The sequence below is a fragment of the Rhinatrema bivittatum genome, chromosome 9 (genome assembly GCF_901001135.1).
Source record: "Rhinatrema bivittatum chromosome 9, aRhiBiv1.1, whole genome shotgun sequence".
In the NCBI taxonomy this organism is placed as follows: domain Eukaryota; kingdom Metazoa; phylum Chordata; class Amphibia; order Gymnophiona; family Rhinatrematidae; genus Rhinatrema; species Rhinatrema bivittatum.
In genome coordinates this window covers 18,130,378-18,202,466 of record NC_042623.1, presented here as the reverse complement: position 1 = coordinate 18,202,466, position 72,089 = coordinate 18,130,378, and the positions used below count along the sequence as shown (strand labels likewise).

Below are 72,089 nucleotides of genomic sequence, written 5' to 3'. Positions count from 1 at the left end.
GTTTAAGTTAGAAGAAGAGCAGGAGCCAAAAGATGATTTATTAGGTGTTCTAAATACTTACAACACTGAAGCAACTTATTTCTATTCCAATTCATAAGGCCTAACAGGATTTTCAAACTAAGCTGTGGAAAATTCCTCTTTCCACATGTCCAGTTGCCAGGAAGCTTGACCTCAAGTGTAGAGTACAATTCTGTTTAGGTCACAGGAAGGTTCAACTTCTTCATGAGTACATAATGGTGGAGTCTACCTTAAAAAGAGCAAAACGATCCAGGATACATTCCAATACACCTCCTGGAAAGGATGCAAAGTTACTAGATTCGACAGTTAAAAAGTTGTTTCAGTCAGCAATGTTGCAGAGCAGATTTTCAGCCCACCAATTGCAGATGGTCCAATACGTATGCAATGTCTTGGAAAATATGAGACAACTCATCTCGTCTGTCATCAGACTCACAAGACCAATTTACTCCACGCATTAATGAAGCTGAAGTGTGCCAAACATTTTTTAAGAGCTGCTTATGATGTATTTGAGACTGCACTAAGATCTGCCATGGCCATAGGATCCAGGAGACTAGCTTAGCTAAGCGTATCCTAGAAGATGTTCATGACAAATTGACAAGCCATCCTTTCTACAGGAGATTATTTGTTTGGTGAAAAGGTCAAGGAAAAGGTTGATCTCATAAAAGATCACTGTTCCATGCTCTAAGCACTTTCTACAGTTACTTCAGAGCAACAGTCTGCACGGGAAAAGTGCCAAGTGCAGACCTACAAAAGACAATTTTATTATCCTTGTAAGAAATACCAGCCATACCTTTTTCCAGAGCCCATGCTCACAACAACAAAGTAGGCCATGACCTAGAAAGGGACATAGCTGAGATCTATCAACAATCTTTGCAAATGTCTGGTCCAATGTTTTGGTTACCAGACTCCACTACCCCACATCTCCCTTGAAGCTCTTCCAGCTGAGGGAAGGGCTTCATTTTTTCACTCCCAGTGTCTTTCATCACCATGGTGTGCATAAGAAAGAGAAGATTTGTTTAACTGTTCAACATCAACTTTGCTTCACTGTCTCCTCAGTCTCTCCAGTTTGGAGTTAAAGATCAATTCCGGCAGAGTGCATTTCAGTGCTATTGTAGCATGCCATCAGCACTTACGAGGTCTTCCTGTTTCTCACAATGCAATAGTAGCAAGATTCATAAAAGGCCTCTACTGTTAGTATTGTCTTAGAAACACATCCTACAGCGAGAGCAGCTTTGGCCAAACAACACTTAAGAGTTTACCTAAAATCATCAGCTCTCCCTCCATCCTTTTCGGCAGCCTCCAGTTCCTTCAGGTGCAGCGTGAGTTGCTGGGGCAGGTGGGTGATGTCTCCATGTTAAAACAGCGGAGAGAGTAAAGCAGAGGGCAGGGCGCCAAGGCAAGACTCCAGGATGCTGGGCTTGATGGACCCTTGGTCTGACCCAGTATGGCATGTTCTTCTGTTCTTACTATGCACAACAGCACGGCTAAAATACGACTGAAGCCCAAGGAATAATTGCTGGATAACATTGTGATGATATGATAGCCCACAAATGTAATCTGCACTTTATCCCCCAGTGCCAGAATAGCCATGGAGACAGCGGGGGAAAATTCATGGGTAATTGGAGGAACAAATCCAGAAGCTGTATATATAAAAAAAAATTAGTTATAATGAAAACCACATCTGCTTAAAGCTGGTGGCGTGAAGCAGTCACTGGAGCCTCCAGCCATGACACAGGCAGTCACGTCAGTTTCAGAAGTCCCTGGAATACTGCTCCATTGTGACGGGCCCATGTGTATCTTTGCTCCCCTTCTTGTTCTTTGTTTTACAATTTGTAAGCAAGCCTGGTTGGGCTTTCATTGCTTTGCTAGCTCTTTCTTATGGCCACCTGAACCCTCTCCATGTCCACACTACCTGTTGTGCAGAGGCTGGCGCGCCACACTACACTTCTGTTAATGTAGGTGTGCCTTGAGCTTGACGAGGTTGGCAGATACTGCCGTAGGGATATCCAGACCTGATCGGGCCTGGGCACATTGTAGAGGGTGTGCTGAGGCTCCTGCCAACCAATAAGCAGTGCCAAGGGTAACTTCTCATAAGAAGCACCCGTGCAGCTCTCAGGTCAGTGAGGGCTCTTGCAGGTGCATGCCATTTTGGGAAGGTTGATGGAAGACATTAAAGGAAATGAGGAGAGCCCCTAACAATCCAAAAAGCTAAAGAAAAATAAATGAGCTGGTTGGTTGTATTGAGGTGGAGATTAAAATGTCCTTCCAAAAGTATTAGTAAATTACAGCTAGCAAAGTGAGAGAAGATGCAGTCCATTTTCTTAGAAAATTGGTCAAATGAATTGTGGGACTGAGTAAAGAACAGAAGCAAATTGTACAATTTATCCACTTTTTTTTATGGCTTTTCTACTGCAACCATTGAGGCTGAGAAATAGTTTCTGTGTATTAGAATGCCAAGTAGTCAATTACAGGGTGTAGATTTTTATTTCTAATTTGAATTTCTAGTTTGAATTTCTAGTTTGAATTTAAGAATAACAGAATGCTTTTAATCAGGCAAAAGACTATTTTCAATCTCCCCTCTCCCCGCATAGCTTGCGGGCTGTACCTGCGCACCTGCAAGCCAATTTGAAAGGCAAACTTCATGCGGATCTTCCCTTTTGAAAATCCCACAGTGATCTGTGCCAGTAGGAATTTTTATAAACACAAAGGGGCAGATTTTTAAAAAGTACGCGCGCACAAACAAGAGTACGCCGGATTTTAATAGATACGCACGTAGCCGCGCGTATCTTTTAAAATCCGGGGTCGGCGCGCGCAAGGCTGCGCAAAATCGGCAGCCTTGCGCGCGCCGAGCCGCGCAGCCTTGCCTCCATTCCCTCCGAGGCCGCTCCGAAATCGGAGCGGCCTCGGAGGGAACTTTCTTTCCGGCGCCCCCCACCTTCCCTTTCCTTCCCCTAACCCGCCCCCCCCGGCCCTAATTCCCCCCTCCCCCACACACCTTTATTTCAAAAGTTACGCCTGCCCGAGGCAGGCGTAACTTGCGCGCGCCGGCAGACCACGTGACTAGTGCGAACGGCCCACTGGGGGATGCCCGATCCTCTGATAGGCCAATCCGCCCCTGGTCAGGGCCCAGAAGGGTTAGAGAGGCCCCAGAGAACAGGCAGGAAGCCAGCATACTGCCAGATGACTTATGTTTGATGTGTGTGGAGTTGCATTTAAGGACTATTGAGGTAAACGGCCTTTGAACTGCCTTTTTCTGTTTCATGCAAATAAATGTAGTGTGTGTGAACCAGCCAGAGACTGCCTCCTTACACCCTCCTGGCTGTTACGGTGGCTGAAGTGGGATCTTCTTGTCTAAGCAAAAAGCACAGACAAAAGCTCACAGCTGCAGGAGAAGAAGAAAAAAACAGGCCAAGAGGCTGGCCCCACTTGTGCAGTCAGGGTTCAGGCAGTAAGTAAGGACTGGATAGGCTAGCAAGTTGGTTTTTTTTTTTTTGTTTGTTTGTTTGTTTTTCCTTCCTGCCTCCTTCCCTTGGAGAGATACACAGTTTGGAGGCAGTTGGAAAAGCAGGGGCAATGGAGCAGGTGGTACAGCTCCTTGCAGCAGGGCAGCAACAACTGCAGAATGCTGTGTAAAATGAAATAGGCCAGCAGCAGTCACTGCGAGAAGAAGTTATGCAGCAGCATGTAGTGCTAACCCAGACAGCACAGGCAGTGCAAGCTGCCATAACCAGACCATCTCCCTTGGTTGTCTGGTTATGGCACCAAGGGAGGTGGAGATGATCCCAGGAAAAAACCCTGATTGAATAGAAATGAGAGTTCTTCCTTGGCTACCCTACCCCCCCTGGTGATAGGACAGGACTAAGCCTGCGGAACCAGCTCGCATCAGGTTCATGCAACCCCCACACGGAAGAACTGACATTTCCAGAGCTCTTCCCTTTAGAAGAACCCAACCTGTATCATAAAGACACCTAAATCCCAGAGGCAACGCCGACAGGAAAAATATAGTTATGCTACTAATTCAGGGGCAACCAGGGAGGAACGGTCAGAGTCAAGGGAAGAGCAGTAACCTACCCAGACTATCATATCTAACCCCTTTGGAGTGGGAAAATGGGGATGACATAGAGAGTTTCAAAAGTGCCCAGAGGAAGGATGAGTCCTTTAAGTGGGCCCGGGAGGATATTTAGAGGCTAGATGGAAAGCAAGTCCCTGGAGAGCAAGTTATGGACACTACTCCTCCTTAATTTGTAATGAAAGAGGACTTGCTCTATTGAGTCACAAAGGGAAGTGTGGAGGGGTAATTGGTAGAACAACTCCTAGTTCCCAAACCGTATCACCAAAAGATCCTGCAACTAGCACACTGCCACCTTTTAGGGGATCACCTGGGAAAGGAAAAGGCAGGAGAGAAAATATTGGCACAGTTCTATTGGCTGGGCCTACATAGACAGGTCCAGTTGTATTATCGTTCCTGCTCTATCTGTCAATCACAAAACTGCAGGCATATGGGTGGCACCTTCCATATCAATGCCCATTATCGAGACCCTTTTGAGAGGGTGGAGATGGATCTCGTGGGGCCTTTAGAGAGATCTACCTAGGGAAATAGATTTGAGCACTTCAATAAAATGCTCAAGCAACTATTGAGGAAATTTGTAGATGAAGATGGCAAGAATTGGGTCTCATTGCTACCATATGTTCTGTTCGTAATCTTTGAAGAACCTAAAAGCTTGATGGGGTTTTCCCCTCTTTGAGTTACTGTACGGGTGGAGACAGAGAGGAATCTTGGACATAGCTTGCAAGACTTGGGAAGACGAGGCAATCCCCAGGCAGAAACTCACTGACTACATTCTCCGGGTGTAGGATCACCTAAAAATGGCTGGGGAGGCAGCCGCCTGTGCCTAGAGAAGGCTCGGGTTACCCAACCCCGAGCTTACAATCGCCCCATGGTCCAAAGAGTATTCCAGCTGGGGGACTGCATCCTTGTCCTCCTCCCATCTTCGGAAAGCAAGCTGTTAGCCCATTGGCAAGGGCCTATGAAGTTTTGGAGAAAACATGGCCCATGGATTACAAAATAGCTCAGCCAGATAAATGGAAGAAAACTCAAATGTACTATATAAACCTTCTGAAGAAGTGGTTGCACTGGTGTGCGGACTGGTACAGGGAGCTGACTTAAAGTAGTTAGTGAAGCAAAACAAGGAGATCTTCTTGAACCTAGCGGGTCGAACCCACTGGTGCAGCATGACATCGTTACACCTCCTGGAGTTGTGCGGCAGTGGCCACATTGGATTCCAGAGACCAGATGCCGTGTCGTTGAGGCTGAAGTGATGGAGATGCTCTGGCTCAGAGTTATAGAGGAGTTGAACAGTGACTGGTCTTCACCCATCATAGTAGAGCTGAAGCCAAATGGTAGCATCAAGTTTTGCATTGACTTTAGAAAGGTCAACGAGGTCTCAAAGCTCAATGCATACCCAATGCCCCGAGTGCATGAGCTGATAGTGTCTAGGGTCAGCCCAGTTCATTTCTACCCTGGATCTTATGGCAGCGGTAAAGGAGAAGACTGCATTCTCTAAGCCAAGTGGACTCTTCCAGTTCAACATTCTCCCTTTTGGACATCATGGAGACCCACCATGTTTCAGTGCTTGATTGACTGCATGCTGCACCCACATCAAGTTTATGCAGTTGCCTACTTGGATGACATTGTGGTGTACAGCCCAGACTGGGGAACAAATCTAAGCCAACTCAAGGCTGTACTGTCAAGTCTGCAGAAAGCAGGTCTGACAGCCAACCCTAAGAAGTGCTTGCTGGGAGGGAAAGAAGTCTGCATCTTGGCTATACCCTTGGGAAGGGGAAGGTCCACTCGCAGACCTAGAAGATTAATGTGATCATCCAGGTGCCAGTCCCACAAACAAAAGCAAAAATGCAAGCTTTTCTAGGCCTCACAAGGTATTACAAGAAATTCATATCTAATTACTTGGAGAAGATGGAACCTCTCACCCGGCTTATGTTCAAGAAAGCCCCAGAGGTCCATTGGTCCACCAAAGCAGAGAAGGCCTTCCCGGTCCTCAAAGAAGTGTTATGCTCCAAACCGATCCTGGTAAATCCAGACTTCACTGAATCCTTCATGGTGCAAACCGATGCCTCAGAAGTAGGCCTCTGAGCAGTCTTGGTCCAAAGGAAGGATGTTCAAGAATTCCCCGTGGCATATATTATCCAGAAGTTAATGCCACAGGAGAGGCGATACTTGACAATCGAGAAGGAAGCCTTGGCGGTCAAGTAGGCATTAGATGGCTTTTAGTACTATCTGCTAGGGCAGCAATTCATGTTAGTGAAGGATCATCAACCATTCCTATGGATTGACAGAAACAAGGAGTACAATGCTCTATGCTTCAACGGCAAGAGGAAACGTGGAAAAAAGAATTTGCATCCACAAAAAAGCAGGGGAGTAGCTTGCTTGTTACGGTGGTTACTACTCCAAACCAAATAAGCCTGATACTTCACTTTCAATGCATATCCAGCATAGCTCTCTAATTCAACGGCAGGGAGAATGAAGAAAAGATGATTTATATTCAGACAACAACCAACAAGGAATGAATTACATAGTCTGGGTAAACAAATAAGCATGGGCGTAGCTAGCTTGTTACGGCGGTTACTACCCCGAATCAATTAAGCCTGATACTTCACTTGGAATACATATCCAGCGCAGCTTACTGCTTCAATGGCAGGGGGAAATGAAGTAAAGAGGATTTATATTCAGACAACCAACAAGGACTAAATTGCACAGGCAGGGTAAACAAGCATGGGAGTAGCTTGCTTATTACGGCGGTTACTACCCCAAACCAATTAGCTAGATACTTCACTTAGATGCAGCTCCAGCACTGCTGTCTGCATCGATGGTGGGGGTGGAAGGGAATTGGAACCAAAAAATTACCAATAAAGGCCTTGACCTCAGCAGTCAGAGTAACAGATAAGTATGAAAACAAATAGGTGTGAAAGCTTGCTGGCAGACTGGATGGGCGGTTTGGTCTTCTTCTGCCGTCACTTCTATGTTTCTATGTAATGCAAAGTTGATGAGACAGTTCCTGGCCCTACAACCTTTCATCTATAAAATCTGACATAGGACAGGAAAGGAAAACAATGCAGATTTTCTGTCTAGAGAGTTGTCCCTAGTCCAGGCAGGTGCTCACCCCAGTAAGACTGAGCTGAGGGGATGGTATATGAGGGAGTATATAAGAAACTCTCTCAGAACACCTTAAGAGACCGGCCATAGCCATCTGGCCCAGTCCTCCTTAAGAACCAGCCCCACAAGGGCTTTTGGGTGAAGGGAGGATCCCCTCACCACAGTATAAGGAATCGGGACCTAAGAGAGGCCCTAGGAAACAGCCAGGAAGCCACCGTACCGCCAGATGACTTCTGTTTGATGTGTGTGAAACCGCGTTTAAGGACTGCTGAGGTAAGCAGCCTTTGGACTGTCTTTTCCTATTTGTTTTGTGTAAATTAATTTTGTGGGTGAACCAGCCAGAGTTTGCCTCCTTACATCCTCCTGGCTGTTTCACCAAGGGAATCTGCCTCCAGCTACCACAATGTATCTTTCAATCGCTCTGGTGAGAAAAACTTTGAACTAAGATCCCAATGCCTGGTCTGCTGCAGCATGGGCCACAAAATTGGACTGCACGGGATTACGGGAAACCAGGGGATGGTGACTAAACAGATGTGCTGATCGGTGCCAGCCACAGGTAGAGTTGCATATTGTCTTCCCGTCTCCTGTTACCTGGCCCCAGCCGACACGTTGAACCATGCAGCACTATGGTATCCCACGCATTTCAAACTGCGAGTATGACCCAGATAGCAGGAAGAGGCAGATGCAACATGGAATACCCCTTCTCTCTTCTTCCTGCCTTCCCAGGGAGAGGATCAGATTAGAGGGAAGGAAAGAATGGAATGGAGGGAGGCAGAGAGAGAGGGCAGAGGTCGGAGGGAGAGAACTGGGAGATGGATGGTAGAGAAGGGGGACAGAAGCAGTGAGGGGGGGGCCAGAGAAGGGAGAAATGGAAGAGAATAATTTGGAGGAGAGGCGAGATGAGAGGCTTGGAGAATCAGGGGAGAGAATGGTAGAGGTGGAAGGGTGTGCCCCGGCTGCCTGATGAAGTTATGTGTTGGGGGAGGTGGATAGAGAGAGTGTCTGTTAACAGCTGACTTGGTGGGGCGTTGTACATGCTCTTGCAGTTAAACTCCTGCTGCTCCCTTTCTCAGTCTGTGTTAATCTGCGCATGTGTGAACAGTTTGCGTGCATGTTTTCCTGCCTGCAGAACTGTAGGCGTGTAATTTCCCACAGGTACAAATTGTATGCATCGTCGGTCACATAAGGCATTCCTGCAGTATTTCACCTTTAAAGACTGCAAAAAAAAAAAAAAAAAAGATAAGTGTGGGAAAATTGATAAGCAATGTCATCAGATGGCATAGACATGGGGCCCATTTCCAGAGATTTCTTGAAAACGTAAAGGTTCCCCTTGACACGAACGGCCTTTCCTTTCCGAAGTTCGGTTGTTTCCGCTGGGAGTGGTAGACGCGCTTCCTCTTTGCTTACCACTGCTCGCTTCAGAGCGTTTTCTTTTATTTCAGGCGAGCATGCCTTTAGATTTAGGATGGCGTTTTATTGACTTTCTTTTCTTTTGTAGGATTTTCCTATTAGGATGTCCCATTCTGCTGTGTTTTCTCACAAGCCTTCTATCCGAGAACATCTCCTTTTCTTCTCTAGCCATCTGCCCATCAACATTTTTTTCCCTTTGATTTTGTGATCTATTTTTTCAGACCATGGCAGAGCAGGCCAGAAGTGATGGGGTTGCTGGGACGGTTTTGGGAAGCTCTGGGGTAGACCCTTCTTTCAGGAGTTATTGGAGCTGTTAAGCTCAGAGGGGTCATATTGACGGGAGGGGATAAAGGGATGGGGGAAGCTACCTTGGTAGATGTGCAGAGGAATATCCTTCCCAGAGTCAGGAACTGTTATGTCTCATCATTTCATAACTCTTGTTCAAGTATAGATGTGTGGTGTTCATGTAGTAGATTTATGGCAGGTAGACCGATGTGATGTATCCACTGACGTATCAAATCATGCATCTGCGTTTATTCTCTTATCCTTGGGTCAGAAATCAGTCACTCTGTATGTTCTTAAGGAGCCAAAGATCTGTAAGATTTTATAGAACAAGTGGGATGAATATTTTTAAATGATCAAGATGGTATGGATGTGAAGAATACGTGGGAGGCAAGTGAAGGAGCTATGTGGGGTCTTATTATTATTATTGTTTAATCGTTAATTTTCAAAGAAATCACGTAAACCTTGATGTAAGAAATGCACAGTGTATTGCATAACTACAATCCAACTGAAAAGGAAAATAACAATAGAACATCAGTTTGCCATTATTAGTTCACATTCCTTGTTGGGGGGGGGTGTGAAGAACCTCATAAAAAAAAAAAGACAAGGCGAAAGGGGACTGCAAGCGCGGTTAATTAGGGCTTATCTGACAGTTTTACGGAGCACGAACCTCCAAAACACTATAAGGCGAACTTTCAAGCCGGCGCGCGGTTGCGCACGTTTGTCAGCGCGCGCCCATAGCAGATGTGAAGGCGCGCGGCAGTGGCTTAAGCCAGCTATGACCGGGGCGGGGGAATGGGCAGATCAGGGAGGAGTCGAGTTAGCCGGACAAATTAACTGGCTAACTTGATATTCAGAGGTAGCTGGCTGATTTCCCGTCCATCTCTAGCTGGTTAAACATAACCGGCTGACCTGAAGATAGCTGGGAATATTAAAAAAAAAAAGCAAACCCTAGCACCCCGAGCAATCGCAGCCTGTTTCTTAGGGGAAAGGAAAAGCTTTCTTCTCTGCCAGGGTTTTTTATCCCATCAAGACAGACAGAAATCTTCTGTGCCAAACAAGCAAACATTTTTTTTAATAGGTAAAAGCAATCCGACAGTTAATTGTTTATCAGATTCCTGTTTAAAGGACGGGTCATTTCACTGCTATTTTGACAAGGAGGAAAGAGAGATCAGGATCTTGGGTGAAAAAACAAATGAAGCAAACCATGCTCATAAATGGAGAAGGACGGAGAGAGAACACACGCGGGAACCGGGGTTTGATCAGACGCCAGTTAAATGAGATGACTGAGTGGCTGATGAAGAAAGACCAAATGTTTTCCATTTTTGCGAAGAGCAATAGGCCAGAGGGGGGGAGAGTGGCCAGACATTTAAGAAGAAGCAGAGCCTAATGTAATGTTCGAGAGATTCATGAAGGTAGCAAGGTTAATGTTCCCTGATGACTTGGTAAAACACATTTAGAAACCACTGCAAAGCTTCATACTTACTGCAAAAAGAAGTTGAGGAAACCTAAACAACAGAGGCCTCGATAGCCTCCTGTCTCACTGCAAGCCCACCCCGGCGGGCCTGTCCTGCACCGGTGGGGGCCAGATAAGAATTTGTTTCTCTTCGGGGCTGGAACCTCTCACCGGCGAGCTCTCTCACACTCTCTCTTACTTCCAGGGCCGGATCCTTTCTAGGTTGGGAGGGAGAGATTTACTTCCAGGGCTCAGTGTGACAGGGGTGTCCTTCATACACATTAATCTTTCCTTGTGTTCCCCTGGGAGAGGGGACTCGTCCCCAAGATGGGTGCAGGGAGTGCCAAAGAAGTGCTCTGGAGTCACCGGGTTAGTGTCCAAAATGAAAGTCTTTCCTGTCGAAATGCTGATGATGACTGGCGCAATAACTCAAACTGCAGCACCACAGAATTGTCTTCTTTTCTTACAGTCTCTGTCTGTGCAGGACTCAGATACCAGGACCAAGGAAACATCCACTCTCCAGGGTTTGGTTAAGTGGAGCTCCCAGGGGGCAGGATCTCTTTAGCTTGGTCAAAAAAAAAACCCCTTCCAATCTGATAAAAATAGTAAAAGTCTATGGCACAGAGAGGAAATCTCCTCTCTCTCTCCCCAGGGTCGTGAAAACACAGGATGGGTGTACACCAGGGGCGGTTCTGTAATGAGGCAGGGAGAGGCGGCCGCTTCAGGCGGCAGAATTTTGAGGCGGCAAAAAAAAATGCCCTCTCAGAACGCCGCTGTGGCGCCCGCCTCGCCTCGCCCTGCCTGCCCCTGCCACAGCTGCCGCCCCAGGCCGGCGGAAAAGAGGAGAGCTACCGCCGCTGCCAGAGACCGGGCCGACGGCGTGGAGGAGGGACGCTGCCGCCAGATGCCAGGCCGGCAGCGGGAGGTGGAACGCAGACGCCGTCAGAAACCATGCCGGCGGCGTGGAAGAGGGATGCCACCAAGAGGCCAGGCCAGTATGCCGGGGGTGGGGGGTGGCGGGGTGAGGGGGCGCCATCTCGTCTCAGGCGGCAGATCGCCTTGAGCCGCCCCTGGCCTCTGCACTGATGTTTGATTTCCATTACTCACGGTCTGCGGATCTTCTGGATCTCTTTGGTTCTTACACTGTCTCTTTATTTCTTCTCTCTGGATCCCCGATGGGGAGGGATCCCCTTGAAGCAAGCGGCTCTCTTTGTTTCAGACAGGAAGGCAGGGCAGCCAGAACTTCCTCCTCCTGGATCTTGAAATCAAAGTCTTTTCTGTTCAGCTGAATTTAACGCCTGAGTTCCTCCTTGCAGAAGGTCACTGACACCTCCTTTCCTCATGGAGGGCAGGTCTTCCCTAACCTGCACAGCCCCAGACGCAGAGTTCCCCGTTCCCTGAGCCCAGGTGCTGTATCGGATCTCAGAAGGCATCAACTACTTACACTCTTAGCCTGAAAAATAAACAATGAGGGAAAATCCTAACCAGCCAGTGAGTGGCCTGAATAAGGATCCCCCTCCTGACCCTGGTCAGGACCACCAAGAAGGGCTTGCCTGGCTCCTGTGACTGGGCCTGAAAAAACAAGCAAAGCCCCTCTCTACTTCCTAACTCTCAGCAAACCTAAAGGGACTGCTGCCCCCCCCTGAGCTCTCTGTAGGGGGCCTGCTATACAGACTCTCAGGGGGGCGGCCAATCCAGACCCCTCAAAGGGAGGGGCGGCATTAAATGGTAACCTGCACTCTTACTGACCAAACTAAAGGCTCACCCAGGCCTTGGTGATGACATAATCATAGGGTCCATCACATCTCTCTTTCAGATGTGATAGAGGGAGAGAAAACAAACTCTCTATCTCTGAATTGGAGATAAGGGAGCTGTCAATGCCCTGAAGTACAAAAAAAAACCACCCAGGGATGAATGGGTGTCATATTTAATAATTGAGTTTTGTCCAGAATCTTGTCCCTCTGTTTGTTAGGCATTCTCAGGATGTGTTGAAAATATTCCCTTCAAAGATACCTTGCATGAAGCTACTGTCTCTTTAACACCTAAATAGAGCAGGCCACAGGATGCTTGTGCCTTTTACGGACCAATATTTTTACTCAAGAGTCAAGGTTTGTACAAATCTGCTCAGGTCCTGAAGAACAATGAACATTATGAGTGAGGGATACATGGCTCTAGTGTCTGAAAGTTTAGAGAAGACCTTTAACCCTAGCGCCTGACTTTGTGAAAATCTTTAGAAGATCGGTTCTATCACAGTAGGGCCCAGGGTTCAGTTAGGGAATGTTCTCCAGTTGATGAGAGAGGCCAGGTAGAGTTGTCCTCACTGCTCCTACCTAATCCACCCTGTGATAGGAAGGGAATTGTTAGGAGTGGAGCAGAAATTGACTTTCTAGGTTAATGTTTTATTGTACATTTCATTCCTAGAGACTTCATTCCCACATAATGGGGGTCTGGCTCTGTGAGCAGTCTTGTGGGTAGCCAGAGGACAGACAAAAAAAATAAAACACAAGCAGCTCTGCTATTCTTTGCAGTTCAACACCACAAATGTAGCATTACAACTTTACAGTTCAGCAGTACTCACTTTCTCTAGGCTTCCTTCTCTCCTCTGGGCCTGGCTAGTTATTCACCTTCCCAGGGACCTCCACACATATCAGAATTCCCTTCCGTCTTAGGCATAAGGTGGACCGGGCCAGATCTCTGGATCCAGTCCTTTAAGATGTTTTGGGGTTTTCTCCTATATATTCCTTCACAGAGGGTAATTTTCAAAAACATTTATGCATTTAAAAAGTGATTTTCCACACACAAATGGGCAGGATGGGTGTCCTCCCATATGGGTGACATCATCTGATGGAGACCGGCATGGAACTTTAACTTGAAAGTTTGTAGAACTTTGAGCATACCCTACTGGGTTAATGCAGCATGTGGTAAATTCATATGTCCACGTGGGGGCCCTTCAGTCTCATCTCCTCCTCAGAGCCCACAGGTTGCAGTTCTTTGTCTCTCCTCCTATTAGGAAATCCTGAGAGTACAGGATTCATCTTTTATGGAGCCCTGCAGTTCTTTCTTTCCCTAGTAGTCACCTAGGTAAGTTTTTCAATCTGATTTTACAAAAGTGTTCTTTCTTTTCGGTGGCCATATGGTTCACTAATATCAGTGCATTGAGGTGAATCAGTTGCGGTTTTTTGTCATCAAGTTGTTTGATTACCTTGCACTTATTTTTTGCCCAATTCCCTTATAAGAGAAGGCCATCAACTTCAAGAAGTGCAAGAGATTAACGTCTATCATGGATCCCCATAATAGATGTGCGCTTTGGCTGACCATGTTGTCCAGGGATATCCCCTTATTTTGACTATGACCCCTAGGAGTTGATCTCATGGGAAAGCACTTTGAGATGTATTGACATTGGAGACATAGACATCAAAGGACTTGGGAGTTGCATCGACATCGGTTGGGGGGCCCCTTCAGCATCAAGGACCAGAGGGACAAACTGTCTGTTCTGTCCCACCAACAGGAGTGAAGGGTTCAGCCTCTCTGGTTCCAGCATCATGGAGCAACAATGATGTGCATTGGGTGAAAGCCAAGAGGCATCGACATTGATCTCCAATGTGCGATACTGGGAGCAGGGGTATTCTGGAGGTAGCTTTGAATTTCCTGAAACATTCCTGCGATGAGGAGAGGTCATCGTTTGTGGAATCGCATCAGTCTCCAAGGATCCAGGTGTCAGCCACCGAAACACCCCTGGTGTGCCCAGAAGATGTGGCTCCCCCTCCTGCCTCCCATGCTGGGTTGGCATCAGCAGTTTTCAAGGAGGAGCTGAATAGGAAGGCTTGGACAGGAAAATGCAGAGCATCGGTGCTCCTGGCATCTGTGCTGCTGAAGATGGACATCCAACTAATACTGGAATACCTGCTGGTGTCTAGCGGAACAGAGAAATTCTCCTTCTGTGGACCTATCGGTTACCAGCTTTTCTTTTGTATATTTATTTATGCTGACATAACATTGTACATTGGTATAACATAAGAATAAAGAGAGTGTTTCCAGGAACTAGACTCATATCTAAAGGATCATGTAAAAAATACGAAGCAAAACCAAACAATATTGCATCTATTAACTCAACACCAGATGCTTCCATAGCAACAACACATAACCAGCACAAGTACAACTACTCACAATACTCACGCACTATATTAAACTGACCAATCTACAGACTACTGCACCTCACTGAGCCTGTCTTAATTGGCAGAAGAAAATAAAAAGACTTCCAGGCCTGAACATAATTTGCCACTTTTCTGGACATGGAAATCACATCATGTTTCTCAGATGATATCCAGTCTGACATGTACTGACACCATAACAACAACGATGGTGCAGCATCTTTAATCCAGCATAAAAGAACGCAATGCTTAGCCATTAGTATGGATAGCCATTGGGCAAAGTAGTCGCTCACTAGTAGAGAGCGCCACATAACAATCATTTCCTACAGAAAGGAGGTTTAGAACTGGTTGCACTTTCCAAATGAAATACCTGCTCCCAAAAATTAAATAGTTTGTGACATACCAAGCTATAAATCAACGAACCATCAACCATATCACATCTATTGTAAGACTTTGGATTAACAAAACCCAACTTAAATGCTTTCCTAGTATCAATGCAAGAATGGTATAGAATTTTAAATTGCATTTCCTGAAAATAGACATCAATAAAACATCTTTCCAATGTTTAAAAAATATTGCATTATGTCTTTAGTAGATAGGGTTGATCCAAATTCTTTATTTCAGTAATTAGCCAAATCTTCCAGCAATCGTGGGCCACATTTCACCAAACTCAATTTATATCACTGGGAAAGTTTATTCTCCAACCTACCTACTATATTGCATTTCTCCTTCCAAGGGCACATAGCATTGTTTTAATGACCCTAACTGGTAGGTAGGCATAAAAATTTGTGTTAGACAAGACAAGTCAAATTGCTCTTACATGTATTCAAAAGTAAACAGAACATCACACACCTTATAGTATACATCTGATACCTCACTCGCAACCTTAGGGACGGATTTTTAAAAGCCTACATGCGTAAATTGCACATGGACGCGCGCGTGCGCAAGTTTATAAAATCTACCCCTTAGTCTTCCAAACCTTAAAAACGTTATTGTCCACATCTGGCAAAAAAAATCTGCCTTACCTACTAACGATAAAAATCTCTGCTACACAATGTGGCATTCCCCACCGTTACAGATAAATCTCCATACCAGTACCACTGCTCTGAGTAAAGGATCGGATTGCAACCCCAGTGGCATAGCAGTAACATCCGTATGAATGACCATGGAAGTAAATGGGATTCTACCATATCTGGAGTGAAAGACTAAAGCAGCATTATAAAACTGAGAACCTGGAAGATTAAGGCCTCCATTTGCTTTAGCATATATTCATTTTAGATAAGTAATCCTGGCACTCTTCCTTTTCCAAATAAGACACTAGGGTTGACTTCAGTGCTGTAAAATATCTACCCAGCAGCCAGCACGGCGTCATCTGCAAACAGTAAAGCAGTCTAAGAACTGCATTTTAAAACTGGCACGTCTCCCAAATAATAAGAGAAGCTTCACCCAAGCATTCAGTTGCTCTAAAATGGCACACACCATACTTCTTACATTTAAAGAATATAGCAGAGTGAGGTCACTAGGGATAAAGATACCCGAGTACTTAATGTGATTTATTGCCCAACGCAGAAGAAACGGACCTTGCCGCCCTTCCCACACAGAGCTATGAGTTGGTAATACCTTTGACTTATCATTAAGCTTCAGTTCAGCAAAAGGCCCCAAAACTTCAAATAGCTGCAGAATAGTAGATACTGAGTCGTGAGGATTAGTTAGAAAAACTACCATGTCGTCTGCAGAAAGGCTTGTTCAATGCTCACTGCCTGACGGGAGTGGACGTTGGCTACTGTTTCGCCTTCTAGTGAGTCTGTGGCTTGCCCTGAAGAAGGAAGCAAAAGAGAATATTTTTGTGTGGGGGGTGTGGGGGGAGTTACTTATTTGACAGGAGGGATTTTTATAACCACCATCCTACCCAATGGAGGAGATTTATTTTCACTCCTCTTCCTCATACCGGAAGAGGACACTGAATTGGAGGTAGAGATTATGTGGCGTGTCTTGGGCACTTGGATTTGTTTAATTTAGCCACTATTGTATTTTTCCATCCTAAAGTGTCATAGTTTGGACTTTGAAAAAGTGGTTTTTTTTTGAGTTACAATAAAACTATTGCTTGAACCCCATGCCAATTATCCTGACTGGGTTTTTTCCCAACCTACTGAAGCGTCTAGTCAAGAGCACAAGGAGTGAGTACATGGGGAAAGTGATCGGAAAGACTGCGTAAGATTCCCCACACCACGGCTTCTAGGACCCGGAGGCTTGGCCTCCTCACCGCTGGTGGAACGCCGGTCCTCAGTGGTCAGCAGTCTGATGCAGGGAATGCAAGCTTAGAGGTCCTTGGAACTTGGGTGGCCCCTGGATTCCGGATCACAGCCAAGGGGGGGGGGGGTTTACATTTTATTAGCCTGTATTATAGCTTGTTTGGCAGCTGATTTGCCCAAACCCTGCTGTTCTTGTTTTTGACTTGAAGCTGTCGATCTGTTGAGCCCAAAGTTATGTCAAATGCAAACTATTACAATTCCCAACAAAAAAAAAGCATTCAACTCCTATTTTAATTACTTTCAAGAATAATGTCTAATGCTATCTCAATAATCAACTTCCAGCAGCCTTGGACTGCTGCAGGATTTAGGCGGGTCCCAGGCCCAAACAGAGGTCAAGGCAGGCGGCAAAACAAGGAAATCCAGAGGATGAAGCAAGGCTGGGGCTGGCAGCAGATGGCAGAATCCAAGAGACGACCCAGGGTCAGGACAGGCAGCAGGTAAGCAGTGGTCAGAGCCAAAGCAGACATCAGGTCCAAGCAGTCAATCCAAAGAAGCAGGTCAGGCAGGGGAAGAACCAGCGGCAGGACACACAAGAAGAGAGAGGACAGGGGGACAGAGCGGACATCAGACAAGCCACAAACTAGCACCGCACGCTGATTGGCAGGCTACTCGGGAGACCTGCTGCCCAGGCACTGGCTGGTTGCAAGAGACTTTGTTATATACTCCTGGAGGATGTGACTTCATCAGCCAGTGCCACAGGAGATCCCGGCTAGGGGACCTGTAAAGGTAGTCCACAGTCTATCCCGAGTCCCAGGAACAGCAAGCTGCCAGAAGCTATGCCGGAGTCACTTTGGAGCAGAGATGAGGGGCTTTTAACCCTGGTTAAAAGTCAGGAAACAGAGAATAGGATTAAACGGTCAATTTTCTTAGTGGAGAGAGGTAAATAGTTGAATGCTTTGGGGATCTGTACTTGGACCTATGTTTTTTAATATATTTATAAATGATCTAGAAAGGGATACGACAAATGACGTGATCAAATTTGCAGATGACACAAAATTATTCAGAGTACTTAAATCACAAGCGGATTGTGATAAATCGTAGGAGGACCTTGCAAGACTGGAAGACTGGGCGTCCAAATGGCAGATGAAATTTATTGTGGACAAGTGCAAGGTGTTGCATACAGGGAAAAATAACTCTTGCTGGAGTTACACGATGTTAGGTTCCATATTAGGAGTTACCATCCAGCAAATAGATGTAGGCATCATAGTGGATCATACATTGAAATTGTCGAATTGAGGAAGAGAATTGTGAATAAAACAGAGAATATCATAATGCCTCTATATCACTCCATGGTGAGAACGCACCTTGAGTACTGTGTATAATTCTGGTCACCGCATCTCAAAAAAGATATAGTTGCGATGGAGAAGGTACAGAGAAGGGTGACCAAAATTGTAAAGGGTATGGAATGGCTTCCCTATGAGGAAAGGCTAAAGAAGGTTGGGCTATTCAGCTTGGAAAAGAGACAGCTGAGGTGGGATATGATGGTGGGCTACAAAATCATATGGGGACTAGAACAGATAAATGTAAATTAGTTGTTTACTCTTTCAAATAATAAAAGGACTAGGGACACTCCATGAAGTTAGCAAGTAGCACATTTAAAACAAAGAGAAAATTCTTGTTTTCAATCAATGCACAATTAAGTTCTGGAATTCATGGCCAGAGGATGTGGTTAAGGCAGTTAGCTTAAATGGGTTTTAAAACTGTTTGGTCAAGTTCCTGGAGGAGGAGTTTGTGGCATCACTCCTTAATCCGGGATCCATTGAACAGGCCTTTCAGCAGACCCACTAGCTGAATAGATGCTTGGTTTCGCGAGTGGTGCCCCATGATTGATGAAGAGCAGTCGTGGTCCTGCTACACAAGAGTGGTAGCAGAGAAGAGGCTGGAAACTACAGGCTGATTAGCCTCACCTCAGTGGTGGGAAAATTAATGGAGACTCTACAGAAGGAAAGGATTGTGAGCTATCTACAATCCAGTGGGTTGCTGGACCTGAGTGGGTGACCAGAGAATTGGATTAAGGAAGAGTGCTCGATGTGATTTATGTGGATTTCAGCAAAGCTTTGATACAGTCTGGTATAGAAGACTAGTTAATAAAATGAAAAGCTTGGAAGTGGACACCAAGGTGTTGGAGTGGATTACAAACTGATTGACTGATAGGAAACAGCAGATATCATTTGATTGTTCCTCAGCTTTAATGACCATATAACACAGTTACACAGTCAACGTATAATCTTCTTCCAAAGTTGACATTTGGTCAAGAGAAATCTGGATTATTCTTTTTTTAAATATCCTTGCCTCTAGAAAAGGCAAACATGGGCAAGTCACCTAAATTCGACTGACTGCTCAAAACTGACCAGTTTTTCTTGATGCTGGCACAAATTTGATACGACAGAGTGGAATGTCTCAAAACACATGTCTGACGATTGGATTCTTCTTTAAAAACTTGTTTCATCAATAATTCACCATTGATAGAAAAGGTTTGACGATATGTTTGTCTCACAGATGTGATTGGATACCCTCTCTCCAAAAAACGGGCCACAATTTTGGCCTGACATTTAAAATCCTCAATGTCCAAACACAACCTTCTCAACCTTAAGTGTTGCCCTAGTTGGAGGTTCCTTTATAATTGAATAGGATGGAAACTGTTGAATAATATTACATCGATTCTTTCATTCAGCTTTTTATGCAAGCTGGTCATTAAAAATTCTTGATGTTTCCTAATCTGAATACCTAACACAAGAAATAATCTGAGTGGAAATTCAAAGTAAACAAAAGGAGGTGTTCTGTTGATTTAACCACTGATGATCAAACACAATCGCAACAACAGTTGGTATGGATCTCGTTCACCTCATTATTCAATATCACTCGATGCAATCAGTACATCCTGGCGGGCTCAGTTCTGAAATCAAATGGAATATATTTTTAAAAAACATACTTTAAAAAACAATTATGGATGAGTATTTTCTTAGTAGAAGAATAGGATTAAAATCTTACAGATTCCAGCTCATGTACAAATATTACATAAGCATTGACCTCTTGGTGTGGGTATTTATTTTTTATTTATTTATTTTTAACTTTTATATACCGATCTTCTTGTAAAGAATACAAATCAAACCGGTTTACAGTGGAACAAAATAACTTTGCATCAGAGCTTACATAGAACCAAAAAACATAGAATAAACTTTGCATAGATAACTTCGCATGAGAGGGTATATATCCTTAAAGGCTCAGCGGGAAATTCACAATGGCAGTTTACACGTGAAGATGCTCAAGAGACGCAATTTGTTCTCTTGTGGGGGAGAAAAGGGTGATGATATGGATATTAGCCGTAAGTTTGCTGATACATATGGAAATGGATAAGATTATTTTTTTCCCCTACTCTTGTACCTTTTAGATAACTCAGCAGAAAAAAAATCATAAAACAAGATCATTTCAGCAGTTAGAGTTACGAGCCCCTGAGGCAGCAGCATGGCAAAACATATCTTCATGTCAAACTACCTCTTATACAAGTAAAAAAGAAGTAATCAGCGCAAATTTTAGTTGCAATAAAAATCTTTTTAAAAAATATTACCTGAAATATGAAAAGGTTAATTTGACTAATATAGAGGGGTGATATGAAGGTCCTTTTCATTGTCAAGTGAGAGTCCACGGCTGCTGGAAGTTGATTATTGAGATAGCATTAGACATTGTGATTAAAAGTAATTAAAATAGGAGTTGAATGCTTTTTACTGAAATTTGACTTAAAGCTGCCATTGTTTGTTGTTGTTTCTCTGTTTTTTGTATTAGGTCTATTTCTGTTTTATGATCTTATGAAATTGTAGTTTTTTATAAAATATTTTTTTCATCTTGGATATGAAAAGACCTGTAATAAATACATATTCCCTTTACAGCAGGTAGGCAAAATAATCTAATTAAATTTGCTTACTCTGTTCCCTTGCCTTCCACCAGAGGGTGCTAGCACACCTCAAGAACTGACTGCAGCATTCTTGGAGAAATTGTGAGGAGGAGGAGAGAAGAACCTGTAGGAAGGGAGAGGAGACAAAAGAAGCAGCACAGTAGAATAAAGAGACACAAGTCTGATGCAGAATGCTTTAGCTTTTTCTGCAGATTGAACTGTACAACTGTAATAATTTTCAGATTACAAACAATAGATTATAGCGCAGCAAAACATTAAGATCCTCCAACATATTTTGCAGCTTCAGGCATTTGTAATCTCAAGGCTATAAAAAAAAATATTTGGTTTTCTTTGCATGTGAAGCTACAATAACGATGTTTACTTTTTGTCGGCCAGTGCGTTTTGCTACCTTGCTGTCCGAATGCCCAGGGAGAAAGCCAACCTAGTTGAGCTCGTGTGAGCGGGATAACTCGCTTTTGAGGGCTGCAGCACATGGATCGATAGAGAAGTGTGGAATGTTACGCCTATAACTGAAAATGTCTTGTCCATTAAAAAATTCAAACCATCGCTATATTAATAGTGCTAACGCCAGACAGGTGAAAGGAAGGCCACGTGTTTCAGTCCTGGAGAGTCTCCTGACCAGTGGCGTAGCCACGGGTGGGCCTGGGTGGGCAGGTGCCCACCCAACTTAGACCCAGGCCCACCCAACTGGCACCGGAACTGCAAGGCTGTCGCGGGATCCCATCCCCGCGACAGCGAACAAGAGAACCCACGCCTCGCGCGCCATCACGGCACACGTGGGGAAGCGCTGCTGCGGCCGTATGGCCAACCGGTCTTCCTGTTCGGGGGGGAGCGGAAGCGCCGCACGCAACTTCCGCTTCCTCCCCCAGAGCAGGAAGATCAGCTGCCTCTCCTGCTGCCACCGGCCTCCTGCTATCTTCGGACCAAACGGCCCGCCGAATTTCCTGTTTGGGGGAGCGGAAGCGCTGCGCACAGCTTCCGCTTTCTCCCCCAGCGCTGGAAGATCAGCTGCCTCTCCTGCTGCCACCGGCCTCCTGCTATCTTCTTCGGGCGTCGGGCCGTACTGCCCGCCGATCTTCCTGCTTGGGGGGAGGGAGGAAGCGGACGTTGTGCGCTGCGCTTCCGCTCCCCCCCCTGACAGGAAGTTCGGCGGGCAGTACGGCCCGACGCCCGAAGATAGCAGGAGGCCGGTGGCAGCAGGAGAGGCAGCTGATCTTCCAGCTCTGGGGGAGAAAGCGGAAGATGTGCACGTGCTTGAATGTGTATGTGTGGATGAGAATGGGAGTGTGTGTGGGTGAAAACTGGAGCCTGGGTGTGTATGTGGGTGAGAATGGAAGCTTGAATATGTGGGTGAATGGGAGCTCGAATGTGTGTATGTGTGGTTGAGAATGGGAGCCTGGGTTTGTGGATGGGTGAGAATGGGAGCTTGAATGTGTGTATATATGGGTGAGAATGAGAGCCTGGGTTTGTGTGGGTGGGTGAGAATGGAAGCTTGAATATGTGGATAAGAATGGGTGCTTGAATGTGTGTATGTGTGGGTGAGAATAGTACCTTAAATGTGTATATGTATGGATGAGAATGGGAGCTTAAATATGTGTGGGTGAGACTGGGAGCATGGGTTTGTGGGTGAGAATAGGAGTCTGGGTTTATGTGTGTGGGTGAGAATGGGTGCCTGGATGTGCGTCTGTGTGTGCATAAGAATATAAGCCTGGGGAGGGGTGAGAAAGTGAGAACTTGAATGTGAGCTTGTGGGGGGGGGGGGGGGAGAGCAAATGAGAGTGACAGCTTGAGTGTGTGAGAGGGAGTCTGTGAGAGAAAGCGTGTATGTGTGTGTGTGTGTGTGGAAGGGAAGAAGACAGTAATAGAAGAAAGACACTGAAAAGGAATTAGGAAATGAGCTATAAGGGAAAAAATGGGAAAAAGAGACCAGGACCAACTGATTAGAAAAATACAAAGATCAGACAACAAAGGTAAAAATATATATCTATATTTTGAGATGTTAGCAATTTAAATATAAGCAACACAACCGCTCTCTCAAAATTTATGGACAGGTAGGAGCCGTGTATAAAATCGTAATAATAAGAAGGCTAAAGTTCCACAAATCACCGTGAATTATGTTTGTATCATTAAGTAAACCTCATACTTAGGCGCAGATGTGAATGCTATGCTGCATAATTTGGCATTATTTATCAGTAAAAAAACAACTAGTAGACCTGCATGCCTACAGCCCACCCATGTTAACCTTGTGCCCACCCAAAAAATCAATTCTGGCTACGCCACTGCTCCTGACCCATCAGGTTTTCAGGACCCGTCCAATGAATATGCATGGAAAACATTTGCATACCATGGAGACTTGGTGTTATGCAAATGTATCTCATGCATATGCATTGCGGATATCCTGAAACCCCCAACTGGCTGTGGGGTCCCCAGGAGAGGTCTGGAAAGCCCTGCCCTATATGGTGTAGACACTAGACAGGGGACCCTGGCTGAGCGCTCTGGGCTAGCTTTGTGACAGCAGCAGGGTCTAAGCAACTCCAATCCTCAAGTGCCCCAACCCGATTTTCAGGCTATCCCTAATGAATATGCATGAGGCAGATTTGTATACAACTGAGGCAGGGTGCATGCAAATCTCTCATGTATATGCATTAGGCATGTCCTGAAAACCTGATTGGTCAGGAGACTCTCCAGGACTGGTTGTGCCCACCCTTCGTGAGAACTCTATACACAAAGTATAAACAGGAAAATATAAGTTTAGATATTTTCTGAATCTAAAAAGTCTAAGTAGCTTCCCACGCTCCTAATAACTTATTATGTAAATATTGGTGCAAATGTGCTGACTCAGAGAATGGCGGATATATTTGCATAATACCAAGTCTCCGTGACATGCAAATGTTTCTTATGCATATTCATTGTGGACATCCTGAAACCCCGCCTGGCGGTGGGGGTCCCCAGGACAGGTCTGGGACGCCCTGATATACGGCACTGTTTGAGCTTGCTGGAGGATTCATACAATTCTGCCAACACAAGACTGTGAGATGGCTCTCGCTTTTGAGTCGCATTGACTTTTCCAACTTGTTTCTATTCATGTGCAGCGTGAGAGGGCCACTGTGGACAAGGGTCGCCACAATAGCCACAGCAGGCTTCCTTTTGTCCTGGGCACTGAAGGGGATGACGCTGCACAGCAGCCTTAGCCCGGGCCCCAGTCGCTAGCCTTCAACTTGCTTTTCGTTTAAAGTTTAAATAAAATAATTTTGTGCAGCTTTGTGTTCCCTTCTTCTGTGTTGCCCCGGTTAACCAGAATCAATGGACATGAGTGGCAGAATAAACTGTCACCTTGCCCTTGGTAAACCAGTTTTGTGCTCGCGGGTTTTTGTTTTTTTTTTGCTTTGAAAACAAAAACGTAACCTTCCCCGTGCCTTCAGCCTGGATTTATCTGCTCAGGTAGAAATGACTTTGTAAAAGGATCCGGACCTGCTGCTGGGTGAAACGGAGAGAGAGAGGCGGCCACGTGGTTCGGCGAGCGCCTGCCTCCTCCTCCTCCCCCTCCCCCCCTGCTGCCCTGCAAGCCCGCGGCTGCTTCCTGCCAGCTCAGTCGCAGTCCGGCGAGCATGCAGCATGGGAAGGAGCTGTGAGGGCTTCCCGGCACCCCCCAGAGTGGCCTGGAAAGGGGTCCGCCCGGCGATCCCGGCAGCATGGTGGCGCACGACGAGATCGGAGGCCTTTTGCCCATCAAGCGCACCATCCGAGTCATAGACGTGCAGAATCCGTCCTCCCGGGAGCTCGAGGTAGGGGGCAAGGCCAGCTCTGCCGGGGGCAATCCCGGCTCGCGCGCAAGCGCTGCTGGGCACTTGCGCGGTTTATTGCGCTGCCCGCGTGGAAAGCTCTTGGAATAAATGGGAGAAAAAGCCGCCCGTGAACCCCATGTGCGAGGTTGTCTCGAGTTTAGCTTACAGTAATGCTCGAGCGTTTTAGCAGAGTAACCGAATTTGAGACTTAAGGAAGTTTGCGCGGCTGAAATCCCAGCAAGGAGCTTTTAATTCTGCGCATTTATAAAGACAAACTTTTAAGCTGGAAATTTGGCCAGCAGCTTTGTAAAGGTTCTTGAATTTTCTTAATGCTGGAGCCAGCTTGGGCTTGTTGTGCTGCTCCTGCCATGTGAAAGGGCAGCTTGCATGCAGTGTGCTGAAGGTGCTTTTAACTCCCGATCAGAAATTGACAAGAGGCCGGGTGTCTCTGCTTGCCCCTTGTCGCATGTTTCGGTACCTTTTTGAAGTATTGCAGAAGAGCTGGAAGGAAAGGATATTTCAGACCTGTCTGCGCTTCGTGAATACGGTTACCCTTCAGTGCTCTTAGAAGTGGCTTTTCGCTTTGTTCTTCATTCCCTGGCTTGATTTGATGTTTCAAGTTCTAGTACGAAACAGACACATTTTCTGCTCACCATAGGCCACTGGAAAAAAAATCTAGCTTACTGCAACATCCCTTTTTCATATAAAATGCCACCTGCAGTGCAAAATGTAATTCTGCTGCTTTTATTAACCCCCTTTCACCTTTTTTCTGACACTTTTAAAATGAGTTGGGTTGTTTTTTTTATCATAACCATTGCATGTGTTGACTGTTTCTCTAGTTTTTTTAAATATTTTCATCTGTTTAAGGATTAAAAATATGAAGTTCTGCATTTACTGTTTCATTTGCATAGAATGAACTAATGTGTTATTACATATATCAGGGCTGGGAAAAATCCTGGGAACCTGATCACTTGGGTGCAAACATTTTGGCACCTGAGTCCCTAAAACTCATAAAAGCAAAAAAAGAAAGTGAAAATTAAAAAACAAAACAAAACATAAAAATAGCAAAATAAGAAAAAAAAAAAGCCAAAATAGCACCCATAAAGAAAAAGTAAGGAAGCATGTACCTGACTCCTAAACATTTTTGACTGGTGTCTTTAAGTTTACTAAATATATTTTTGCCCCATCTTTTATTATTCAGTCTTAGGCTGGATTTACTAAGGCTTTTCCCAATTCTATCTCTATGGGGAAAAAAGTTTAGTAAATCAGGCTCTTAATTTGCAATATTTTCATTTTAGAGGGTCGACTAACTTAGTGAAGTTTAAATAGCAATAGCACTATTTGGCTTTATTTAATTGTTTGTGCTTTGCCCTTGAAGTTTTATACACTTACAGGTGGAGTCTGCTACCTCATTTTAAAGGGAAACTGCACCAATGAACATTAAAACACTTGAAAACCAGCAAAAAGTTAACTCTTTATGCTTGCTACTAATATTTCCTCCATGGAGTCACTACAGCAGATTTATGAATATGAGCGTTATCGGTGCTAAATTGTCATGGAATGTTCCACTGTACTCAGCTGGACTTGCTACTGTCTGCCCTCTTGAAATATAATTAGTGATTTGGAATTAGCACGAGCAGAGGAAAATGTGATGTTTTTTTAGTCATAGATGCATTGTGCAAACTACAACTCAGCCACTGTAAGTGTTGTGGTCAGATGCCATTTAGAGCTCTTCTTTCAAGAAGAGCTAGGACTGCAAATTGATACAGTCGGAAAAGTCCACAGGCAGTAGCCGCTCTTAAAAGTACTGTAGCAGATTCTGAAAAATGGGAGTATGGGAGAGGTTTGGCTGGGTTGCTTTATCTGACAGCGTACAGTAGTTGCTGTATGCATTACTCACGTTTGAGCAAAACCTGACCAAGTAATGGGACACGATGGTTTTAATTTGCCAATTCACAGCAGTTCTGTAATACTTTTTATCAATAATTGTATAAAATACAAGACACTTCAAATGTAAAAATGTGGAACTGACCTAGTTTCTGCTGTGTTAAGTTTTGCGTTCAGAAACGTGACCCTGGCAGGACAGAGAGCACTAAAGTTTCTGCTCCTAAATGTACCAAAAAGAACACATTGATTCCACTTCCAGTCTACTTTTATTATTAAATCCTGCATCTTTTTTGAGGGAGGAAGCTGAAGAGCGCAAGTTCGAATTCCTCGCTCTAAATCCAGTCGCGGGATTCTCTGAATGTGTTCCCTACACTTAGTGCCTCCCTATCCAATGTGTCTGTTTGTCTTTCAGACCAAACTTTAAACTGCTTGTGCTCAGGGGAGAAAAATGTATAAATGTCAGAAAACCTATTTTTGATCTTCTGTAACAAGATAGATTTAATACCAAGTAGCATTCATTCCTCAGAGCTAAACTTTTCTGGCTATAATTGCTCAAATATTGTCAGTGTAGCCAGGTGCTTGCCTTTAATTACAGTTGTGCCTCGGGGAAGACACCTACTTTTTGTGGCTTCTTTATTTAAAACTTACATTGGACTATCATGTTTTGTATTTCAACATCTCTTTATCAGGAAGGTGGTAATTATATCTGCATTCAGACAGGGACTCATTGTTCTGCCCGCACCAAATGGGGAGACATGTCCTCTGCCAGGACCTTGTGCACATGCCTCTGTCTGGAGAGGCATTCCCACATGTCCACTAGCAAATCTAGTGTGTCACAGTAGTACAAATCTGGAATGTTGATCTGCGTAAAAAATGAGCTTAACAAATGGGTAAAATGAATACAAATAAAAGCACTAGCTTTTTTTTTTTTACCTCACTGCAACTTTTCTAAAGAAAATTGGCAGCCATGTAGCAGGGCTAGGTGTGAGTTGCACAATGCTAGCTTTACAGTAGCGAACATTACTTTTTCTCCAGTATATATTGGACTGACTTTTAGGGTCTCGCTTTTGCAGGCTGAGGCTTCTCTGCTGGTGTACACGCGATTAACTGGGCTTGGGAATGGCACTCGGATCTCCCGCATGGACTGAGCGCAGGAAGCTCTTTTTTTTTTTTTTGGAGTGATAAAAGTAACTTGCAGGCTGCGCTTTCTTGTGTACGGTCAACATCTAATGGTTATGCTAACTCATTTTAAAATGACCCAAAAAGATAATTAATCCTGCAAAAGGCCACATAATTACACTGCTTGCAGGCCAAGATTATGTAGGTAAGTTGATATTAAGCCCGAGTCTTGAAAAATGTTTAAAGATGTCTTGTTTGAATTTGGTTAGGCCTCCAGTAACAATTTGTCATGCCTTCCTACGGACGCTGACGGCATATAACAATTATGTAACAAGTACTGTCAGTTGTACAGAACATTTGTTCATTTTTCCATGTTCATGTTTCAATTAATGGAGTGAAGCAAAAGCATGTTTTATATTAAGGAAACACGATAGCCTGAAAGCAGCCCTTTAGTGGCAGTGGAGTACGCAGGATACGGACATCAGTGAAACGTCTTCCCCACCCCCCTTCACCCTCCTGCATTTTTATCTTCACAGGAACCAAGTAATAAACGGGTTCGACCTCTGGCGCGCGTCACGTCCCTGGCAAATTTAATCTCCCCAGTCAGAAATGGTGCAGTCAGACGCTTTGGCCAAACAATTCAGGTGAGTTTGAAACTTGAGTTTTACTAAAAAAAAAAAATGAGACATCCACTTTGAGCTTGCTGGGACCAGCAGCTGTATTGGACTGTCAAAACGGGAGAAGTGGGAGCAGTTTGTGCCGCCTTCCTTGCAGCAGATCAGAAATGGAAGCCTGAACCCTTGCCTTTCGGGCACTCCCTTTCATGCTTAATGCTTGGCAATACCTGGGAAGAAAGTCAGATTTTAGGAAACAAGGTCATATGGGCTGGCCGCATAGTGCCTTAAATGCATCCGATTAGACTGTTACCATGAGGAGATTCAGACAAGATGAGTCTGACCTGTATACCCTTTTGTGCTGTATTCACAGTAAGTTAATTGAAAAAAAGTTGTGTGTTTTTTTTTTTTTTCCTTTTAAACCTACTTTCAACAGTCATTCGCCCTGCGCAGTGACACCAAATCCCCTGGCTGTGCCCAGAAACCATGCAGCAGGTCCGTTGCCCCAACTCCTCCCAAAAGAAGAAACAGCGTCTTATGGTCGGAGATGCTGGACGTCAACATGAAGGAGACGCTACCCACCAAAGAAATAAAACGGCAGGAGGTACGCGGCGCTCTCGGCAGAGCCAACCCCAGGGGGAGCGGGGGAGGGGGGGAGGGGCGGCGAGACCGAAGAGTGAGGGCGAGGGAGCCTGGCCCACCCGCGCTCGCACGCTCCTCCCCGTGAGAGGGGAGGGGAAGCCATGTCGGGTGGGGGCCACGGCGTCCGGAACCCAACAGGCAATTATTAAAATCTGGATTACAAGACGCTCAAAGGTGAATTTTAAAAGCCCGACGTGCGCCCAAACCGGGAGATACGCTAATACGTTGGGCCGGCGCGCCGAGCGGATTTTAAAAGCCGCCCGAATACGTGCGTATTTCCCGCTGCGCGCACAAAGAATATTTTTCCCCCAAAAAAGGGGCGCGGCATAGGTGTTCCTGGATTTCACATTGAAACCCGGGCGTAAATACTCGCACAGAGAAGTGCGCACCAGCGCCCCCTGCTGCATAACTTCTGCTATGGATGGCGCGTAAATCATAGAACAAAAAAAAAAATGCAAATATCAGTGGGGTTTTAAGGGTCAGGGTTAACAGGGGAAAAGGGAGGCTATTTAACTAGGAGGGTTAGGAAATGTTATCCCTTACCTGGGCGAACTGGGACAAAACTGGGAAAACGGCCGATTGCGTCGGAGCACGTGGCTTTTAAAATCCTCCCACTTACGCGGTAGAAACGGCATTTGCGATTAGGCGTGCGCTCACTTAAAGTTGTGCCCACGTGCGTGCGCTCAGCCTATTTTATACCATGCGCGCGTATAAGCGCGCATGGTATAAAATAGCCGTGTCTGTGGGCGCAAGCCGGCAAACGCGTGCACGTGTGGCACCCGTGCCCCTATTTAAAAGTTACCGCCTTTATTGTCCAGAAACACAAGAAAAGAGTTGCTTTAAGAAAAGCCTCACAATGAAGCGCTCCCGTTTCTGTAAGCAACGGATTTCCTCTGAATTTTCCTACTGTTACAGAGCCAGGGGAGTTCCCAGTAACCGAGGTGCTTAATGCTCGGACTGTGTCTACTTTGAGAAGCTCCCAGCATTTACCAACTTTTCACTCCTGCACTTAATGTAGGGCTGGTAACTTTTGCGCCAGCGTGTGGGCGCGCATGTGTCCGCGTTCGTCGGCCCGTGCTCAGGGACGTGGCCGTTTGATAACGCACGCGTGTATACGCGTGCATGCTATAAAATAGCTTGACTGCCTGCACGTGCGCGCACAATTTTAAGTGGACGCAGGCCTGAACGCGCAAGTGACGCTTCTGCCGCGCAAGTGGGGGCGATTTCAATAGACCCGCACGCTGACGCCATTACGTCCTGGGGTAAGGCTTCCAACACACCCCCCCCCCCCCCCCCCCCCTAATTTAATAGCCTCCCTTCTCCACTGTTAGCCTCTGATCTACCTAGGATTTGTTTTGTTTTACGACTTACACGTCATCCCTAGCAGAGGTAAAGTTAAGCAACAGGGGACCCCGGCCTATGCGCGCAAGATTTGAAGTCGAAATCCGGGAAACGCCTACGCCTCGCCCCTTTTTTTGGAGCTTTTCATTTGCACGCACAGCGGGAGATATGTGCGTACCCGAGCTGCCCTTAACATCCACTCGGCGTGTGCCGGCCCATCTTGTGCACTTATCTCCCGGTTTTGGCACTCGCCGGGCTTTTAAAACTCACCTTTCTGACTGTTAGGAGGACCTTCTCAAGGGTAGTTCTAATACTGAATTGGCCTTTGAAACCGTTTCAGTCTTTCACACTTTTACCTTTCCCTCCCCCGCAGTCTCTGTGTAACACCCAGGTGTTAAAAAAAATTACTCCAGGACAGCAAACGGGAGGCCTGAGTAAAACCTGGCCGTAGATTTCCACTGCAGTGATTTCTGATAAGTTTATGTATCTATGGGAAAAGACTTATTGGTCAAAGGTAAAAGTGAAGATAATGAAATGGTGCATCCATATAGAGACAAAATACGAAGCAGTATTCGAGCTTGCCTGCTCCGGCACGTGCTCTCGTCTTCCTGGGTTTGGACTGAAATGCCCTTTCCTCTCCTCCCTAGGCTATATTTGAAATGTCTCGCGGGGAACAGGATTTAATTGAAGATTTAAAGCTTGCCAGAAAGGCCTACCATGATCCAATGCTGAAGTTGTCCATTATGTCTGGAGACGAGCTTGCACATCTGTTTGGAGACTTGGATTCATACATCCCTTTGCATGAAGGTAGGACGGTTAGGCTAAATGAAGTATTCCTACTTTATAATAAAAGCTGCGTGTTGTATATGAAATTACATTTCTTTTTTGTCAGAATGTGGGCTGGCCTGGATGACTCGGCACCACTGGGCATTACCACACCAAGAGACCCATGGTTTGATTTCATATCCGGATCTTGTCCTGACCCTCCGGCTAGCCAGGAGGGCGCCCAGATGGAAAATACCCCTGCTGTGGCTGTAGTTACTGCGACGGCCAGGGTGGGTAGAAGGGACAAAATAGGGGGAAACTTCCTGGAACTAGAAACCCGTCGCTGAGCGGCAGGAGGCTGTCGGGTAAGGGAAAGAATAGTAAAAATGTACAGAGTTTATACTATTCTGTCTCATCATTCCCTCATTTAATCTCCTGTTGGTAAAACGGTTCAGAAAATAATGTTGAAATTAAGAATAGTGGTAAACCCTTAAGGGATACCATGGATGGCCCGCATGGAGCAGCAGTTACAACCCTAAATGACAAATACGGGAAGAGGGCACCAGGTTGCACGTGGGACTTGTGTGCAGATTGTTTGTTTGCATTTGTCCAAAGTGGACAAATGGCTGCTGGGCAGACCGGATGGACGGTTTCGTCTTGTGTGTGCCCTGATTTTCCTGTTAACTGTGTCTTGTGTGCTCTGAAATGTGCTGCACTTTCCTTTAATGAGTTACATCTTTTTTTTTTTTACATTTTTAGACTTTCTAGCCAGAATGGGAGAAGCAACACGGCCAGATGGAACAGTGGGACAGATTGGTCACATTCTGGTTCACTGGGTAGGTCTTGTTTATTTACCAAATAGTAGGGATGCACATTCGTTTCATTCGTTCGCGTTATGCGCATAACTCACAGACTTTATAGTACCCACCGAAAAACGGACAGTGTGCGCACTTATCTGTGTGTACTATAAAGTCCATGATTTACGCGCATAAATAACGAAACGAATGTCCGTGCATGGCACATGGATCCATCGTGCCTTCAAAGCTCTATTCCTGGATAAGTGGCTGAAAATCCGCTCCCTTTGCCCGTTGACCATACATGCCTGCTTCCAGCGCGAGGGTGCTGTCAGCTGCTTCCTGGGGGCGTGCTTTTAAAGTGCACATGCTGTTACCTTTGCTGGGCTGCCTGAACACACGTGGTGGATTTACTGTGCACGCAGGCAAATTTTCAAAGGCAAACGATGTGCATTGTTCTCTTCGAAAGCGGACTGCAACGTAATTACTTTGCGTAAATCGTCACATATGCAGGAAGACTTGTCAAGTTTCATATTTTTTTAGAAATCTGGAGGGTTGCCCTATATTTTGGAATACACTGATTTAGTAGATACTACAAAGGCACTAAAACAGCCCCGAAAGGAATTCAACAAATTGACATTATTTAGGACAGGATAAAACACACCACTTGATTGCCTGATAGGTACAGGTCTAGTTTCCACTGTTCCCTTGTGAGTGGAAGGATTTCCATGGCAAACGCGAGGCTTCCTGATACAGAGCTGTGTTATATATTCTGGACTAGTCCAATTCAGACGTTCAGGGTTAGTATATATCATCCACAGAGAATGGGATTTGTGTGTCAGAAAATCTGCTTAACCTCTTACAGGATGCAGAATCCCGTGTGTGCGTTTCAAGGTGCACTGCCCGTGACGGGTGTCACGGCGTCCTACGTTCTCAGCCCTGACTGTGCCTCGCAGAAACCTGACCTTGAGCACTACAGATAATTTAGCTGGGGATTTGTTTTAATTTTATTGTTTTCCTTTGTTGAGTTCCAGAAAACACGAGGTTTCTGGAGGAAACTATTAAGCTAACGTGATTTATTTTTCGCCTCCCTGTAGCTGCCTGGTCTGAACGCTTACAAAGCGTACTGCAGTAACCAGCTGGCAGCCAAGGCCCTCTTGGATCAGAAGAAGCAGGACCGCCGCGTGCAGGACTTCCTTCAGCGCTGCCTTGAATCGCCTTTCAGTCGCAAGCTGGACCTCTGGAGCTTCCTGGATATCCCACGGAGCCGGCTGGTGAAATACCCCCTGCTGCTAAAAGAAATTCTCAGACACACTCCCAGCGATGACCCTGACGTCGAAAGCCTGGAAGAGGCAGTGAGTGCGCCAACCGTGACGCAAATGCATGTTTATACCCATATAATCAGCAGACCATATAATCAACTTGTAAGGCAAAGCAGCCCGAGTGCAGCGCTCCTAATTCTTGTAACATTGCCTTCATGCTGTGAGCGCACTGAGGGAGGAGCAGCCCGCAGTCGGGTGCCTCCTGCTAAGGCTCGATGGCTCAAGATCAGCAGAGAGATTTCCTACATGGGGTTGGGTTGGGTTCCCCCCCCCCCCCCCCCCGTGATATTTATCAATTTCTGTATCAAATGAACCGAAGCACCGCGTAAATTTGCTAGAATGAAAAAAATGCTCGCCCGTGGGAACGTCAACGGCCTGTGCTTGCCTGCCTCTTATTGACAGGTTGATGGCATTATGAGCTTTTCCGTTGCAGATCTCTATAATCCAAGGCGTCCTGTCCGACATCAACGTGAAGAAGGGAGAGTCGGAATGCCAGTATTACATTGACAAACTGGAGTATCTCGACGAGAAGCAGAGGGACCCGAGAATTGAAGCCAGCAAGGTGCTGCTTTGCCACGGGGAGCTGAGGAATAAAAGTGGACATGTAAGTCCCTCCCGCTTACCACTGATTAAAAGGGAAGCCAACATCTCAAATGCCGTGACTTGAACCCGTTTTACAGTCTCATCATCACAAGCTGACTAGGCAGTGATTCAGTGTTGTCTAAAAACTGGTGGCAATTGGCTTTTAAAAGAGAGCCTTGTCTGCTTAAGGCCTGCGAACATGCGTATGAAAAGCATTACCCAGGCTGCACTTTTTTTTGCCATTCCGAAGGCCGTAACGTACACCTCCTGCCCTAATTCTCTTTTATGTAACCGAATCTGCACAGACACGCTCCGGATCTTGATGTTCACTGCTTAATCACACAGGATTTCCTGTCTCAGCCTCTTCCAAACCAACAAACAGTTGTTTGAGCGACAGCAAAATGCCAAAGCTTTATCTTCCTTAAAGTACAGAATTCCCTGCAGTACGGAGCAGACCTTGCTCCTGGGAGTCAGATCCTTGTGACCTAATTTACATTCAGCTGCTTTGTTCAGAATTGCATCAGTTGCTTTCATTTTTAAGTCTGAAACCTAAATGACAAAGCATCACCCCCTTCGAATACTTTGCTCTTCTACTGAGACAACTGTTGAGTTTGGATGAGAGAGACCGATTTTTTTTTTTTTCCCCCCCACCAGTAATAATCTGTATTTGAAGCCAAGGTCTTGGATGTATATTCCGGCACAAGGTTTAGATAAACGAGCACGTAGGAGTGCGTGTTCGCTATCTTGGGTCTAATTTTGATATAACTAGTTGAACCAGTAATTTGATGGGCTTTTGAAGGTCCGAGTCCTGGCAGCGTTCAGTACAGTTCTAGCATTCACATAAACACACGGAAGAGTAAGATGGCGTAGCTTGGAAGGGAATCGACCCTGCCAGTTGGGTCTCCAGTGTGTAGACGGTGGGGAGATGGTGGGTGGGGGGACTGGGTGCACACTTTCACCTCTGCTCTCTCCACTCTGCCGCCGCCTCACATTTTCCTCCTTACCCCTCTCTCTCTCTCTCCCTCACCTCCTTCCTTCCCTTGTCTCCTGGCTCGCTCGCCTTTTCTCATTCATCTCCTCTCACCTATCCTACCTCCTGCCTTCCCTCCCCCTGTCTCTCCTCTCACTCCACTCTTCCCACCTGAGGCCTACGTCTTCCTGCTGCTGGTGTGGCCTGGGGAACCGCAGCTCTGCCGCGCTGATCCCGCTACCCCTCATCCCGCTGCCTGAGGACCTCCCGTTCCAGCTCCTGGCTGTTGCTTTCGGCAAGCGTACGCAAACGTACCTCAAGGCTGAGCAGGAGCCTCTTTACAGGTTTTTTTATACTGGAGAGAGATCCGTTTGATCCCCAAAGCGGATTACAATAAAACCACAGTACTTAACAACCCATGCAAAAACCAAAGATAAATTCCACCCCAACCAATATAACTGTACCTGCAGCCCCCCCTAACCCTACCCTTACAGCCCCATATCATAGAATTAACCTCCCTGCCCAATGCCCCCTCCTTTTACCCTCCATCCCCTCCACTCCAGTGCTTAGCATGGCAGGCTACCAACCAGGGAGCTCTTTGTGACTTTGGGAAAGTCACTTCACCCGCCATTGCCTCGGGTAGCAACTTAGGCCTGGATTTATCAAAATGCGATAGTAAAAGGGGCATGTTTTATGCTAATATACAGCTTATCGCAATTTGTGCTAATTACCTATGCGAAGAGCTGAGTTAGCACAAATTGCGATAACATTTTCAGACTTTGCGATAAGTGCCAGACCTGTTGTATTTCCTGCATTCAACCACTGGGGGACCATTGTTAATGGTCCCAGGAGCTCAGGAGAGAGAGAGAGAGTGAGAACATTGCCCAAATTTCATCTTTGGGTGAGTTTCCTCACTTCGAAGGCCATCAAATCTTCACAAGAGACCACTGTTCTGTTCGTACGTCTCTTTCTCTCAAATCTTCACAAGAGACCACTGTTCTGTTCGTACGTCTCTCTCTATTTCTCTCTCCCAGCTTCAAATCTACTAAAACAGGCCTTGCAAAATGCAATAAAACCTTACCGCCCCGTAACGCAAGCTATCGCACGGCTTAACGCTACTGAAAAAGGTGTAGTTAGAATCGGCGTTAAGTCTGTGCGAGAGCACTTCGCAGACTGGCAAGCCCACTCCCCGCCCCTAACTCCTCCCATTTTCCAAATTTGCATCGCACCATACGATATGGCGCTATTGCATGCGTTTAAAGACGTTTTCGCATGCGGCAAGGGCCTATCGCATGCGTTAAGGGCTTTTCGCATGCGATAAGCCCTTAACGCATGCGAAAATGCCTTAGCGCATTTTGATAGATGACCCCCTTAGATTGTGAACCCTTTGGGGACACCTACGGTACCTGAATGAAATCTGCTTGGAAGTGGCTGGCCAGTCCCAAAAGGCAGAATATCAACTTTAAGTAAAGAAGCAGCCATGTAATCATAAAATACTACAAAGTGCCACCCAGGAGAGCTCCACCTCCTCATCTGCTGAAAAAACCCCACATCTCGAATCCACCCATCGCCTTTCTCGGGCCCAAAGCCAGAAGAGCTCTGTCCTGCAGGGCTCTACAAATACTTGTTTGAACAGCCAGGTCTTCACTTTCTTATGAAATGTCAGAGAGTTTAACTCCTAGCAGAGTCTGCAGGGCAATTGGTTTCCACAATTTTGGACCGAAATGAGAAAAATGAGTTTACCGCACGTGAAGTTTCAGAGTCAGAAATATAGGCAATGCCAGTAGGGCCTGTTGGGTGGACCTCAATAGTCTCTGCGGCTTATGGTGGAAAAGTAACTCTGGCAAACATAGTGGCTTGCTCAGTGAAGGCCCTTGGACTAGTGAGAGAGCTTTAAATTGAAGTCTCCTTCTGCTCATGCTTCTCGTCTGCCAGCCTTGCCCTTATTGCTGAGTAAAGTGGCTGCTTATAAGAACAGCAAACACATAACCCTTGCCTTTCGTCTCTGTTCCCCCTAGAAACTATACCTCTTCCTTTTTCAAGAGATCTTGGTTCTAACCCGTCCCATCACGCGCAGTGAGCGTCAGTATTACCAGGTGTACCGGCAGCCCATTGCGGTGCAGGAACTGGTGCTGGAGGACCTCCAGGATGGCGATGTCAGGATGGGAGGCTCCTTTAGAGGAGCTTTCAGCAATTCAGACAAAGGTAAGCGATTAATGGCAGAACGGAAAACATTCATCTGTGGTAAAAGTACTCGGACAGTGTTTGTTTGCAAAGGTGCACAGATAAAATCACAAAGTATTATAGTAGATAAGGCACAGTTCTGAAATGATTTTTTGTAAATTCTTTAAACTGTTTTCCCTGCAGCAATCGGTGGGTGGACTTAATGTCCCAGGTCCTCTAATGCACCGTTCGATTGTCCTGTATCGTTTGGTACAGTCTGTGCCTGACTGCGATACTGCTTTACACATGGCTGCTAAGATAATAGTACAGAAGCTACTTGCTTATTTTTATATATTACTGTTTAATGCTTCAAACTTACCTTTATCACCAAAGTGCTCAAAGCAGGTAACAACGTATTGATAAACAATAAAGTCTATGAACATAAAGCAATGAATACAATTTAAAATTATAATACACAACTGTGATACACAAATAAAAATCTGATACAATCTGAAAAACTCAAAGCATAGACTATAACATTTTAAATATATTAAAGCAAAACAATTCAAATTACAACAAGTTAAAAGTAATATTTAAAACAGAGAGAGGCCTATATTGAAACACTACTTAGCAGGATAAGTAGGACTTGTCCAGCCACGTGGTGACTGCTAAATATCCGGCTATGTTCAGCGACCACCACTTAACTGGATAGTCAATGGGCGGGATCATGTGGTGACGCAGCTTATCCGTTTATCTTAACCAGATAAGTGCCTATATTCAGCCTCATGTGGTTAACCAAATAAGTTAGACCTGCTTATATTCAGCAGTATAGCCATGCAGCTGAATATCCCTTCTAAGTTAGCTGGATAACTTAGATAACCGGCTACCTCTGTTTATTACATGGGCTTTTGTAATAAACAATGTTGCCTTTCCTAACTCCAACCCCATCTAACTCCCTTCATGCAACAAGCTCCGCTAGTATTAGCGTTAATAGCCACCTCTCATGCAACAAGCTCCGCTAGTATTAGCTAGTATTAGCGTTAATAGCCACCTCTCACAATGTTATTTATACATATATATAACTTTCTAATCTTCATTTCCCTTCTCATTCCAAGTTATTGTTTTCCTTGTTATATGTAACTGCTTTTCTGCACTATTGTTTAAATGGTAAAGTTTATTATAATTTCACCCCTGTTTCTTGTGAACCAGCATGATGGGACCACTGTCTTGAATGTTGGTATATAAAAAACTTAAATAAAACTTAAATAAATAAATAAATCTTGGCCTTCACTATGGAGTGCACTGTGCTGTTGTCTAAAACTGATTTCCTAATGTGTGTCCCTGGATTCCTTCTATCTGGTTTCCCTGTGGGATAAGAGTTGCGTTCAGATCCAGCTGTACGTCTGTTAGTGGTTACCGATCACAATCTTTGTGCTTATTCCCGTTCTCTTTTTTTTTAATTAAAATCAAGTTACTTTCAAAATGTTAAACCAAGCCCAAATATCCAAAAACTGATCAAAGGCGTTTCAGAAAGTTCTGGATTTATGTGCCTATAATAAGGCCTCTGTCACTGCTGTTGTAGTCATTAGCAATGCAAGAATTTCTAATGTGGTAAGAGCAAGCAAACCTGATCTTTTTTTTTTTTCTTCTTCGTTTTCAGCTAAAAATATCTTTAGGGTTCGGTTCCAAGACCTGTCCTCTGGCCAGTCCCATACCCTGCAGGCAAACGATGTTTTTCATAAACAGCAGTGGCTGAATTGCATTCGCACCGCCATTGCGCCCTTTCAGCAAACGGGTACCCCGACGGAAGCGAAAGAGCTGCCAGAGCTCAGCGAGGAGTCGGAAGAGAACCATCCACCAACACCCAGCATGGGAGCCCAGCGTCTGCCTTCTTTACTCGCTGGTATTATTCCGATGGAACTGGATGAGACTGAGTCAGAGGGCAGCCCCCTCGCAGAAACAGCCAAAGAGTCTTCACGGGTCAAAACGTCCCACCGATCCCATGCAGGGCACAGGCGAACTCGAGAGAAGACGCAGCACGGTGGCAAGCGGAAAGAAACCTTAGTTTAAGTCACAAACTGACTCGAAAGACAGACAATCTGTTTATTTATATCTGTGTACATTTTTTTTTCATGTAATGTGAGCGTGCTAGGATCGTTTTATTGATCCTAACTTCCTGTACATTTTTTTTTTGTCTCAGTGGCAGCTACAGGTATATAGTTAAAACCTGTTAAAACTGGAGTCTGTTTCTGAAAGAGATTTAAATCTTTCTTTCTTTTTTTTTTAATTTGGCACATTGAATTGTTAATTTCTCTTTTTAGCAGAAATTTCTTTTGAAAGCCTTGTGTAAAGCAAGTGCCAAAGTGATCTGCGTGAAATGTCTCCAGCTCCTTCTGTTGAGAAGGAATACATTGGATCTGTGTTTAAAGCAGTAAAATGGTCTAAAACTGATACTGGAAAAGCAAAGAAAAGTCCCCACTTTATTCTGACTTTGATTTCATTCCAGAAACCGTGGACATTTACTAGTTTAAAAATTCTATCCCAGCACTTGTAGTAATTCTACATCAAGCTGAATCGAGGCCCTGTTGTAACATTCTCCATCAACACCCAATACTTGCATCACCCTTGGTAAATCCAGCATAGGAACACTGAACTTTTGTCTCCGATAAGGTTTCTAACAGCAGTTAGCAACATAACTGAAAGAATGGAGCCAAGAGGAAGAGAAGTTAGTATTTTAAGGGCTATAGTGCTGCTGTGGGATATTTAACTACCCTTCTGAATGGATGCATTGCCATTTTATAAGTAGTCTTATCTTGCAGCCCAAAGAAGACCTTTCCAAAATGTAACTAATGCAGCTGTGAACATTATTTTGTATGGAATGGGTCCCCACCGATGGTGCGAGTACTTCCAAATGCAACTTACAATTGCAGTCAAAATTTGTTTGTATGCGGCGATATTGTCCTGTGTTTATAAGTTTAAATTTGAGCAAAGAGACTCCCGTGTTTAACAGGTTTTCTGCTTTACCTACTGGAACTTTGTCTTATTTGTTCAGTGTACATTCCGTATTTGCATATCCTTCAGGTATTGAATTTTAAAGTAGTTTTTCAGAATTTTTATTTTATTTTTTTTTATATATATATATTTACTTTTGACTTTAAAAAAAAAACAAAAAACCGAAAAAAAAAAAACCAGACCTGAATTTCCTTTGGAAAAAGTCTTGCTCCTACTCGCTAAAAGCATGTATGGTATTTAAGTTGGTTTTAAATTTGCAACATGAAATCAAACCTAATGTGCTGTATTGAGCCGGGGGGGAGGGGGAGAAAAACGCCTCGCATATAGCATTTTTGAGTGGTTACTAAAAGCATGCAGTGGGCTTGTGTGTGCTCTTGACTACTGAAAGAGAACCATATAGTATAGTTGAAGGATGTGGTTATGTGGCAAGTGTTAAGTTTGGAGAAAGGTTGACTTTGATAGTACAGAAATGAGGTTTGGGTTTTAAAGATACTAAAATGGGTGTATTTTATATTACATTATAAAATACTGCACTGGAGATGAACGACAAGGGCTTACCGGACGTAGCAGAAGGTCTGAGAGGGAAAGAGGATTAATATGAGGAAAGTAAAGATGAGGCATGTAAGACTAGAAGGGATCAGATTAATGCTGGTCCAGATCTGTCAGAGGGAATGATGGCAAGATGTTGGCCTGATTTTGGTTGTCTGAACAATCACAGCAGTTCCATAAGAAAATATTAGTTAACATTTTTTGTTAAATTTTGAATAAAATCAGTAATAAAAATATTTAAAGCCAATCCAAAATTAGTCATGCAGTGACTACAACTTGCATATATTGTACATTTTTTAAATAAAATATAGGCCTTGGGAAAATTGGTCTGTAGCATTGGAAGCTGGAAGAGATTGTAAATAGATAAAATGAGCGGTTCTCTGTAAATGCATTGTACAGTTTCATGCATGGAACTATAATAAAAAAAAAAAAAGACAAGTCTTTGTATTTTGTGTATATATTTAAGTGCAAAACATTTCAACACATCTAGATCCGCTTGATCCACATCTACAGTATGGCTAACAGTTTTGGGCCCCATGTTTAAAAAGCATGACTTTATATTTAAATGGATGGAGATTCTAAATTTGTAGGTGCTGAGCCAGAGATTTGCTCTCATCATATTTTGTTTCAAAAGGAATGTATTAAGCTCTGGGTTTTTGTTTTTTCTGTGAATCATTACAAAGCAAAATAATTGCCCCTAACATGGGTAGTTTTGAACTCTGTGCAACTTCTGCATCCAGAAATGAATGTGTATAGTACTCTGCGTACCACTTATCCTTCTTAGATGTTACCCTCACAGAAGGCCAGACTCTAGCTAAGAACAGAAGAAGTGCCAAGGCCCATCAAGCTCAGCATCCTATCTCCAAGCGTGACCACCCCGGGTCACAAGTGGCCAGCAGACTCCAATAAGTAGATGTGTTTCTAGATTACCTTCCCTCCCACAGGCAGAACAATATGGTGCAACTCCAAGAAACTTTAAACGTAATAGGGAAAGTTTTCCTGTCTGTGTGACATGAGGCAGGCAGATTCCTGAGATGCGGGCATTGTATTCAACGACATGCTGAAGTCTGAAAGCTCCATTGTAAGTGTAATAATAATAAACGACCCTCTCCTGCCTCTCTTATCAGTTACATACTTCTTATCTTTGTTCAGTTTCCCAAATTTGGTCCTCAGGTTTTTCAAAGTATCAAGTTATGCAAATGAGGTCCAGTTCTTAGGCCAAATGTATGCAGATATAGGACACAAATATTGATTGTGTCTATCATTAAAAAAAAACAAAACACTACCAAAAGGAGTGTGAAACCGAATCACACGTTCAGGACGCCGCAACACAGTGCGCTCAGCCGCACGCACTGTTCAATCCGTGGTTGGACGCGGGTTTTGGAAGCACGTCCACAGCCTCTTAATCTATAAGGGGATCAGCATGTCCAAAGTGCATGTGTCCCCCCCCCGTGAAACTAATAGCGCTCATCACATTGCAAATGCATGTTGATGAGGTTATTAACTATTCTCCCCCGATTAAAAAAACCAAAATGCGCCCAATGCACACATTTTTACCCTCGGAAATTAACGCCCGCCAAGAGCAGGCGTTAGTTTCTGAGCAGCCCCAAAAAGTGTACAGAAAAAAAACAGAAAATACTGCTTTTCTGTACTTCCTACGACTTAATGTCGCCACGATATTACGTCGGAGGAATAAAAAGGACTAGAGCGATTAAAAAGAAAAAAAAAAGTGTGTGCCCACGATCAGGGCAGCAAAACGGACACTGGTGAAATTGAGCTGACAGCCACCTCTCCTGGGCATCCACTGCCGAGGAAGCGCTAGGGGCGCACATTTGTCCCTACCGTCCCCTTTATAGCGCCACCCCCCCTCATTTAAATATTCAATGGCGCACCCAGGAGGGGTGGCTGGGCGTGCGTTGGGGAAGCGGGCGCTCAGCACTGAGCACTCGTTTTCTGCACTGATTTATTGGATCGAGAGTTTTTCCATGACTTCAGGACAGTCCTCCAAGCCACGCTCTTTACCAAGATTGACTACTGCAACTCACTCCTTCTGGGGCTTCCACTCTCCTCCACAAAACCATTACAGATGCTCCAGAATGCAGCAGCTAGAGTCTTGTCTAATACAAACCGCAGAGATCACATCTCCCCCACCTTAAAGAACCTACATTGGCTGCCAATAAACTATAGAATCTTACACAAATCCCTCACCATAATCCACAAAACGATCCACAAACAATACCCGTTGGACCTCCAGTTCCCCCTCAAACTCCATTCCTCAGCCAGACCCATCAGAGAATCATATAAAGGATCTCTCCATGTGCCTTCTAACAAAACCTCATGCCACACCGCAACCAAAGAACGAGCTTTCTCGATAGCAGGACCCACTATCTGGAACAACTTACCGCCGGACCTAAGACAGGAACCCTGCCTACAAACATTTCGGAAAAAACTAAAAACCTGGCTATTTAGCCAAGCTTTCCCTTAATCTTTTCACTTTCGGAACTCTACATCTCAAGCCTACTGGACAATTTACATAGCAAAACCCTTTAATCACAAGGGTTATCCCTCTGTCCTTCTCTTTCTTCTATTCCCAAGTTGATCTCCTTGTTATATGTAACTTTTTCACCTCCTCTAATTATTTTACTGTTAAACGGTTGATAAGAATGTTTACCCCCTTGTTCCATGTAAACCGATTTGATATGACACCCGTCATGAAGGTCAGTATATAAAAAGAAAGAAAGAAAGAAAGAAAGAAAGAAAGAAATATATGACATCAATGGGTGAATGAATTACCACAAAGACACGTGATATCAAGAATTACAGACTCGAGGGCTTCCGTAACACAAACAGAGGTAATAAAACCTTCTGTTCAAAAAGTATAATCATTGGTCCTTTTTTTTTTTAGAAATGATTAATGGTCCCCTTTAAGTTTATAGGATTTTTTTCAGGTTTGCATTTAAAATGAACTTATCTTGACAAACTGCAGGTCCTTAATTCAGTCCATGTTGAGCAATCCACCTAATAAAAATCTCGGCGTGGTGCCACGTTTCAAAAATATCTGCTTCAGAGGATGGCTTCTGATGTCCGTCTTAAAATGGATGTCACAGCAAAAAAAAAAAAAAAAAAAAAAAAAGGCCGGAGGGCTTATGAATGCGTTGTACTGATGACATCATCTCCAGATGAACATGTGATCAGGATCTTTAAAGAAACCGTTCTTATTCTGAAAAACAAAATAAATACCACAATTAATTTTTAAATAATAAAAATAAAATAACCCTTACAAGGTAGGCCACTGAATTTCACAATTCAATCATGTGGCTGGACTACCTGTAACTGAAAAATCCATCGTTGTTCCCTACGGTTAAGTTCTACTTCTAGATCAGAACCATGCCAATACGTGTGGATCTGGTCCAGAACACACCACTTTATATCAGAAAAGGTGTGCCAATTAGAAAAACAATGATCTACCATCGGTGATTTCATTTTGCATATTACCATGAAATTCCAATGGTCTGGTCGCTTAGTTTTAATTGAACAACATATATCATGGAACATGGACATGTTATTTCATATACCACGCTTTTGGATAAACAACTGGTACTATGCTTAAGATGATAGATATGTCTGGTAGAGGTATGAACCCACGTCACTCTCACTTGTGCGGTTCCTGAGGATCTAATTTTGTCTGTAGAACTTCCAATCTGCATCCAAGTATTTGCTAGGGCACTTTCTTTGTGTGCCTTCCAGAGATATTTTTCTGGTTGACAGATGAGGAAGTAAAAGTTGAAGGGATACTCACTACTACTTTGTATTGCAGCCCTTCAGAATTTATTTTATTATGATTTCCTCTTTGTCTATGCAGACCAGACCAGACGAGTAGGTTATGCTCACCAACCAGCAGATGGAAACTGAAAAAAAAAGGCTTGCTATCATCACCCCATATAGGCATAGATGATGACCTCAGCCCTCCAGTATTCTCTGTCTCCAATAGATGGTAGGTGAGCATCCAATGCTATGGACTGAGACTTGTATAGGTATAGGCAAAACTGTTTGGAAGCTGCTGCCAAGATGAAAATGTAGCATTCCCTCCCTCAAGTTGAGCGTGATTCAGGATCTGGTTGAGTCAATTTCAGACAGCTACCACAGTGAAATACTTTAACTCCTTCCTCCAACAGAGCAGTACTTTCTGCAATTGGGAGCAGGCGTTAGTCAGCATATCATCCTCTACAAACCACGGGCCAAGAAGCTGAGGTGTTTACTGAGGAAAATGTTGGGGAGATACCCGTTCCAGAGACAGTTTTCAAGGGTGACTATTCAGATGAACTGATCCAAATCACAGTGAACCTAGAAGATGTAGTAGGCCAGATTGACAAACTGAAGAGTAGCAAATCATCTGGACCAGATGGTATACACCCCAGGGTTCTGAAAGAACTCAAAAATGAAATTTTAGACCTATTACAAGTAAATTGTAACCTATCATTAAAATCATCCATTGTACCTGAAGACTGGAAAGTGGCCAATGTAACCCTCCATAGGTGATCCGGGAAACTATAGACCACCGAGCCTAACTTTAGTGCCAGGAAAAATTGTGGAAACTATTATAAAGAATAAAATCACAGAACATATAGATAGACATGATTTAATGGGACACAGCCAGCATGGATTTACCCAAAGACAGTCTTTCCTCATAAATCTGGTAAATTGTTTTAAAGGGGTGAATAAGCATGTGGATAAAGATGAACCAGTAGATGTGGTATATTTGGATTTTCAGAAGTTGTTTGACAAAGTCCCTCATGAGAGGCTTCGAAGAAAACTAAAAAGTCATGGGATAGGAGGCGATGTCCTTTTGTGGATTACAAACTGGTTAAAAGATAGGAAACAGAGAGTAGGATTCAATGGTCAATTTTCTCAGCGGAGAGAGATAAACAGTGGAGTGCCTCAGGGATCTGTACTTGGACCAGTGCTTTTTAATATATTTATAAATGATCTGAAAATGGGTACGACGAGTGAGGTGATCAAATTTGCAGATGACACAAAATTATGCAGAGTAGTTAAATCTCAAGTAGATTGTGATAAATTGCAGGAGGGCCTTGAGAGACTGGAAAATTGGGTGTCCAAATGGCAGATGAAATTTAATGTGGATAAGTGCAAGGTAATGCATATAGGGAAAAATAATCCTTGCTGTATTTATACAATGTTAGGTTCTTTCTTAGACGTTACCACCCAAGAAAGAGATCTAGGCGTCTTAGAGGATAATACATTGAAATCGTCGGCTCAATATGCTATGGAGATCAAAAGATCAGAATGTTAGGAATTATTAGGAAGGGAATGGCAAATAAAACGATGGATGTCATAATGCCTCTGTATCGCTCCATGGTGAGACCGCGTCTTGAATACTGTGTGCAGTCCTGGTCACCACATCTCAAAAAAGATATAGTTGCACTGGAGAAAGTACAGAGAAAGGCAACCAAAATGATAAAGGGCATGGAACGGATCCCCTATGAGGAAAGGCTAAAGAGGCCGGGGCTGTTCAACTTGGAGAAGCGACGGCTGAGGGGGGATATGATAGAGGTCTACAAAATCATGAAATTACTTGAACTGGTACATGTGAATCAGTTATTTATTCTTTCAGATAATACAAGGACTAGGGGATACTCACAAATCAGAGAAAATTCTTTTTCACTCAACAATTAATTAAGCTTTGAAATTCATTGCCAGAGGATGTGGTTAAGGAAGTTATTGTAGCTAGGTTTAAAATGGTTTGGATAATTTCATGGAGGAGAAGTCCATAAACTGCTATTTTGCAGTCCATAAGACGCACTTTTTTTCCCCAAAAGTGGGGGGAAAATGTCTGTGTGTTTTATATAGCGAATGTAGCGTCTCTCCCTCTCACGTGCCATCCCCCTCCTCCTCCCAACTCAGCCTAATCAGAATGGCGCAGGTCAAACATCAGCTGTTTGAACCAAGTGCGCTACGGAGGCCCCTCCAGTTCAAACAGCTCCCTTCCGGTCTGCTGTTCCCAGGGTGCCGCTGACCTTCGCAGTAAGATGCACCACGGGAACAGCAGACCGGCAGGGAGCTGAAGCTCTGCCGGCAGAAGACAATACATGGCATCAAAGTTAGTACAGGCCATTTCCTTCTTGTTTAGATATATTAGAAAATCATTTGACCTGTGCCACCATACTGATTGGGAGGAGGAGAAGGGGGACGGCGCACGAGAGGGAGAGACGCTATATTCGCTCCAGGGGGAGCTCCATACAGAGCCCGTCATGGGGACATACATTTTTTTTCTTATTTTCCTCCTCTAAATCCTAGGTGCGTCCTATAGTCAGGGGCATCTTATGGACCGCAAAATACGGTAATCAATAGGGAATAGCCACTGCCTTTTACCAGCATTAGTAGCATAGGATGTATTTAATGTCTGGGCACTTGCCAGGTGCTTGTGACTTGGATTGCCCATTGTTGGAGACAGGATACTGTGCTTGATGGAGCCATGGTCTGACCCAGTATGGCATATCTTATTGTTCTTATGTAAGCTGTACTCTGCATCTGCGGAAAGCCTTGCAGATTTTGTTTTGATTATTCGAATGTTAGCGGTAGCAAATCTGGCACTTTGGGGGGGGGGTCTATTAACAGTGGGACCGGCAGTAAATTTTCCTCCCACTACAGGAGTGGTTGCTGTGGGTGCCATGGCGGCCATCTTGGAATCATGGGTGAGTGAGAGGGAATTGCGACCACCTTCCCTCTCCCCTGTTGAGTGCTTTTCTAGTGCAGCAGTGGGTAGTAAAGGGCCAAGATTGGTTATTTTCTCCCTGGATTCCTCTTCTATGACCTGGGCATCGGTATCTGTAGAGGTTTTTAAAATGCCTTCAGCAGACCTTTTCAGGGGATCAGAGTTTGGTTCCTAAATCCACTCCAGGTTTTTTTCTTCTGCTTTTGTAGAAACAGCTGGTTCTAAAAGGGCCAGAAAAGAGGAGGGTAAGGCCGAGGAGAACATTGTTCTCCAATTTGGAGGACTCTTTGAAAACATTTTAAAACTCCAGAGGACGGTGGTAGTGGAGAGAAACATAAGGAGTTGCCATACCGGGTCAGACTGAGGGTCCATCAAGCCCAGCATCCTGTTTCCAACAGTGACCAATCCAGGTTACAAGTACCTACCAAGTACCCAAACATTGCTTCTAATGCCAGTAATAAGCAGTGGCTATTCCTAAGCCAATTTGATTAATAGCAGTTTACGGACTTCTCCTCCAGGAACTTTTTTAAACCCAGGGAGGACAGATCCTCCATTGCCCATCTTCTTCATAGGAAGGAGCTTTCTTTTTTGATCACACAGTCCTTAAGGACTCTAAGTATTACATGAGAGGAGGAAGAAGCGGCCTCTTCATCAGCCAGGATTCCAATTATGGTCAGCATCAGAAAGCCCTCTAGGTCCTTTCCATTACATCCGATAGTCCAGGATTTCATTATTTTGAAATGGATTCCTCATGAGACAAATTTTAAGAGGAGATGCTCTTTGTCTAACTTGTATCCTTTGACGCCTTAGCATAAGGAGAGGTTTTGGTTACCGAGGGTGGATGCCATGATGTGCTCCATGTCCAAGTGGAACACTATTCCTGTAGAAGGCGGTGCTGCCTTGAAGGATGAAATGTAGAATATGGCTTTTCTGATAGTTTCCTGTACCTATATTGTGGAAAGGTCAGGTTTAGCTTGTCTTAGCACATCTAAGAGGACCTTCTGTGGTTTACGAATGATGTTCTGGAGAATGTCCCTCTTTTGGAACCAGGCGTGGCTTATTTGGCTAATGCCTCATTTTATTTAATTCATACATTTGCTTACTATCCATTGTGGCAGCCAAGTGTCTCCTTTGTTACAGAATTAGACAGTGTATTCTATTTCAAAGACCAATCTTGCAAAGCTTCCCTTTGAAGGTACTCTCTTGTTTGATGAGGATCTTGAGAGGATGGCAAGATATGTGGGAACTCGAAAGTCCTGAAATTTCCAGAAGACCACCCTAGATGTGTGGCTCCTGTGGCTTAGAAGCAGGGCTGGCGTGTCCACTAGGCAAACTAGGCGGTCGCCTAGGGTGCCATCCAGTAGAGGGAGGCAAAGGGAAGCCATGTAGGGCTGCAAGCAGAGCCCATCCTATTCGTGGCCGAGAGAAGTAGAGACTCGCTGGGCCTTGTAGGTTGCATCACTGCCCAAGTCCTGGGGCCATATCTTCTAGGTTTTCGGAGTTCTGTTCCTTGTTTCCAGAATCTTAGTCTTCGTCTTCTGAGTGTCAGTCCATGTCTTCATTTCAAGTTCCAAGTTCCTGCAGGTGTGCCAGCTTTGTGGTCTATAACCAGCCCATGGTGGGTTGTATAGGGCGCCTCGTAGCACAAGACCTGCTTCCAAGTTCCAAGTCCATCTTCATTGGATCACGTCCTCGGAATCCATCCTTGTTTCTAAGTTTAAAGTTCCAAATCAAGTTCCAAGTTCTAAGTTCCTAGTCATGTTCCTTGTTCTAGTCTGATGAAGCTAGTCCAGCCAGCAGATCACCTTGTTCCTTATTCCTCGCCATGTTCCTTGTTCCAAGCCTTGTTCCTTGCCATTTTCCTAGTCCAGAGTCTTTGCTGCCATTTGGCGTGGTCCATGACCAGCCCACAGGCTGTGTCAGGAACACTGTGGTGCAGGGTTTCTTCAGTGCCTTCATCTAAGTTCCAAGTTTTCAGAATCATGTTCAAGCCTTTTGTCATGTCTTGTCTTGTCTTGAGTCCTCTGCCTCCGTCTGTCCTAACACACAAGCCATTCCCAAGCGGCAGGTCCAAAAGAGCTATCGAGTGGCTGGAGGTCTACCCCAGAGACCAGCATTGTGTTGCTGGGTCTCACTCCTGTGCATGCAGGTTCAGTGGAGCTTCCAAGTGTTCCAAGTCTTCAACTGCTTCCAAGCTTCTGTTCAGTCTTTGCCCGGAGACACTCATTTCCTGCGGCATGTATCTTGGAGGCTCACACTGGGGTTGTGCCGTGGTCCAAGGGCTCACGCTCTCACCAGCAATCGGACCTTGTGCCCACTTGCAACAACATTTGACCGCCGCCTCCCATTGACTATTGCCTGCCACCAGATACGCCTGACTTACATCTACTCCAAAACAGCTACCTCAGCAGATCTCTCCACCACCAGCAGAGTCTCCCACCTAAGACCTGTTGGCTCTGGCATCCAAAGGCTCAACCCAAGGGGAACGTGGGCTGGTAAAGGCAAATCTCCAGCTGGGCCTCTGTTTCGTCCGGGACCACCCGCCGACAGTGGAGACCTGCACGGCTCTTCCCTGCAAGTTGCGTCTACCTGCTTTGGCCTAAGGGTCCATGAACACAATACAAACTATATTTTCCTTTTTGGAAGTAGAAAAAAAAAAGAGGACATAGTGAAGGACAAAGTTAGGCATTATCAAGACTTGCACCGTTTGTTGGTTCCGTAGTGTGGCTGCTATGTGTTTGATTTATGATATTTGCTTATGTTTAAAAACCTTTGGTTGTTACAGGGTTATTAGATTTTAGCCTTAGCGTGTTACAGATAGTACTGGCAGGCTGAGGTCAGGACAGATGCCTATATGGGGTGACATCAGCAAGCCTTTTGTTCTCTGTCTTCATGTACTGGTCAGGGAGCATAACCCATTCATCTGGACTGGCCTGCCTGGACTCAAGGAAAGGAAATTATCAGGTTAAGTGTAACTTTCTCCTTATTAAACACCTTTTTTCAAGAGATTCACCCATGGCGCAAGGTAAATTAGAACTAGGCAAATTAAATTAGGATTCCATAACAATAGTATAATACTTAGTGTATCACAGTGGAACGACCGAATAATGACAATAGTGCCAGCACAGTACATGGTAATAATGAAACTCAACATAAACACGCTATAAATTCAAAACATCGGTACAAACATATGCCCTGGAACTAGATAAAGCCTCAGGGGGCTTAGGTCTCCCAGATTTTGTGCTATATCAAAGAACGATGCATTTAAAGGGTGTGCTTGCATGGCATACTTGCCCTGAGGGTAACCATTAGGTTGAGCTTGAAAGAGATTGGACAGCTGATCGGGGGGGGGGGGGGGGGGGGTGGAAACCATTTCCCTGGGTATCCTTACTCCTTACTGGCTTCATGAATAGTTAGGGAAAGTATCCAGTGATTGGCCAATTGTGGATGCCTGGAAAAGGGTGATTAGTGGGGGCTATTCGTTCCCCGTGTTCTCCTTTATGGGATAATCCGGATTTCCCATTGCAATGCCCGAGCAAGATCCTTTTGCAGGGGGTAGAACCTTGGTTTGGACAGAGTAAGCCAGATGTGTTTGATAAAAGGGGTAGTTTATTCCATTCAACAGCTGCAAAGGGAGGGAAATGGAGAACCCAGGGTTCCAATGCCTGCAACTTGAGGGCTTCCCGACTGACGTGTCCAAAAGCAAAGGCCTCATTTCCAGAATATATTGTCTTCTACGGTCCAAGGATGAGAAGGGGATCAGAAAAAGAAAGAGAAAGTAGGGGAGGGTATTTTAGGGAGGGGGATACCTGATTCGAGTTTGGGGGGGGGGGTGGAATTGTCATCATCTTAAAAAGGAAAAGTCATGATGTGAAGCCACAAGAAAATGGTTGTAAGCTCCCGTATTATACTCCCGATAAAATATAAAGAAAGGGCCTTACGAGTCACGATAACTGGTGGTGCAACTGTGGGGAAAGGGGAACCTTCTTTCATATTTGGTGGACGCGCCCTAAAATTAAAGTTCACTGCTCTGAGATTCTTTCTCGGACGGATCACTTTATCGGAATCAATTTGCCCTTAGAACCTTTCTGGACGATTTTAAAAGCCTTGCGCACACTAAAACCGGGAGATACGCCCGTGTCTCGGACGCCGCGCACGCCGCGCGGTTTTTAAAAGGCCTGCAGCAACGCACGTATATCTCCCGTTACGCCCAGGGTCTGGGCGGGGGAATGGGCGGGCCGGGTCTGCAGCAGGATTCCAGCGCGGGTTTACAAGCGGACGCGCCTAACTTTTACTTCCGCTAAGGACAGCGAGAAAGTAATAAAATAAAAAAATAAACAGAGGCTAGTTGGCGAAGTTTAGGGGGTCTGCGCTAACAGGGTCAAAGGTAGGCAAACCAACAGGGGAGGTTAGGAAGGCTGACTGGTTAACTGGGCAAACTGGGAACGAACTGGGAAATTGGGTTCTGGCGTCGGCGTGCGTACCTACTGAAATCCCCCCACCCCCCCGCTTACAAGGACCAGGCGGCATTTGCGCACACGTGCGCACGCCCATACAAACTTGAGCGCACGTGCGCGCGCGTCCGTCCAGGCTATTTTATAATATACGCGCATATCTTAGAAAACGGCTGCGTCCATTGGCGCCCACCGGCAAATGCGCGCACGGCTCTTGAAATTTACCTCTTTCGTTGTCCTTTTGGATCAACCGTTGGGAGGGGGAGGAGTATCAGGCTGGTAGATCATTTGTTAGTCGCTTGTCATTGGAGATCGGGTTCCATCCCTTCCTTGGTTGTTTGGTTGTGACTGCTTGGTCAAGCCTACACCATGGAATTCATCAATTGTGGGATTTTTATCCTAACGCACCTTTGATATGAGAGACTTTTCACTCTAAAATAATTCCTCTTTTGCTGTCAGTGGCTCAGCTGGGCTTTGTGAGGGTCAGGGTCGTGGGAGAGCTCTTTGACGTAGTCAGTTGGTTGACCCGCCGGATTCCCGGTTATAGCGTACCAGAGCTCTCCTCTGCCTTGACATTTGCATCACCTATGGTTTTAGGTTAAATGGAACCATGTGCTCATCAGGATGTTGCCCCCTTAGCTCAGATGTGTTATTTTGCGTTTGGAACTTTCATATTTCTTAAACAGTTTGGCATCTGGCATTGTATCGCTTTTAATTCAATAATAAATTTTCAAAAAAAAAAGTAGTGGGATAGAAGGCAATGTCCTGTGGTGGCCCGGTAGCTGATTGTAAGACAGGAAACAGAAGGTAGGACTAAATGGTCTGTTTTACAAAGGGAGAAAGGTCGTTAGAGGAGCCCCACAGGGACTGGTGCTGGGACCTGCGCTATGTAGCATGTTCACAAATGATCTGGAGAAGGGAGCGAGTGAGGTGAGCAGATCTGCAGGTGACACAAAGTTATTAAAAGTCGTTGAAGCTGCAGCGGATCGTGAGGAACTGAAGATCAGAAAACTGAGCTTCTGAACGGCAGAGGAAATTTAAGGTGGAACAGTGCAAAGTGCTGCACGTAGGGGAATAATAATAACCCCGGCTACAGGTAGTACACAATGCCGGCTCTCATATTAGGAGTCACCACCCAGGAAAAGGAGTCCTTGTGGACAATACGATGAAATCCTCGGCCCAGTGCTCAGTGGCGGAGGCCTAAAAAGCAAATAGAAGGGTTAGGCATGACCTGGAAAGGACTGGAGAATGAGATGGGAAATATACTGCCACTGCGGCTTGAGCACCGGGTGCAGTCCTGGTCGTCCCATCTCCCAAAAGGCACTGCAGAACTAGGAAAGGCGCAGAGGAGGGCAACAGACGTGATCACGGGAATGGAATGACTCCCCTGTGATGAGAGGTTACACAGGTTAGGGCTCTTCATGAGTGGGCTGGAACGGGTAAGTAAAAGGTGCCTTTTCGAAAGACACTAAAACATGGAGCTAACATGTGTGTTTTATTTTTCTTTCCCTGTGAGATCCCAAGGGATGTAGGGGGGAGGGGAAATAATTGAGAAACGCAGAGAGATTGTTGGAAAGTCTTTATTGTATTTATTTTATTGTCAATAGTTTTATTGTACTTTCAATGCAGATGATTGATGGTTTTGTATTTTTTGTATTATATTTCTCTAATAAAACTTAAATTTCAAAAAAACAAATCCTAGAAAGTATTTTTTTCTTCACTCAGCGCACCATCAAGCTGTGGAATCTGTTGCCAGAGGACGTGGTCAAGGCGAGTAGCATGGTGGGGTTTAAAAGAGGTTTGGACAAGTTCCTGGGGGGAAAAGTCCGTAACGCATTATTAACCGGGCAGTCTCTAAAGAAAGTTATTGCTATCCCTGGAATAGAGCTGCTTCTTGAGATCTGCCAGGCACAGGGGACCTGGACTGGCCACTGTAGGAGACAGGACGGTGGGCTCGATGGACCAGTGTCTGACCCAGCTTAGCATTTCTTATCTTCTTATGACTTTGTCATTTATTCCTTGTTTTCCTAATTGCTGTTTGCTTATTGCAGTCGTGAGCCAGTAAACTCCACCCATGGTATAAAGTTTATTAAGAAGGCTGACAATTGGTTTTTTTTTTGTGTGTGTGTATTGTGCATAAATCTACAAGGCTCCATGGCTCCACACAAGCGCTCTTATTCTAACAGAATTTTTGAAAAGTCACCCATAAGATAAGAGCACATCTGCTTACAGTAAGAAAAACAGGCCATTTAGAGACAATGTTGATGTTGCGTTGTCTGCTCTGATGAGACTGCATCCAGCATCTCGTCATGTCTAACAATAGACCAGTAATTTGTACAGCGATGGAAGCAACGCCAAGCAAGCAGACAAGTATAAAATGCCATGTAATGCAATCCAGCTTCTGGGAATGTGTGCAGTGCAAGCGCGATCCCAGTCCTGAGCAGGACAGGAAAAGTTTGCAAAGCAAACCCCATGTTTAAACGTTGCGCGCCCTGATCATGCAAATCTTCAAATGCACCGCCTTCTTGATTTTAGGCTTTCTTAAACAAGGATATCCCCCTGTCGTATGTGTGCAGGGGTTGAGCTTTGCCCTCCTGCTTCCCTGCAAGCAGGCATGTCTCTGTGCGTGTTAGGCAAGGAGGAAAGGAATACGTGGCTTAGGATTTAATGTAGGGATGCTGCAGAAATCATGCAAAACGTGACGGACACGGGATATGCAGAGCTGCACAAGGAGGCACGAGGCAGTCTGGGTTCCATTTTCAAATGTGGTTTGTTTGAGTACAAAAAGTGAAGAGGCAGACTGTGGAGAAAAAAAAATACCATAATAGAAAAGAGGAAGAATTTAGAGGATATTATATACTGAGGTAAGACACTGAAAATCGAATTTGGATTTTTCAACCTCATGCAGGGATGGGGAACCATTCGTTTTCCTACAGAGCAATCGGACTCAATACATTTCAGTACCGAGGTAAACTCCAATACTTACAAAAAAAAAAAAAAATCCCGCTAAACTTTATTGACAAATGTGATCTCTATAGCCAGAGAGTGACTGACAAAGCCTCATCTCTGATATTTTGCATCAAGGCTATAAGCAAGACATTTCTTTACTGCTCACATTGTGCTGGGGGAGGGGGATTTATTCTCAGATATAGGCATCCTTTTCTATATCAATTAGTCTGTGTGCACAATGATATCCGAGTATTTGACCTCTTCTCTTAAACTTACACATCTAACCTGGTATTAAACCACTGCTGTTTTGCAAAATGCGACTTAACACAAGGGTTGTGCAAAAATCTGCAAGTTTTGGGAATTCATTGCATGTAATTACCCTTTACTGTATGTATGTGCTGGAAATTGTTTTTTTGATGTTTTTTTTTTTTAATTAGATGCAGCCCCTGGAGCCCTCTGCTGTCCCCTGTCCCTCCCACAGGGTGGTTCCAAAATGCTGGCTTTTCTAGATTCAGCAGAATAACCTCATGTTACAGTCACAAAAATAGCAAAAGCTGCATGCCTAACCCGCTGCAAATACAGAAGTCTGTAAAAGGAACTTGTGGTGCTTCCGAGCTCATTCAATGGAAAGCAGAACCTCTCAGATTCTCTCACTTCCTGTGCTGGTCACTCACTTCTCCGCTCTTCTCTTTCCAAGGAAGACTCTTATCAGTAGGGCTTGGCATTTGTTTGGCTTTTCACGCCTTCTTCCTACCCTTTCCTTCAGGATATGGGTGGCCCACGCTGCTGCCCAAGCTGCCTTGTGGCGGGAAATGCACCAAACCTGTAAACACTGTACCAACAAAATGTACAACTGAACCCAGCTGCCACCGAGCAACTCCAGCATGAGGAAGCCAGAGCCAGCCCGATGAAAGGCCAGGAGCCACATAAACATTTGTTTTACAGTTAATAATATTTTGTTTTACAGTTAATAATATGCTATGTTTATCCCGCTAATTGTCTTAATTTTAATTAATTTTTACGTTCAATTTAAGTTTACCTGCTAATTGTCTTAACTTTAATTTAATTAATATTGTTTAATGGTTTATTGTTATTGTTCAATGTTCTTTGTAAAATAACCCCGGTCCTTCCTCCCAGACCAGGGCAATCTTTTCGTTTCATGTAAACCGGACTGATTTGTATTGCATACAGGAATTCTGGTATTTAAAAATAAATAAATAAATAAATAAATAAAGCAGCAGAGTACATGTAAAGGACCGCTTGATACTTCAAAGGGTCACTGGCCACGGCTACTTTTTGGGGCGCAGCTAAGAGGACAATTTCAAAGCAACCCGGGAGGGCTCAAGAGACGTTAAAACTGTGCGCTGCAATTCAGACAGGGTTTCCTCCCGCCTGGGCTAATATTTTTTTTTTAACTCCCGATGCACTAAGCCAATGGTATGCTAACGCATCCGAAGTTAAAACATGCGTTCAGCATGGGCCGGGGGAGGGCGATGAGGGAGCTGCCAGCGGGAGCGTTCCGGCTCTCCCGACGCGCGCACAGGCCAGTGTCCTGGGCGCGCGATTCAGTATGGGCCCGTATGCAAATGAGGGCCCGCCATAAAAGGAAGCGCTAGGGACACTAGTGCGTCCCTAACGCCTCCTTTTTGACAGGAGCGGGCCCATCTTCCAACCCGCGGGCCGCTGGCAGATTTTTAATTTTTTTTTTATTTTTGGGGGCCTCCGACTTAATATCGCCATGATATTAAGTCGGAGGGTGTACAGAAAAGCAGTTTTTTTCTGCTCTTCTGTATACTTTCCCGGTGCCGGCCGAAATTAACACCTACCTTTGGCATTAATTTGGCAGGCGTTAATTTCTGAAAGTAAAATGTGCATGGGAATGACTAATAGCGCCCGCAACATGCATTTGCATGTTGCGGGCGCTATTAGTCTTGAGGGGGGGGGGGGGGGGTTGGCCGCGCGTTTTCCACACGCTATTACCCCTTACTGTATAAGGGGTAAAAATAGCGTGTGGAAAACGCGCGGCCAAACAGGGGCTAACAGTGCGCTCATCCTAAGCGCACTTTACTGCATCGGCCCGAAAATGTGCATTGTCCTGCTGGTACAGGTGAGCGTTGGGCTGAACGCGCCTCTCGGCTTCGGCCTGTGGGAGCGCTCTGTTTGAACGCCGCCCGGCTGAATGCAGGTAAAAGTGCGCGCGTCGATTCATAAGTTGGGGGGGGGAGCTCTACGTGGCTTTCAGGAGTGGCATTCTAGGGGGGGGGGGGGCAGCGTGCTCTGGGCTGGGTCAGGATACGCACGCACTGTAGATTTTAACTTCTTTTTCAATCTCTGCGCCCTTCTTCCCTGCTCGCAGAAGAATCCCGGCGCAAAGCCCGCTGGTCCTCTGTAGGCACGGGCCGTTTTCCACAGCAAAAGCACGCGTGCACTTTTCCCAAATTAGGACCAAGGTGCCCGGGTACTTGGGTACTTTGTGCCTCGGCGGGATGTTTGAAGATTGCTTCCTAGAGCGTCTGACCCCCCTTTGGTGAGGCGCACAGGCTCCCTGCAGTGTACTCTGTCTGTCTAACGTCAGGGGCTGACTTAAACCAAAGGATCGCCATCCGCCTGCCTGCAATATCATTGGCTGAACTTCCTAGCCTTTGACCTGAGTTCACCCCTCGGACAGGAAGGGGAACACAGAGAGGGGTGGGCGAAAGGCCCTTTTACCTTCCTATCCGATCTTCTCTTTTCTTCCCCAGAAGGTTTGCTGAGTGCAACTTGTGCTTTAGTGCCTGGGGCAAATCTTTTTTTCTGTCTTCGTTTCAGAGGTTTGGTTGAGAAATATACGCACGGTTGTGAGGTATTTTACTTGTTTTTTTGTTTTCCACAGGAAAGATCAGCCACTCGCTGGCACGGGATTGCCCTGCGAATGCTAAGGCGGCCTGATAATCCTAACGACATTTTGGGGGTCATTTTCAAAGGAGTTACGCATGTAAATGTGACATACTATCGTAGCAATTTTCAAAAGCTATTTACTCGAGTAAAGTGCACTTACTTGAGTAAATTCTATGGACAATTCAATGGCATATATTGTAGCAATTTTGAAAAGCCCACTTACTTGAGTAAAGTGTATTTACTCGAGCAAAAACCAGTTTTGCTCGAGTAAATGCTTTTTAAAATCTACCCCTTTTTGTAGCCCCCACCGATGCCTTCCTTCTATGCACCCAGACGGATCTTGACTGCTCTTGAGGCAGGATTTCAGATTATCTTCCACAGGGGGCTCCTTAGTCACGGCTCAAATCCCACTCATCGTCCGGGCAAGCATTTGCAAAGATTTCGGGGAGGGCGTCCGTGCCCTGCAAGCCGAGGTCGGCGCTCGCTTTCTTTCGCCCTCTCATTCCTTGCAAACCAGAACTCATTGTTCTCTCATAGTCCTCATTCTTATTTGGGGGGGGGGGGGGGGCAGTAATTCCCTGCCATGCCTCGTCTGCCCCGCAGCGTTGCAAGCAAAGCTCAGGTGGCTGGCATCCCCAGCTCCTTGCTCCCTTATTGCTTCTAACGTCGAGAAAAAAAAGCTGCTCCCCCCTGGCAAGAGGTTATTTGCAGAGGCCAAATTCCACCGTGCCCTCCCTTCTTAGCTGTGAAGCACTGCCAGACTCTTCGCGCTGTGCCCAGCCTCTCAAGCAGTGACATTAAATCTTGCTTAATAAGCAACCGATTAGATTGGAAATCTAAAAAAGTAGCTTATTCGTTCGTACCAGATAAGAGACTATTAGAGGTTGCCAAGGATCGTGCTGAGGGCCGTAGGGCCCTGACTGTGTTGCAGGAAGATCCTGGCTGCCATAGGTAAGACAGGCAGATTTCTAACTGAGCTCGGCTGGTTAGTGAGCACACCGAAGGGGGCATCCAGTGGCTCTACCGTGCTGGGCACCGCCTCGATGATTTGATTCCTGAACCGGCTTCTTGCTTTTTGAGTTGACCGGACTAAGAGTGCTGCAGAGGCCGCAGCAACTGGAAGGACATAGAGAGATGATGCAGGGGGGGGGGGGGGGGGGGTGACTGCAGGGCCAATGCTAGCGTTTTTTTTCTGCCCTGGGTTATTGTTTTCCACAATAACCAACACACAAGGGAAACTACTGGGTCTCACACTCTGTGCAAGACCCCCTTTCCCTGCCAAAAAAAAAAAAGCCCTGCGCCTTCTAGCGATCCAAACGTTCAAAACGGACCCCCCCCCCCCCACCCGAACCTATCTTATACCATCTGCAGATCCAAAATTCCTAAATTGTACAGGAGTGAGCCCCAGGTGCGTCTGGCTCACCTACCGGTTTGTAAAAATGGGTCCTGTAGCCGGCACCGTTTTGTTGTGCAGAAAAACATGCACTGCTGTGGTGCCACCCAGAAAACCCTGCAGAAAAAGACGACTTGTTACCCATATGGTCTTGGGCTATTGTAATGCATGTTAGGTGTGGATTTGGCCCTAATAAAGCCATGAATAAACTGAATAACAATAACAATATAGTAAACTTACCATATCAAAACAATATTAATTGCCAACACTCAAACAGGAATAACCCTATCTATGAAAAGGCAACACTGCAATAATTACACCAGGCCCTAAAACACCTCCTGTTAGGAAAGCAGAACAAACCAAGCTGCCTCAAATCCCTACATAGAAACTTCACACCAGCAGAATACCCCACCTCGGTCACACATGCAGAAAACAGACAGACTCTCACCAAATACAGAAAAAAGAAAGCATAAACTATACACGGAATCCAAACTAGAAACTGCAACGAGCCAGACTCTGTATGCAGGGCAATAATTGAAAAACAAAAAAATCCCTAGTCCTCATAAATCATCAAACAATAAAATCAAGAAATCTAAATCAAACATCATAAACCATACTAATAAAAACATAAGAACACAAGATATGCCATACTGGATCAGACCAAGGGTCCATTAAGCCCAGTATCTTGTCTCCAGCAGTGGCCAATCTAAGTCACAAGTACCTGGCAAGTACCCAAACATTAAACAGATCCCATGCTACTAATGCCGGCAACAAACAATGGCTATTCCCTATTGATTAATAGCAGTTTATGGACTTCTCCAGGAACTCATCCAAAAATTTTTTAAACCAAACTACATTAACTGCCTTAACCACATCGAGAGCTTAATTGTGCACTGAGTGAAAAATAATTTTATCTAATTTGTTTTAAATGTGCTACTTGCTAACTTCATGGAGTGCCCCCTTGTCCTTCTATTATTTGAGAGAGTAAATAACATTAACTTGCTCAAGTCCCTTCATGATTTTATAGACATCTGTCATATCCCCCCTCAGCCGTCTCTTCTCCAAACTGAGCAGCCCTAACCTCTTTAGCCTTTCCTCATAGGGGAGCTGTTCCATCCCCTTTATCATTTTGGTTGCCCTTCTCTACACTTTCTCCAGTGCAACTATATCTTTTTTGAGATGCAGCGACCAGAATTGTACACAGTATTCAAGGTGCGCTCTCACCATGGAGCGATACAGAGGCATTATGACATTTTCCGTTCTATTAACCATTCCCTTCCTAATAATTCCTAACATTGTTTGCTTTTTTGACTGCTGCAGCACATTGAGCCGATGATTTTAAAGTATTATCCACTATGATGCCTAGATATAGAATAGGGGACAGGGGGCATCCCTGTCTAACTCCTCTTGTAATTGTTATATCACTAGACTTAAACCATTGGCTAAGATATTTGAGACTGGAGATTTATACAATAAACTAAGATACTGTAGTATGGGGCCCTTACAACCAAATCTACCCAGAGCTGAAAACATATATGGCCAGGATACTCTGTCAAAAGCTTTCTCAGAGTCAAATCTGATGGCCAAAGGTGGTACCTTAGCAGCTAGACCCTTCTGCATTGCTGTCATTAGCTTTATCAGATGAGTTCCAGCGGATTTCTGCTTAATGAAACCCACTAGTTGTTGGGATATTAGAGATGGGATTATATTACCCTGTTTCCCCGAAAATAAGACATCCCCCGAAAATAAGACCTAGTAGAGGTTTTGCTGAATTGCTAAATATAAGACCTCCCCCGAAAGTAAGACCTAGCAAAGTTTTTATTTGGGAACATGCCCGTCGCACAGAACACCAGAGCATGCAGCTGTGATTTTTTTACCCTGCAGGATTCACAGTTAGTTGTCATCACAAACCAGCATAACCAGACAAGTATTCAGAATATGATAAATGTTCATTTTTTTTGTTCAACAATATATGTGAATTCTTCTTCATGGAAAAATAAGACATCCCCTGAAAATAAGGCTTAGTGCATCTTTGGTAGCAAAAATTAATATAAGACACTGTCTTATTTTCGGGGAAACACGGTACTTAGTCAGTCAGCCAGCACCCTAGCAAAATTTTTAGATCCCCATTCAACAAAGATATAGGCCTATATGAAACCACCACCGTGAGGTATTTTTCTGGCTTTGGCAAAATAGTTATAAAGGCTCTAGTAAAGTCCACAGGGAAGGAGTTTCTTTGTCTCGCTGCTTCAAAAAAAGGCTTTATAGGTTCAATAATATGTTGTGATAGCATTCTATAATAATGAGTGCTGAAACCATCCAGGCCTGGGGTCTTGTGAGCTTTACTAATCTTCAATACGTGAGTTCTTGTGCACTAATGGGTCTATTTAGGTATTGTAATTGATCCTTTGACACCTGTAGTAAACTCTAATCTTGAAAGAAGCTATTTTCTTCAGCCTTCTCTGTCTTCTGTATACAAATATTTATAAAACGCTCCCAAGACTTCATGTATATCTTTGCTTTTAGTTACTATCTGTCCTGCCTCATTTCCTTGACATCGTCCTATGTGCCTGGGAGACATGGGTATAATCTTTAACTTCTGGGTTGAGCACCCTCCATATATTGAGCCTATTTAACTGTTTACAAAAGAAAGAAATGCCTTTATCTTTTCCAAGCTGTGAGCCTATTGTATTAGCTGATTTGTCTAATTAGTGATCATGTACACAATTAAAATCCCCCAGCAGTATTAATGAACCTTGTAAATTTTCCAAGGAAATGTTTGATAGCTTCCGAAAGAAAGAGTGGTGATAAACATTTGGTCTGTATATATTACCAGAGTGAAGACTTTCCCATTTACTTTCACAATCAGAATAATGTAGCGACCCTCCTGATCTTTTAATTCCTTTATCGCTTGAATACTAGTGTTTTTATTAAACAGAATTGCAAGCCCCGCCTTCTTCCCCACTGTAGGGGAAAAATGACCCTACCCAGTCTCTTTTCAGCTTAAGTTTTTCCGGCTCGGATAAGGGAGTTTCCTGAATACAAGCAATATCAGCATTATTGCATTTCAACGCTTGCAAAATTGTTTTTCTTTTTATTGGGGAACCCAATCTGTCCACGTTGCAAGATATTATTTTAACTTTATCCCCATCTTCACTGAGTGATTTGATTAGGGCCTTATCCCCTAAATTGCATTGACGAGTTCCCAGCCCCACCCTGCCCCTTGAGATATCTGCCCCATACAGGTTTCCATCTTACACCTCCCTCTCCCTACAAAAGCCAGACCATAAACCATACAGTCCCGGATTGCACCCTCCACTTGCTGCTGTCTACCCACCCCTCCTGTCCTGCCTCCTCCCTTCCCCCCTCCTTATGAGTTATCTCTTTAAAAAAAAAAAACAAGGAGACCAGAGTGTCTGCTCCCACCTTTGGCCACCAATTTCTTTTCCAAGATCGCTGTATTTATCAGTCTCCCATTCATCTCCCCAGCATTATCATACAACCCAACAATTCAACACAGCAACTTTTGCCACCTTAGCCTACAACATATGTTAAGTACGTAGGGTATCCCTCCTTTCTCACTCTCTTTGCCTAAAACATATGTTAAGTACGTAGGGCAGGGATCGGGAACCTTTTTGGCTGAGAGAGCCATGAACACCACATATTTTAAAATGTAATTCCGTGAGAGCCATACTAACTACAACCCCCCACCCTCCTGACTCCCCCAAGACCTACCAAATTAATTTACTACAACCCCCCACCCCCCTGCCCCCCCCAAGACCTACCAAATTAATTTACTACAACCCCCCTACTCTCCTGATGCCCCCCAAGACCTCCAAAATTAATTTACTACAATCCCCCACCCTCCTGACCCCCCCAAGACCTGCCAAAAGTCCCTGGTGGTCCAGCGGGGGTCCGGGAGAGATCTCCTGGACTTGGGCTGTCGGCTGCCAGTAGTCAAAATGGCGCCGACGGCCCTTTGCCCTCACTATGTCACTGGGGTCGACCATTTTGTTTACTGGCAGCCGACGGCCCTTTGCCCTTACTATGTCACAGGGGCTACCGCCGCCATTGGTCGACCCCAGTGACATAGTGAGGGCAAAGGGCCGTTGGCGCCATTTTGACTACTGGCAGCCGACAGCCCAAGTCCAGGAGATCGCTCCCGGACCCCCGCTGGACCACCAGGGACTTTTGGCAGGTCTTGGGGGGTCAGGAGGGTGGGGGGTTGTAGTAAACTAATTTTGGAGGTCTTGGGGGTGTCAGGAGGGTGGGGGTTTTTGTTAGATTTTTACTTTTTTATTAAAGATTTGTCTGCGAGCCAGATGCAGCCATCAAAAGAGCCACATCTGGCTCGCGAGCCATAGGTTCCTGACCCCTGACGTAGGGTATTCCTCCTTCCTCACTCTGCCTATAACATATGTTAAGTACGTAGGGTATCCCTCCTTCCTCATTCTCTTTGTCTATAACTTAGCACACCAGTGCAAACGTAGTCCGATGAATATGGCGCGACTGTTTGATACGTGAGATGTCTCCAGGCCTCACACAGCTCAGTAGCAATGATGGTGGGGCACTTCTCAAGCAGTCTCCCCAGTCGCTTTTATCATTCTGGCTTCCTCAGAGCTGGCTTCCTTCCCGGCTCGAAGCCGCTCAGTGCATATGACAGTATTATTGGCGATATCACTCAAAATGCCATTCACCGCCCTTATCACCCGTCTTGCCAATTTAAGCTTATTTGTATCCCCTTCTCCGCTGCAGTATTGTTCCATGCGAGGCGCACATCTCACCTTTTTACTGTATAACATTTGTTTTTACACCTAACTCAAATACGACAGAGGATGTTTTCCATAGCAGGCCCTAAACTATGAAACTCTCGCCCAGAGTCACTACGCCAGATGACAGAAAGAGTTTCAAACGAGAACTGAAAACATGGCTCTTTAGAAATGCATACGAACTAAGAAAAAACTCCAATATGCCAATAGCATCACTGTCTGATCCTTAAATTATGCTAACAGACTGAGCAGTAAGTTTTGATCGATGCTAAGGGGCGGATTTTAAAAGCCCTACTCGCGTAAATCCGCCCGGATTTACGCGAGCAGGGCCTTGCGCGCCGGCGCGCCTATTTTCGATAGGCCGCCAGCGCGCACAGATCCCCGGGACTCGCGTAAGTCCCGGGGTTTTCAGTCGGGGGCGTGTCGGGGGCGGGGCCGATCGGCGCGGCGTTTTGGGGGCGGGGTGCGACGTTTCGGGGGCGGGCCCGGGGGCGTGATTTCGGACCGGGCGGTTCGGGGGCATGGCCGCGCCCTCTGGAACCGCCCCCAGGTCGCGTCTCGGCGCACTAGCGGCCCGCTGGCACACGGGGATTTACTTCTCCCTCCGGGAGGCGTAAATCCCCCGACAAAGGTGGGGGGGGTTTAGATAGGGCCGGGGGGTGGGTTAGATAGAGGAAGGGAGGGGAAGGTGAGGGGAGGGCGAAAGCGAGTTCCCTCCGAGGCCGCTCCGATCTCGGAGCGGCCTCGGAGGGAACGCGGAGGCAGGCTGCGCGGCTCGGCGCACACCGACTGCACAAAATCGGCAGCCTTGCGCGCGCCGATCCTGGATTTTAGTAGATACGCGCGGCTACGCGCGTATCTACTAAAATCCAGCGTACTTTTGTTTGCGACTGGTGCGCCAACAAAAGTACGCGCAGTTTTTGTAAATCTACCCCAAAGTGTATATTGAGTATAATGAAATGGAAACCATAGGTTACAGTCCTACCTCAAAGCAACCCTAGTTACTATGTACTTGAAGTTGATGTATCTATCCAGAACATGAATTTGTCGCAGATCTGAACTAGATTATGTATGAATTTGACCTAGAAAATGTATTTGCTGTTATTTTGACCTAGAATAATAATATTGAAACAGAATGGGAATCTTGACCCAATAACTGAAAGCTGAGTTCGTAAACCGTCGTGATCTTATTTTGGAACGACGGTATATAAAACGCCTAAATAGATAAATAAATAAAAAGTACAGCAATGGGACTGAGCTTTGGATAATAATTTCCTTATAATTGACCACAGCAGAAATCGAATTGGAGATTGCAGATCCTCCTTTCTCATTCTCAATTGTTCCAGTTGCCTTTTCGCCCTGCAACTCCCGGCTGTGTGTTTAACCATGTTAACCAGAACAAAAAGGCCGACCTCACTCTCGCCCAGCTTTAACCCAAAATAATCCATCCAAATCCGCTTTCTTTTATTCAGTTTGCGAGAGCGCTCTTAGGTATTTAGCTTGTCTACGGACTTTTGGGCCTCTGCAGTGGTGTTGTAGACTCTTAACTCTCCCGGTCATGCCAGTTTCTTAGTTTTGCCAGGAATTGAAGTGAAAACTTTATTTGTTTACTAAATAAAGCAGAACAGACAGGCGAAAAAGCCCCTCCTCAGGGCGGAGCCCTTTGCTGAATAATCCTGGAAGATTCTCATGGAGTGCGATTGATATTTTAGCTCAGCACATTTTTTTCCAGGCCTGCTTCAGCAGCTGCTTGTGTGCAAAGTTTAAAACTCTTGCAATCACCATTCTCGGGCGAGCCTCTGATTCTCTCCTTCCCTCTAACCAGTGGAGCACAGATTTTAAGTCTGCTAACCCCGGTGCCTCAGGACCTTCTTCTATTCCCCCTCCTAATGCTAAAGAAATTTCTGTCCTGGCAAACACATTTCACATCAGCGTTTGGCAGAAAGGCGCACCTCAGGTATCCCCCTTGTCCACCTTTTGGTGTTCTGATGACGAACCGGAGAGTTTTTTCAGGAGTCTGGACGGCTGCCATCGTCATACCTTTCCCCTCCAGCACTATGAATTGAATTGAGCCTGATCTACCCTACACGTGGATGGCCGAACATGTGTCCAGTCGGAGCCTGTCTGCTTCCAAGACCATCTACACAATTTGGCACCTTTCATCAGAACTGGGGAGTCTGTGCTCAGGAGAAGTCCATGCGGGTGCTGATGGTCAGGGCCGAAGGATGTTGGCAGGGCCTGCACATGAGCAGCCCAGCCACCTGCAGTGTCCTTGGCTCTGATGTTGCCAGTGCTTGTAATAATAGTGGCAAAATGCTGTCAGTACGTGGTTCTTTAGGTAATGCCCGAATGTCTGGAGAGGGTTCTTTATATAGCAGTGACCAGTCCAAGCAAGTAATAAAGAGCGCACATAAATCAGTGCCTGGCTGACTGTGTAAATACCCTTCCCGTAGACCTGCGCGCTGACATCTGCCAGTCAGAAATAGATGCGGCCCTGGCTGAATTATGAAAGTGTGCCAGGCCCATGGCATAAGACTGAGGTTATCAGCACATGGTCTGCTACTGAACAGGAAAGCACAAAAGTGGTTTGTCTTTTTTCTGACTGTAAATGCAAGGAATTTTCAATAACAATGCTATTTTTAATAATAGCGAATTTAAAAAATACAACACAAAATATATTTGACTTCAATATAAAGGGTTAATATTGGCATAGGTAAAAGCAACATTCTTCTGCTGTGTTTTTTTTTTTGGGTTTTTTTTTAAAGGTCAGCAAACTGCACTAATAAAAGGGTTGAAAATGTATTTATTTTTCCACACAACGATGGAAACCTGGTGCCTTGCAGGAAGCCCTCCCAGAAAGCAGGGGGATTTTTGGGAGCTGTTGATACGATTTTTTCGTTATGCTTGCGGAATCCGCCCTTCGGGGAGAGCAGTCCCATGAAACATTATCTGATCTCTTGCGATGCCCAAAGCACGGTCAGTCTGGCAACTTACCGTATGGTTTACGCCTGCAGCCCTGGACCTGTGGTACGGCAGGGGTTGGGCTACGGGGAGGTGCAGACATCCTTAAAGCTTCTTCCAGCAGTGCAGCAGTTAGGGCGGGAGTGAAATCAAACAAGACTTTGCTAGGCTTAGCCCAACCCTTGTTACTCCAGACTGCAGAAAGTGTCTTCTCTTTATCTTCAGCGTTGCAGTAAGTACATTTTTCCTGAGCAGGCCCGGTAGTAAGAGAAGCCGCAGAAACTATTCTTGTCCTCTCCACTTTGCTATGATAAGATATCACCTGGCATTTTTCATCAAAAGAAAACATAAGAACATAAGAACAAGCCATACTGGGTCAGACCAAGGGTCCATCGAGCCCAGCATCCTGTTTCCAACAGTGGCCAATCCAGGCCATAAGAACCTGGCAAGTACCCAAAAACTAAGTCTATTCCATCCAGGAGCATCAAGGCAGATTTTCTTTTCCTAGGTGCTAGTAAAAACTATTATTATTATTATTTTTGCTGTTGTTAGAACATATCCAGGCTGACCTCGTGTCTCAGTGGTCCTGTGGTTGCAGGGTTTCGGCGGGGGATCCCTGATGTGTGATATCTGGCTGAGGACCGTTGCTACAGTGACCGGGGCTAAATACAAACAGAGGGGGGGGCGAAAAAATCCCCCCCCCCCGGGGACTCGCGGCATCAGATCCCAGCCACGGTTCTGTCTGAAGTGCAGAGAAACTGGAGACAAGCTGCCAGGCCACAAAAGAATCCGGCCAGTCTGAAGTACCAATCATATCCGTGCCATTAACGTACCCAGCGCTGTACAAGCTAAGACGCGTGGTTGTAATGTTCATGTTCGGAGCTGACGCCCAGGGAGCGCAAGTGACCGTGAGCGGCAGAGAGGAATTTGAGCTGGTGCCGCCGGGCGTACAGGCCTGTGCTCTGATCTGCACACAAAACTGTCGGGAAGAAATCAGAGCCAGAAAAAACCCAAACATTTCGGACTCAAGAGAATGTCTCCAATGTCCTCCTCTGCTCCAGTGCTTCTGTTCCAAAGTTGCAATGGCTCTTGGTTTCCCCCTTATTCCCTAGAACAGGCTCTAAAGCAGCCAAAGAACCAAGAGTTCGATTATTCAGTTTGGCCTTGAAGAGGGACGCCGAAATCTGCAGTGCAGAAAACTGGAAAATCCTTAAGGTCCCTCAGATAATTTTCTGATGCCTTCTTTTATTTAAAAAAAAAAAAAAAAATGAGTGCATCGAAATAGAGACAGGAAACAACAGCTCACAACAATTTCTAATAGCGGCAAACTCCCATGATGCATTTCAGGCGATGAGGTTATGGGAGACACAAATCGTATCGAAGTAAGCGATATGGAAGTAGTTTACATTTTCTCTGCGGGTTTTCCATATATCCTGAGATAATACAAAACTCCATTTGCAGAGTTACATTGCCAACTAGTGCCTGGCAGACATTCTGTGCCTTTGTAGAAATGCCCCCAGTGCCCTGGGGGAGAACTGAACTTTTAAATGCAAATTAGACCAGCATGGCTTGGGTCAGACGTGGGCAGACTATGACCCCTGACAGTGAGATCATGCCTCATCCAAATGGAAGTGTCATGGGCAGGCCGGATGTGATTGCAACTTCTCACCATTAGACCTTCCAGCACTTTCTTTTCAACTCCGGCCTGCCCTCTGCCCTCCCCCACCCGCGACACCTCATCTATCCGCCATCCTGGCCAGACACTTAATGTGGCCCTCAAAGGTTTGTGCACCACTGGTTTAGGCAATGATTAAAACAGCAGAGAAAATAACTAGAAAAATGCCAGGGCAAACCAAGATCCATTTTAGAGGCTCACCACAGTATGCAAGATAGTAACATGGATTTCATTGAGGCCCTTTGAATATACACCTTCAGACTTAATCACCTCCAAAGAGTTCAAGAACTGTCACTCGATTCTCTACCAAGCATGAAAAAATAATGACCATTAAATAAAACCTGCCTCCAGCACAGGAGAATGAGGTGGCCCAAGAAGCTTTACAATATATAATAACATGGGACCTCTCCCACCTATGCTGGTCTAGCTGAGGAAATCTCTTACTTGTCAGCCACACAACCTTGAACGCCTGCAGGAGATCCCTCCTTCTCAAAGTGGTGTTTTGTCATTTCCTCTTTCAGGCAGAAGAGCATAGACATTTCCATGCCTAAACCATCACTCGGAGCCTCTCTCCTCCACCCCACCAACCCAGTTCTTTTACCCAGCCTCTCCCCACCCGTCTTTTATCAGTGTCTATGCCATCTTGAATTCTGTCACAATTCTGGTCTCCACGAACTCTGCTGGCAAGTTATTTCAGGCGGCTACCACCCTCCCAGCCAAAAAAGCATTCTGAGCCTCCTTCCTTCCAACTTCAGATCATGATCTTTTTCCTGTGGAATATTATTACATCTTCCTGCACGTTATCGAAGCCTGTCTAACATTTGAAGGTTTCTATCATATCTCCCCTTTCCTCCAGCAAGTACATTTTGAGAGCTGTCTCAGCTAATCCTCTCGTTGAGATTCCTCGTTTGAATTACAATCAGTAGACCCACTTGTTGGAAAGACTAATCTTGGCCTGTGATTTCACTTCATTGATTTCCAGCTTGTGACTGTGGCAAACGGCATAACTCAGACTGGACCTAAGGAATATTCATCGTAAATTCTCCTGCCCTCATCACAGGGTGAACTTTCAGATTCTGTTTCAAGACGTTCATTGTTTTACGATTTTCTATTACGTCACAGAAGGAAACCTGGAATAGCACGGTGACCGATCACTTCTAGGAATGGCCACCTGTATAATTCTGAGCCCCAAAACAGTGGAGAAGCAAATCCGAGGTGGATCATCAGCTGAATATTCCGGTGACCCTGAAATCGGCATACACAAGCAGTCCATAAGACCTTTGAACTTCTGTTGGGGCTTGCCAGGAAACTTCCTAACTTGATGATATTGTGGCTGGATGTCTGCATTAAGCAGAATTTTCCTCCTACGTTCCTTTTACAGTAAGCATTGGTGCTAAATATACATTGACCCCACTACCCCTCACTTGCAGTTCTACAGCAGAATGGAAATAAATAATGACCGTGTTACTCATCAGAAATCTTTGCATAATCACTGCAGAGAAATGCTCCTTGGCTATTCCCAAGAAAACTATGTGTTCTTGAGAGGCGACGACAGATGTGCCTGCATTTCTCCAAAAATAGAAACATAAGTGGGAGAGCAAAGGCAGCGTCGGTGCAATGTCAGGCAGGCAAGTAGGCCTGTTCCCCGGCGGATGGGAGAAAATGGTAATGCTGGCCATGGAGGGGGCCAGTGCAACCCCAGGCTTGAGATCTGCTTTCACCTCCCGGCATGCGTGGACTTGGGAGTTTTGATGTCCCCAGACTTTTTATCAGCTTAATCATGGTAAAAATGAAGTCGGCTGGAAGGAGTGTGTGTCACTGTTAAGGAGCTCACAGTAGAGAAGGAAGGTAGCCACACCAGTAGTCATCAGATGCAAAAGAAGAAGGTGTAGTCGAAATATTTCAGGATCCTTAAAAAACAATTTTTATTTTATATTAGAAAAAAAGCAAAAACTGCCTATCACACAGTATCCAAGTAGCAAACGCTGACTGTCCAGTTTTTCCATATTGACCTCTACCCTCCTTCTCTACCTCAACCCCGGCACTCTCCTCTCTCCTTTGCCCCGCTCTCCCTGTGAATCCCACGACTGCAGCTTTCTTCCTCTGTGCTGGTAGCAGGGAAGGCAGCAGACATGTGTTTTCATAGGATTGTTCTGGGAGGCGTAGTGGTGCTGGTGTCATAATGATAGTTGACTTTAATTATCAGAATCTCATGGGGAGAGCCTACGAGCCTGAACGTTAGGGGAGTTGGAAGTCAAGGCTGAAAGTTTACCCAGGGAGCATAATACCCTTACCCTGGCCCTGCCCATAGCATAAGGTCCTTGACACTGTTCTCATATGCACATAAGATTTTCCATACTGGGTCAGGCCAAAGGTCCACCAAGCCCAGTTTCTTGTCTCAAACAGTGGCCAATCCAGGTCACAAGTACTCATGTTGGTCCACATGGACAAGAAGGAGTAAAGCATCTCATGCCACGCTTCCATGGGCTCATGTGGGCAGGAAGAAGGCAGAAGCATGCCTATGATGGCCAATTTGGGCCGGAAGGAGGAAAAAGTGACATCTGGCTGCCCTCTCTTCTACCAGCTCAGAGGAAGAAAGCTGCCGTCGTGGGCCAACCTCATCAGATTCACAGTGAGAGCGGGGGCGAAGGGAAGGAGGAGAGTGAAGATGGCAAAAAATAAAAGTTCACAAAAACGTGTCCCAGGTAGGGCCCCTTAAGTGGTTAAAGCAGCCTGCAGGCATGAAGCGCCGACTTTGCAGGGCAGACGCTCAGCTAATCCGAGTGCCCTAATCCCGTGATGACTTCTTGTTTTTCCTGCATCCCAGAGTACGACGTAAACACATAAGATGGTGTGCACTGCACTGCTCTCTTATCCCGGGCTTTCACACTTAATTAGCAGAGGCTGCTTACTCACGTGACTCTCCTTAGGTAACTCGGCAGTCATCCCTGAGCTATGCGATAATTCTCTCCCAGTCACTGATGTCACCACATGGTGCCCCAGCACCTGCTTGTGTGAAAACAGCTCAGTTGGGGATTAGATATCTTTCCTCGGTGAGAGGCAGAGATTTCTATTCTGAAATCAGGCCACCAGCTGCCATGTCACATCCAACAACAGAGAGGGGGGGGAGAGGCCTGCACTCAGAGTCTACGCAAGCCCTAATGGACGCTTAGGCATCAAAAGGGAGGAATACACAGAAGGGCCAAAGACGCCGAAGATGTGGCCACGAGGTTTAAAAGAGCAAAGTGCCTGGGCACTGAACCCACGGCGCCACGTTCCTGACGCCTGCTTTTAGGGAAGAGCCCAGAGCTCCTCTCGGGAAGCGTCCGCCATCCTGTCTTCTCCTGCGGCTTAAAATACAGTCAGCAGCATCGTTTGGCAACCGTGGAAGGTCAGAGAAATCCCTTGAATGTTGGGAATGGCTCTGCTGACGGGAGGGGGGGCTGACGGGCAGTCCTCGGCAGGGCCCGGGAGCCAGGGAGGAGAAAGAACAGCAGCACCCCACCCCCCTCCAGCCTTTTACTGTGCGTTTTGTGTTTTTAATGCGCACCACTTGGATAATCTTTTTACGGGCGACATAGTAAATCTAAATAAATACGGTAAATAAAAAAATGTGCCACTGGGAATCATCGGTCACCCTCAGAGCTCCATATTCAGCCTCTGTGAGGCTCGGCCGGATAAACGTAGCCCGTTTATTCAGCGCCACTGAATTCATTCAGCTATCTTACAGTTAGCCGGATAAGTTTAGGACAGATGTACGGGCCGACCAGAGTTAGCGGATACATTATCCAGCTAACCCAACCCCTCCCACTAATGCCCCTGCACGCTCCTACCTTACCCCGTTAACTTATTATCCGACTAGAATGTAGCCAGTTAATTGCCCAGATCTTCATTTCGCTGGATAACTTCCCACCTCTCAGAGTTTAAGCTCCTCTTTAACTAGGGGAGGGGGTGTCCAACTCCAGTCCAAGAGGTCAGAAACGTGTCTGCTATTCAGGATGGTGCCACGGATGGGAAACG

At 45.3% G+C, this 72,089-nt stretch overlaps 1 protein-coding gene across 1 annotated transcript; it reads left to right on the top strand.

Moving 5' to 3' along the window:
* Positions 1-24,292: 24,292 nt before the first annotated feature.
* On the top strand, positions 24,293-40,689 carry NET1 (neuroepithelial cell transforming 1). Its single transcript, XM_029616897.1, has 9 exons — positions 24,293-24,498; positions 28,041-28,148; positions 28,555-28,722; positions 30,749-30,908; positions 31,626-31,702; positions 32,758-33,015; positions 33,416-33,586; positions 36,553-36,739; positions 38,358-40,689. The coding sequence occupies exons 1-9, from the start codon at positions 24,406-24,408 to the stop codon at positions 38,765-38,767; spliced, it is 1,632 nt and encodes a 543-aa protein (XP_029472757.1). The 5' UTR covers positions 24,293-24,405; the 3' UTR covers positions 38,768-40,689.
* Positions 40,690-72,089: the final 31,400 nt, after the last annotated feature.

Excerpts from the sequence above, each read along its gene's own strand:
- NET1 (XM_029616897.1), top strand. The coding sequence starts at position 24,406 with ATGGTGGCGCACGACGAGATCGGAGGCCTTTTGCCCATCAAGCGCACC. Across the intron at positions 31,703-32,757 it reads GTCACATTCTGGTTCACTGG|CTGCCTGGTCTGAACGCTTA; the intron begins GTAGGTCTTGTT and ends GCCTCCCTGTAG. Across the intron at positions 36,740-38,357 it reads TTTCAGCAATTCAGACAAAG|CTAAAAATATCTTTAGGGTT; the intron begins GTAAGCGATTAA and ends CTTCGTTTTCAG.